The sequence below is a fragment of the Mus musculus genome, chromosome 18 (genome assembly GCF_000001635.26).
Source record: "Mus musculus strain C57BL/6J chromosome 18, GRCm38.p6 C57BL/6J".
NCBI lineage: Eukaryota > Metazoa > Chordata > Mammalia > Rodentia > Muridae > Mus > Mus musculus.
In genome coordinates this window covers 38404628-38476716 of record NC_000084.6, presented here as the reverse complement: position 1 = coordinate 38476716, position 72089 = coordinate 38404628, and the positions used below count along the sequence as shown (strand labels likewise).

The following is a 72089-nucleotide window of genomic DNA, read 5'->3' as shown; positions in this document are numbered from 1 at the left end:
GAGCACGGGGCCGGGAGTATAGTTCAGTGGCAGAGCACGGGGCCGGGAGTATAGTTCAGTGGTAGAGCACGGGGCAGGGAGTATAGTTCAGTGGCAGAGCACGGGGCTGGCAGAGCACGGGGCTGGGAGTATAGTTCAGTGGCAGAGCACGGGGCAGGGAGTATAGTTCAGTGGCAGAGCACGGGGCTGGCAGAGCACGGGGCTGGGAGTATAGTTCAGTGGCAGAGCACGGGGCAGGGAGTATAGTTCAGTGGCAGAGCACGGGGCAGGGAGTATAGTTCAGTGGCAGAGCACGGGGCTGGGAGTATAGTTCAGTGGCAGCACACTTGCTTATCATGTACAAGGCCCTGAGTTTGAGCACTGCAGTGATTAAATAAGGCCCACGAAGAATGAAACAGGGTGCTGAGAATGTGGTAAATAAGAAAAGTCACCTGTTACTGTGACAAGCACCTGTAACCGTCATCATATAGTTACCAAAGGTTTAATGCTTTATTTACATGGTGTCATCTGATGCAAATTTCCGACCAACAGAGAAACCTCGTCTCTTGGACACTGTCCAGTTGAAGACCTACACCCAACCAAGATCGTCTAAGACCGATCTGATCTGGTCATGTAATACAAATGGCCTAGGAGGGGAGCTACAGTTTCTGCCTGTGTTCCTCAGCAAATGAGTGCCTGTTGAATTTATAGTGTGTTGATGGGATTGAGTGTTGAAAATTCTTTGCTGGGGGAGCAAGGACTTTGCTCGCTTGGTGGGAAAGAATGCAAAACAATTCCTTTCCTACTAATCTCCGAGGATCAACTGAATACGCACATGAGCTTTGACACAAATACTTGCAGGCATTACGAGAAAAGCCGTGCACCACATATTCTCATCGGGGCTGTGGGGATCTGGGAGGGAAAGAACGGCTTGATTAGTCGGGGATGGCCTAATAACCACCGTCAGGACTGCAGGAATGAGGAAATGACAGTGGGGTATGCAGCTACACAGTCTTGAGAAGAAAACCAATGCCCTAGGTTGAATGGCAGGTTGAGGCTTTAGTGTCCCGCCCCTGGATTTAATGTGAGTGCTGGCTGGAGTGCTGCAGAGGGGAGTGTTGTGTGCAGGGCAGCTTAGCTTACTTTATCTTCTTTTTATGTTTTTCTCCAAATACATGTCTCTGCATGGACATATGCATATGCAGATGCCCATGGAGGCTAGAGAAGATGCAGGATCCTGTGGAGTTGGAGTTACAGGCTGTGAGCCACATGACGTGGTGCTGGGGACTGAACTGTGGTCTTCTGCAAGGGCAGCAGGTGCTCTTGATTGCTCCATCTCTGCAGCCTTGGTGCTGAGGATGGAGCTCAGGTGGAGCAGCACACCAAGGCCTGGGTTCAATATCCCAGACCTCATAACCCCAGGGTGGTGCCCTGTGCCTGTAACTCTGAGAAATCATAAGGTGGGAGCAGGCCAATCCTCTGCCACTTGGTGAGTTGGAAGCCAGACTAGGCTCCACGGGACCCTGTCTCAACAGAAAAACAAATAACTAAAGCTCAGAGAAAACATGTTAGCACACACACACAGGAACGCCAAAGTGCAGGCAGGGCAAGCAAATGAGCTAGGCTAAGGGAGAGTCGAGCCCTAGGCTAACAGCTTCCCTCTGTAGCTAGTTGGAAGGCTTAGGATGCCAGTTCTGGGGCGTTTCCCTCTGCATCATTCTAGGGTCTCTCTGGGGTAGCCTTTCCAGTGGGCAGTCACCTTTCCCCCTTTTGGAGCCTTTGGCTTTATGAAAAACTTTGGCGGACTTCTAAATAAGCAAACAATTTAGGGGATGATGATCACAGCTTGAAAGGTGAAAAGGCTCCCAGCACAGCACGGTCTGGGTTACTTGTCTGTTGCTGGCACAGAGTAACCTGACAGAAGCAACCCACTGGCGTATTTGGACCCACAGTCCATCAGAGTAGGGAAAGTTGAAGGAGCAGGCACACTGAAGAAGGGAACAATGAATGCTCCTGTTCAGCTCATCTCTCCCTTTTATACAGTCCAGGATTCCAGCCAGGGAATGGCGCTACCTACAGTGGCAGAATCTTCCAACTCAACTAGCCAAATCAATGTATTCCCCCAGAGACATATTCAGATGATCGAAGCAAGTCAACCGCTGGGATTAACCACTGCATCAAGTAGGACAGAGGGACACTGTGATAAGTTGTCTTCCATATCCTAATTAGCTAGCAAAAATTAAATGTTTACTGAGTTGGAGGTATAGCTTCTAATGCCATGTGGTAGGCTCTCTCTCTCTCTCTCTCTCTCTCTCTCTCACACACACACACACACACACACACACACAGATGCATGCAGTTTTAGTATTTATCAAATAGAGACCAGAACAATGCTATAAGAAACCATGTACAGGCAAGCCAATATAGGCTTATACCTGTAATCCCAGCACGAGGGAGGCCGAGACAGGAAGACTGCTGGCTTTAAGGCCATGACTTGGGCAACAAAGTGAGTTCAAAAGGTCTTGAATACACAGGCGAGACCCTGAATTAAAACAAGCCAGACAGCAAATGGCTTTGGTTTATTTTACATAAAATAGTTTCTAATCATTTTATAAACAAAATGAACTTAAGCAATACGGAAATGAACCTTAAAAAAAAAAAGAATTTCTGCCAGTTGAGATGATGCTGGTCTTTAATCCCAGCACTCAGGAGACAGAGGTAGGAGTTCTGTTTTACTAGAAGGAACAGTAAATAAATGTTTTGCAGAAAATATGAGGTGTAAGCACCGATAGCTGTTATTTTTTAACTGGATAGCAGAACATTTACACACTTAGTTTATTAGTGACTTTCCCATAAAGGTTTTAGGAACATATTTCCCATAAAAGTTCAAGGCCAGACTGGTCTACATAGTAAGTTCTGGACCAGCCAGGGCTAAAGAGACCTTGTCTCAAAGCAACAACAAGGCTAGATTGCAACTATTTTTTTTTTTCTTCAAAAGTGGAACTTGGAGATAGAGAGACAACCCAGGGGTTAAGAGCACTTATAACTCTTGCACAGGACTCGGGCTCTCTTCCTAGCGCTCACATGGTGGCTCACAACTTGGAACTCAAGTTCCAGGGCAGTCTGATGCCCTTACCTGGCCTACACAGGCACTTCATGACCATTCCCGTACATGCAGGTAAAACACTCATACGCATAAAGATCTTTTTAAGAAGAAAAGAAAGAGTGCTTGCTGTTCTCCTCCAAGAGCGGTTGGTTCCCAACACCCATGCCCAGCAGCTCACAACCACCTGTAACTCCAGCTCCAGGGGACCTTCTGGCCTCATGGGCACCTGTACTCACATGGCATACATACAACTCAGGGACACAGACACTCGAAAATAAAAATAAATCTAAACAAAAAAAAAAAATTACAGTTTGTTCATTGCCAACACAAGACCCAAATCTCATTTGTGTTGTTTCTGAGGGGTGGGGGTTCAAGACCACACACGGAGAGGATGCCCCAGTGACTTGGAATCTGAAAACGTAGGTAACATTTCTTAGCTTCTCTTTCTGCTGTCTGATGTCACCCAAGAAGTGCTCCAGGGAGCTGACGTGGATAAACTTTTGACCTCTGTCTGGTCCTGGTTCCTAAAACTTTTATGGGAAAGTCACTAATAAACTAAGTATGTAAATGCTCCGCCATCCGGGTTAAAAAAATAACAGCTACCGGTGCTTACGCCAAGGATTTTCTGCAAAACATTTATTTACCTTTCCTTCTAGTAAAATACTCACTGATACATAAAAGACAGTAAAAATATCCACAGCCTGCTATTAAACTTGGTATGTTCTTACTTACAGGCTTTCATATGCTGTTTTTAGGTGGATCAGGCATTAACTTGAAAACAAGCACCCAATGAGAGCCTGAGATTAGCACCAAGGCACAAACCCAGTCATTCGCCCAAGTACAATGTCTGTCCTGAGAGTTTCAATGTCTCCATCGCAAAGATCAGATTGCCCGTTAAAATGGCCAATATACTTCTAGCTGTGAGTCACTTGTGTGAAAATACCACCATAAAGCACATTAGACTTTTGGGGGTTTTCTGTTTTTGTTTTGTTTATTTAACTTTAAACTGCAGTCTGGTGAATTTAATTCGTCACGTTCTCACGGAAGTACTGCAGCGGCAGCCAAGGAGAACCTCTCGGTAGGTACACAGCCTCTTCTTGGAGACAGAAGCAGCATATGTAAAGAAAAATGACCTTACTCGGGACTTTTCAAAATCCTTAGTCTTTCTTTTAACTTCTGCTGACTCCCTTTTATGGAGTCAGGGGGCTTCTGCAATCAGCTAGCAGTGCACACGGATGGTCTGGGTGACCACAGTGGGACAAAGAACAGAAGGTGTCCATCTGCTCCACCCTACATCCCTCCCACTCCTCAGTCCTTTCTCCCCCTCCAGGATTCGTTTGCTAGGCTTTTGTCCTTGCCAGCATCTTTATCTACTCAACCTACAGTCCCTTAGGGGTAGGATTCTAAAGGTACATTAAGGAATGGTACGCAATAAAATTCTTCAGAATCAACAAATGTTTGCAAAGAGGCTAAGCTCTAGACAGTGATTTTCTCTGTTTCCTTATGTTAAGAGTTCAGGATAAAGGGCTGGTGAGAGGTGAGATGGCCCGCTGGGTAAATGTGCTTATCCTGGAAACCTCATGACCTGATTTGAAGTCCCTGGATCCCAAGACAGAAACTCCCTAGTCCCCTAACCTCCACACACATACACTTCTCACACAAAACCAAAAAATCCTGGGCAGACTGAACCTTTCTGAATTAGTGGATCTTTACAAAATGAAGCAGCCAACAGGAACAAGCTGACCCTGTGTAATTTGCTAAAGCTTGATTCATTTGCTCTTTTCCCTTCTGCCAGGTGACTCAGGACTATACTCACAGAAGGTCTCGTTAAGGAAAGCGCAAGCTAGCAGACAGCACATCTGTTGGACTTTCTGTTTCATCTGTCACTGACATGGGCCCATATAAACCTTGAGAACTCTGAGGTCTTGCAAAGGCTTCACTTCCTTTTACCTTGGATCATTCAGAGCAGAGGAGGATCTAGCATGCTTCTGTTTCTATTTATTACATTTTCTGTATACCCTCTGTGTAAGTGCAAATAAATTGGGACGCTTCCTCGAGGGTGACTTGCGTTGACAATCAACAAGAGCGGACTGCACTGCCAAGGGTGATGGGGATGGTAATCAAGGGTGATGGGCTGGCTATGGTAATCAGTCATCTTTTCATGGCTCTGGGAGACTGCACACACAGAAGCAGTGCCTAGAAGGGACACAAATGCAAACTCAACTGCAAGCTTCATTCAGCCCAGGCTGCTTCCTTTCCTTTTCTTTTTCTTTTTTTTTCTTTTTTTCTTTTTTTTTTTTTTTTTTTTTTTTTTTCACAGAGTATCACTGTGTAGTCCTGGCTGGCCTGGAACTTGCTATATAGACCAGGCTGGTCTCAAACTCAAGAGATTCACCAAAGCAGCACTTCGTAACCAGAAGGTGACATTTGGATTCTGCTTTTGCTAACAATGCTGTGTCAAGGATTTATTTATTTATTTCCATTAGGTTTTGTTCCACTGCACCCCACCAGGCTGTATCACTCTTCAGATGTGACAGTTAATCTTCATTGTCACCTTGGCTGGATTTAGAAATCACCTAGCAGCCACACCTTTGGCTATGCCTGTGAGGCCATTTCCAGAATAGGTTCGTTTTGAATGAGGGTGGCAGGCACCCTGGCATGGGCTGGGTACTGGACTCGATACTAAAGGGAAAGGCAGAAAAGCAGGGGGCCAAGCTGCTCCCACTGCCCCACCTTCCCCTCCCTCCACATTTCCAAGTCTCCCTTCTTAAGCTCCAAGCCAAAGGAAATCCTTCTTCCTTTTGGTCACAGCAATGATAAAATTAACAAATACATCAGACAACTAAAGAAAAACAACGAACACTGCTTCTTCCTAGACCTCCAGGACACATCTTCTAAGATTTCAAGGAAACCTCTTTTCTCAGTTTGGATATCTATCAACACATGATCACTAACAGATGGGAGATATCTTTTCATTTCCCACATAAATGACAGGGCTGCTGCCTGTGGTGCTGAATAGTGCTCGCCAGGCTCCGCAAACAGCAAGCACATGCTCTACCACGGCGCTGGACCGCAGCCCGTAGGTGATTTTAATTAACTGCCTTTGGAGAAGCAGGAACAATATGCAAGGCAAGCTGGATGGTGTGGATTTCACACAGCTCCCATCCCAACTTGCAACTGGAGCAAATGTCTGCACAAATCCATGGACACCCCTCTTCCTTCACAATACTCTGCACTTGGGTTTAAGAGATTTACATTGAGGGCCGGAGAGAGGACTCAGTGGTTCACAGGGTAGAGGACCGAGTTTGGTTCTTATTATCTGAGTCAGGCTGCTCTCAACTGCCTGTGACTGCAGCTCCATGGGCACCTGAACTCACATACACATAATCACACAGAGCAATACACACACGCACACGGTTAAAAGATAATGAAGACAGGTGTGGTGGCGCACGCCTTTATTCCCAGCACTTGAGAGGCAGAGACAGGTTGATCTCTGACTTTGGGGCCAATTTTAAGACCAGAGTTAAGTGGGGAAGCCATCTCAAAATCTAATAAACAAGAGCACATCTTAGATTTATATTGTAACTTCAGTAGTTTGTCTTTTTAAAAAACATTTGTGTAAATATGGAACACTCCTATTCCTTTGAGGCAGAGTCTCTTCCTCAACCTGGGGCCCATTTTTTTTCCCCCCTCAGCTAGTCTGAAAGCCAGCAAGCCTAGCAATCCTTCCTTGATGCTGGGGCTATAGCTTTATGCTAGACTCAGGACTCATTTTGTAGATGCTGAATTCTGGTCCTCATAGTTGTGCAAGTGGCCTTAACCTGAGTTGTCTCTCCAGCTCATGCTTTGTTTTTTGTTGTTGTTGTTGTTTTTTTTTTTTTTTTTTTTTTTTTGGTTTTTCGAGACAGGGTTTCTCTGTGTAGCCCTGGCTGTCCTGGCACTCACTTTGTAGACCAGGCTGGCCTTGAACTCAGAAATCCGCCTGCCTCTGCCTCCCAAGTGCTGCGATTAAAGGCGTGCGCCACCACGCCCGGCTATGCTTTGTTTTTTTATAAAATGTTTATTTACTTATGTATGCATGTGTGCCTGCTGAGTTTATGGGCATCATGTGTGTTCAGAACTCCATGGAGGTTAGAAGAGGCCACCAGACACTCCAGAACTGGAGTTAGTCAATTGTGAGCTGCCGTGTGGGGACTGGTGATCAAATTCAGGTCCTCTGAAAAAGCAACACATACTCTTGTTTGTTTATTGTTTTTTTGAGACATCGTTTCTCTGTGTAACCCTGGTTGACCTGTAATTCACTCTGTAGACCAGGCTGGCCTCAAACTCAGAGATCCCCTTGCCTCTGCCTCCGTTGTGCTGGGATTAAAAGTGTGCGCCACCACCGCCAGGCTGCAACATGTACTCCTAACTACTGAGCCATCTCTCCGATATCCCTTGTTTTAAAATGTTTATTCTTGCTTATTCCTGTGTGTGTGTGTGTGTATACTTGCATGCATGTGTATGCTGGTGCAATTATGCCATAGAATACATGTGTGGAGATTAGAGGAACCTTCAGGTTTTATGCTTCGTGATGTCTACCTTCAGTCAGGGTCTCCTGTTTTTTCCCATTGGGTATCTCTTGCTTTTTTCCCACTAAGTATGTCAGGCTAATGGGCCCAGAGAGCATGGAGGGATGTTCCTGTCTCTGGCCATCTTCCTATAGAAGCACTGGGGTCACAGAAACCCATTACTGCATCTGACTTAGCAAGGGTCCCGAGAATCTGAACTCAGGCCCTCAAGCTTACACTTGAACAGCAAGTGCTAAGCCCACCGAGCCATCTCTTCAGCCTAATGTGTCTTTTTTGCTGCTGGTGGGGAGGGGTGGTGGTTGTAGGACTGTATTGGAGATATGCCCAGCTACCTGTCCAGGTTGTTTACACTCCTATCCCCACTACTTTGCAAATGATGGATTTAAACTCAAAGAAGAATGCTTTTGGAGAAAGAAGAAATGAAAACTAAACAGTCTTTTAAGATTTGGGATCAAATTAAACTAGAACCCCTGAACAATACTCTTAGCCTTCAAGTGGCAAATTGTGACAAGGAGACATGAGGGGATTGAAACACTATGCAGGAAGGCTCAGTGTGGTGGTGCACAATAGGCAGCCTACTCTGTCTATGTAGCCTGGGCTACAAGGTGAGACTCTGCTTCAAAAGATGAAACCAAACAAAAACACTGTACAGTAGATGGTGTGCTTAAAATCTTATCAACAGGGAGACCACCGTGGAAAAGAGACCACCTCTTATACAAAACCAGAGCTTTCACAGACATGCAGTTGCTGGTGATACAGCCTCTTGCTGGAATATGAATGAAGTTGGGTGTGCTGGCAAACTCCTGCCACTTGAGAGGCTGAGGCAAGATCGCTGTTGAGTTTGAAGCCCCCCTAGACCATGTAATAAATGCTAGCCAAGCAGGGCAACAGCAATCTTGTCTCAAACAAAAACAAAAGTAAGGCTGGAGAGCTGGCTCAGCAGTTAAAAGTGCTCTACTCAAGCGGGCGGTGGTGGCGCACGCCTTTAATCCCAGCACTCTGGAGGCAGAGGCAGGTAGATTTCTGAGTTCAAGGCCAGCCTGGTCTACAAAGTGAGTTCCAGGACAGCCAGGGCTATACAGAGAAACCCTGTCTTGAAAAACAAAACAAAACAAGTGCTCTGTTTGGGGTTGGGGATTTAGCTCAGTGGTAGAGCGCTTGCCAAGCGCAAGGCCCTGGGTTTGGTCCTCAGCTCTGGGGATTAAAAAAAAAAAAAGACAAAATAACAAAAAAAGTGCTCTGCTCAATCAAGAGGACCTGAATTTGAATCCCAGAATGCTCATGGAGCAGTTCACAATCACCAATGCCTCTAATTCTAAGGGAACTAACATCTTCTTTTGGACTCCAAGGGCACCCCACACTAGCACATTCAGAGGTTACACACACATGCACACACATATAAATAAATAATCTTCAACAAAGAATGAGAATAATAAAATGCCAGGTTCATAACCATCTTTTCTTCCTCCTTTCCTCTTAACCTAAACTCCCATTTCCCTTCGGGACATTTTCTTTCCCAAGGTGTTTTCCCCCCTACAGCTTATGAATATTATGACTCCTCCTGTTGCAAAGTGCTTCTTGTGGGTGTGAAGTGAGAACTACCACGCAACAGCACACAGTGGACACTAAAACTGGAGTCCCTCAATACTGGTTTGGTAAACGATCCCTGCCAACCCACCTTATCAATTGCACTGGATGCAAATACTCTATAGCCTTCAAAATAGGGAAAACAAAATAAAAAACCCACATATTAACCATCTATGGAAACGTGCTTTGTATTTTGCATCTTGTTACATCTTCATTATTTCCCAAATCATCTTCACTGAAAGTGAAGTCTTCCAACTAGCAAATGGACCAATCAGACACCAGCAGAGGGGACAGATCAAACTACATCTTCCCATCGCTGTTTACTGTTTCTTTTTGGTTTTTGTTGTCTCCACCCCACCACACCCCCCAGAGGGTATCACTATGTAACTCCGGTGTTTACTATTTCTTAATGAGGAAGTTTTGTCAATGCCTTTTATTGCCATACAAAGCAACCTAGAGCTTTCTAGAAAAAGAAATTGACAATAAAGAACCCTTTAAACACAGCATGCCTACTTCAAATGGCAATGAGAGACAGAGCTCTGTGGTCCTGCATGAGGCCTGGTGTTGAACCAAGCCTGTTTATTCCCAACCCTTCAGCGAAGTGTTTTTTTTTTTTCCATCTTTTCCCAAATCTCTACCACTTATCCTAGCTAAGTCTGTTCAGCAAGATGATTTGAATGGTCTCTCTCTGCTGATTTTTTATACTTGCTTCCATTTAGACCCCTAAGTCTATTGCTGATATAATTTAGTGGAGGAGGACCTCAGAGATGATAACCTGTAAGAATACACAGCTGAGCATGGTTGCGGGCACCTTTAAGAAGCTTGGGCAGGAGGGCTGTGAATTCAAAGCCAGCCTGGGCTCTAGAGGAAACTCCCCACACGCAAAACTATACTATAATAATCAATAACCTGGTTGCAACTATTGGCATGTCAATCTAGGCAAGGTGCAGTAATACACACCTGTCATTCCAGCACTCAGGAGGCAGAGGCTTGAGGACAGATAAAAGCTCAAGCCAGCTGGATCGACACCGTAAGCTTCAGGCCAGCCAAAGCTACAGTGAGCCATCAGTCTCAAAACAGACACATAAACAGATAGGTAAGAATATGTTTAACAAAGGAAGTAAAATCACACAACTTACACACAAACAAAACAAAGCAATTCCAGGAGGCTTGGGCGTTTCTGTGTGGGGTATGCTGACACCCTGACAGACTTCCTATGTTCACAGATATTTACAGGCAGCAGACAAATGAGCACTTATAAATAAATGTGTAACTATCACACATGCTAATGCTGGATTACTAGATAGTTTGACAATCTTGTGGCAGTTTTTTCTTTGTATTTCATCTAAGTAGAATATGGGAAAAATCAAATGGGTCTCTAAACAAGCACACAGGAATAACAACGTGGAGGGACGAGGGAGGAGCCTTCTGTCACAGGCTGTGCTGAATGGAGGGAGGGGCCAATGGTCCAAGCTGACTCTCCATCATTGTGGTGACACAATGAAGCCTACTGGGCCTTCACAGCAGCTTACAGGAACGTACTGAGTGGGCTATGAAACTTGTGTTCCTGTTCATGAATTATGAAATGACTTGTGTGCAGAAGTGCAGTCATAGTGTGCTGGACAGTTTTATGTCAGCTTGACACAGCTAGACTTGGGGAAAAGGAACCTCAACTGAGAAGATGCCCCCTCCACACTGGCTTGTGGGTAAGCTTGTAGTGCATTTTCTTGATTCAAAACAGATGCGAGAGGGCCCGGTTCACTGACGGCAGGTGGTCCTGGGAACTGTAAGATAGCAAGCCACGAGAAACCAACCACAAGCAGCAGTAGTGCCCTCTGCTGCAGCCGGCCTTGAGTATTCCTACCTGCACTTCCCTCCGTGATGGACTGTGTTGTGGAGCTCTAAACAGATAGAAACCCTTTACAAGCTGCTTTTGATTATGGTAGGGTGTTTTGGGTTGTGTGTGTGTGTGTGTGTGTGTGTGTGTGTGTGTGGTGTTTTGGGTTGTGTGTGTGTGTGTGTGTGTGTGTGTGTGTGTGTAGACAAGGTTTCTCTATGTAGCTCTGGCTGGCCTTAACTCAAAGATTCACCTGCCTCTGTCTTGTGAGTGCTGGGATTAAAGGTGTGCACCACTAGACCTGGCTTGGTCATGGTGTGTTATCACAGCAATAAACCCCTAAGACACATAAAGTTTTAATTTTTAGGATATACTCTGTGTAAGATTAGAAAATGTTTTCATAATCAGCCAATGTAAGCCCCCAAATGAAACACTAATCTACAGTAAAAGGTGCTACACAAGAGACATTTATTAATGTTCTATTGTATTTACAGTTTAATATAGCAACCAAAGTGAACTAGCACTTGGGCAGCAAGCACATCATTCTACATTATAACAGTTGTGAAAGCAAGGAGTACAGAATGCTAGGGATCCTCTCAAAAGTTCCAAACTAATTCTGTGTTCCTGACCCTCTGAGAGTCTAGCCAGCTTCCAGAATAATATTTAATATTTAATCTGAATCTTGTCTTTGCCCTTTCCATTTTATATGAACTACACAGAACTACAGAATGAAAAGGTAATTTCTGAATGTAGACTATGAAAAATTAATGCTTATTTACTAATTGAGAACATTTTTTGGTAACACTACAATGAACTTTGCACTATGGTTTTGCTTCCAGGTGTTCACACACAGTACAATTAAACATATTTCTAGATTAATTTGAACAGGAAATATGGACTATGTGCAGAAATGCTGTCATAACCAAAGTTTTGACTTTTGAGAAAACCCCTTTCAAACAGCCAGCCGTATACATAGCTTACACTAATCTGTAATTTCAAATCTTCTTTGAGATGGAGGATGAATAAAGCAAGATTGCCCCCTACTGACTACAGGGACATGGCTCATGCTATTTAAAATGACTACAAACAATATATAAGGCATTATTAATAATACATCACAGACTTGATTGCAAGAGCTTTTTCAAACATTAACCACTAATGATTCGATGATTACAGAATTCTGCATTAACTATTAACATTTTACACCTAGGAACAAATAGAGAGAAATGATCTTTTTCAACAGTACTTTATTTTTTAAAGCAGGTGACTGTTCCTCCATTCTGGTGGTGATTCACTTCCTGCAGGTGCTCTCGCTTCTCAGGGGACTTCATCAGTGCAGGAAGCCTTTGCCAGAAAACATCTGCCAGAGAAGGACACTGAACAGTCAAACTCTAGTTAGCCTGTTAGGTTGGCTAAAAGCAAGGTACAGTCATAGAAGAGAGGCTCGGAGACACCCATTTGGCATTTCAACCTAATTTGAAGATTATTATACATGGACGTCATAGTAGCCAATAAAGTCAATTTTCAGTTCTTAACATCAAGCCCCTTCTCCAACTGTAAATAACTGGCATGCTCTCTCTAAAGATTTATTTTATGTCTATGGGTGTTTTATCTGCATGTATGTCTGTGCACTGCATGTACAGTAACTTCAGAGACCGTAAGAGGACGTTGGATACTCTGGAACTGGAGTTAAGGATGGTTTTGACCATCATGTGGGTTCTGGGAAATGGAACCCAGATCCTCTGGAGGAGCAGCCAGTGCTCTTAACCCCTGACTAACTTTCCAGTCTTGGTATGCTCTCTCTTAAAAAAACAAGTCAGGGAACTGGAGAGATGGCTCAGTGGTTAAGAGCACTGACTACTCTTCCAGAGGTCCTGAGTTTAATTCCTAGCAACCATATGGTGGCTCACAACCATCTATAATGGGATCTGATGCCCTCTTCTGGTGTGTCTGAAGAGAGCTACAGTGAACTCATACACATAAATCTTTAAAAAACTTTTGGGAACCAGCACTCGGGAGGCAGAGGCAGGCAGATTTCTGAGTTCGAGGCCAGCCTGGTCTACAAAGTGAATTCCAGGACAGCCAGGGCTATACAGAGAAACCCTGTCTTGAAAAAAACAAAAACAAAAACAACCAAACAAAAAGAACCAAGGTATCTGGGAAGCATGTTTTTCAGAATATATGCAACTCCTAACCACCTTTTAAAAAGTATCATGACAGAAAAGTATACTTTTTAAATGATGTCTGTATCTACATGTGTCCCTGCCCTGTGCTGAGAACTGAACTCAGGGCCTTGAATGCTAAGCAGATGTGTACCACTGAGCCAAATCCCCAGCCCCATACATATATCATACATACTTATAATTCTCATGGAAATAACGGGGATGGGGGTGGGTGGGGGGGAAGTGTTAAGTAACTTTTTATTGTAGTGCCAAAAGAAGCTTAGAAGTCACAGACAATGGAACCCTGGAACTGGAGTTCTGGGTGCTTGTATCCACCATATCCAGTGCTGGACACTAAAACCGGGTCTGCAAGAGCAACAAGTGCTCTTAACTGCAGAGCAGTCTCTTCAGACCCCATAGATGAGTCTACAAGGCTCACTCCACGCTGTTTTTGTTACCCACAAGCCAGTGTGGAGGGGGCATCTTCTCAGTTGAGGTTCCTTTTCCCCAAGTCTAGCTGTGTCAAGCTGACATAAAACTGTCCAGCACACTATGACTGCACTTCTGCACACAGTTCATCTTGTTTGTTCCACATTTTGGATAGCCTAAGGAAGTCTCTACTCTTTGAGTTTTGTATTTTTAGACAGAATCTATCTCTCCATAGCTCTGGCTGTCCTGGAACTATGTAGACTGGTCTGGCTTCAAAGACCTGGCTGATTACCACTATGCCAGGTGAGAGATGTCTCTATTTCAACACTCTCTGCAAACACTAATTTCAGTTCAGAATGAAAGCTGCAATAGTGCAATAGTCTCTATGAAGTTACTTCTGAAATTCCCTACCTATGGTCTTTCTGGCGCAGGTAAGTCTATACAGCTTGCTTTTGTTGTTGTTGTTTTTTGTTTTGTTTTTTTTTTTTTCGAGGCAGAGTTTCTCTGTGTAGCCCTGGCTGTCCTGGAACTCACTCTGTAGACCAGGCTGGCCTTGAACTCAGAAATCCACCTGCCTCTGCCTCCCAAGTGCTCAGATCAAAGGCGAGCGCCACCACGCCCGGCCATACAGCTTGCTTTTAACTAAGAATATTAACCACATAAGAAGGTCGGATTCAATGAAGTAACACCATAATACTTCACACAATGAGGTTTTACTGTATCCTCTAACCAAAATATCTGCAAATATTCTACATGTGGATCTGGATAGAGAGGATTTAGTTTTTTCAATGAACAGAGGTCACTCATGCCTACAGAATCTTACCATTTCCCTCTAAGGGATTCTGAGAGTTAATTGATAAGGAAGCAATTAGATTTGTAAACACTGCTTTCAAATCCTAGTCCCTTCACCTGGGCTCAAGACTTTCTGGGCACATCTGAGTGATTTCATACCAACTACCACACAAGGCTGGGCAGAAAGCTAATAAATGCTCTGGTGTCCTCAGACAGGTTGTGTGCAGGTTTCCAACAACCTTTCAAGCACACCACAGAAACCCTGCTCAAACCAGTCCCTGACCAGTTCCCACAGCACTGTCCTGAAGACTGGTGATACAAATCGTGGCCTAGCAGATTCATGACTTTCAATGTTGACCACTCAGAAATATTCCAAAAATTTTTTTAAAATCAAAGCTATAGAACATAATCCCAGCAAATCCCTAACACTGGAAAACAGCATTATGCAGTCCCTGTCTTGGCTACTATTTGTTGTGTACTAGAAGATGAACAAAGTATGAAATCCCCCAGTACACTCAAACCTTCCCGGCTTCTCCCTTTCCCTCCCTTCCCTTTTCAAGGAGGAGTCAAACCTTGTACACTGAGCTATACCCCCAAGCCAGTCAAATATCCTTCTACATAAAAAAAGAAAAAATGAAGACAATACACGAGAGAGGGGTAATCTCAAGCTCCTATCAAATTCCTACAGGCTAGTTCTGTTTGCAAGGCTGAAGTCTGAGCTGAGCTGCTGTCTGTTCTGTCCTCACTACACCTCAGGAGACTGAAGCTCTCCTACACATAGCCAACTTCCGCAAGGTAAGTTCTACTATCATTTAAGGTTTGTGACAACTGCTGCACACAGCTATCACAAGGCCTTTTCTGGGCCTTCAACTGTACTGGCTTTTAAGGGTGCTCAAGGTTTTATTTTATCAAACACACAATCCCAAAAGCCCAAAGGGCAAAGAATGAAGTCTGCAAAGGCATGGCCTGCCTTGTCAGGACTCTGCAGTATTCAAGCTATCTTACCCTTCAGGTAGCTGCTGATAAAAGATGGAGTTAGCCACTGAGGAAAACTGTGTGAATCAGTTCAGGGCTTAGTTCTGTTAGGTACAAGAAAGGTCTCTCTCCTTCCCTTGGATCTGAGCTACCTCTCTACCAGAGTGATAAAATCTGGGTATAAACCTGAAAGCAGGCAGCAAGAAAGGTCCAAGGATTAATTTTAAGAGATGGATACTTTAGTAGGCTGGTCAGTAGTGCAAGCAAGAGAGCCTGTTTCTGATGTACCTGCTGACTTCCCTCAGGGCGTTCTGGGGCTCTGTGAGATTAGGGAAGAAGGAGGAGGCCCCATGGGCTCAATCATGCTATCAATGCCCTACCTCCAGCCCCCATTACTACTGAGACCCTTGCCTGTATGTTGGCAAAATACTTCTCTTCTTCCCCTTTGCCCTCATCAACAGTTTTTTGCAGACACCACCCCTCCAATAAAAAAGGGGGAAAGCCAGGTCTTTTTTTAATGGCCTCCTTACAATTTATGTACCCCCATTAGAGTATCATTCTAAACTCTGCAACACATCTCATGATCCTAACAGCAAAGGAACACAGCGCCCCACCCCTCCTCCAATACCTTTAATAAATAAAGAGAACTCTGGTCCTGGGGAGATTTGAGAAAGTTTCTGGCATCTTCCGAACTTTTGCGTAATTGATAAATCCTCTGAGAAACAGGAGAAAGCCTAATTGAAAAAAGAAAAGTCAAGAATGATCTTCTAATTTCTACATTAAGTCCCTTCCCCAGAACTTGCCTCATTGTAACAGGAATGTGTCATTTTCCTGCTGAAGCCCTACTAACATGGACAGTTCCCCCCAACATCTCAAAGGACTGTTTCATCAAATTACCCAATGGGATATTCTCCATAGGAAGGCAAAATCTCAAGTGCAAATGACTCTTGTGCACAGGATCTAACTTGTCTCAAAAGGAAATGGAATGTAAAATGGGACCACACATTTACATCTGGAGGCCTCTCTGAGAAGTCTATAGAAATCTCCCTGCTGAGTCCCCAAACAACATCCATACAATTGACCTCAAAAGGAGGTATTACAAATGGGTTTTGTTGTTTGTTTTCTGAAATACTATCCTAGTATACAGACTGGTCTCCAACTTGCTATGTGGGAAAGACTGGCCTTGAATTCCTAATTTTCTTGTCTCCATCCCTGCACTTTTCTGGGATTACAGGCACACACCACCAGAATTCTGCTTTTCTCAAGCGTAATTCTAATCTTTTCTGTTATTTCATTTTCTGCCAACAGTACTTAACATTGTCCACTAGATGTCAGCATACACTTATGTAGAACTCCAGTTTTCTCACCCACCTGGGTTTTTCTAGTAGTCCAGGAAGTCGTCCTAACTGTCCTGGAAATTGCTCTGTAGACCAAACTGGTCTTGAACTCACAGAGATCTGTCTGTCTCTGCCTCCTAAGTGCTAGGATTAAAGGCGTGAGCCATCACTACCAGGGCCCAGTTTTCTACTGGTAAAGGTGGTCTGACAGTGGCAGACTCATTTACCCTTGGATGATGATGAAACACACTCTTAACCCTCTTTCAGCCTTAACTCCATTTCAATACCATTATTGAGATACAATCTAGAGCTATCAAGTTCACTGCTGGTTTAAATGTATTTACTGACTTGTAGGACAACAACAGTCTAATTTGGGGGCGGTGACAAGCACGCACTCAGCAGCTCCTCCTCATTTGCTTCCCTCCTGCTCTCTCCCAGCCCCAGGTAATCATTAGTCTATTCAGCTTTCAAGAATTTTTACATAGACTCTGTGATTAAATATATATATATATATTTACACACACACACACACACACACACACACATCTTTTTTTCCCTTTCTTTGGTAAAAACCAAGAGTTATCTGTGTTGAACCTGATGACTATCATTCAGTCGGACAACAGAAGCACAGAAATACAGAATAGGCCAACCCTCACATGCTGGTTCTCCTGAAACAGAAGCACCATCACTACCCAGCAGCACCATGTAGGGGGATGCATTTGCTAAATATTTTAACTGCTGAGAAAAGGATAAAATGTTAGAGTATTTATGTAAAATATCTTGATTTTAAAATATTGCCAACTAACTTAAAACAACTTTAAAAATAACAGGGGTAAGTGGGGCATGGTGGCACACATCTTTAATCCCAGCATGCAGGAGGCAGAGGGAGGCCAACCTGGCTGTAGAGTGAATTCCAGGACAGCTAGGGCTACACAGAGAAACCCTGTTTCAGAAAAACCAAAATAACAACAACAAGGACAAGAACAATTGGGTTAAACAAACTACTAGTGTAGGCTAGCTGTAACTCCTGAGCTACCAGCTTGGGTCTATGTTCTGCACAGATACCTACAGATACTGCCAAAGAGACTCAAAGAGAGGGGGCAAACATACACTTTAAATAGAGGTATAAACACACATAGGCACACAAAGCTGAGCCACTCCCCCCACCCCCTTGCTTGGTGACAACCATCTGCAATGGGATCCATGCCCTCTTCTGGTGTGTCTCAAGACAACTATAGTGTACTCCTATACATAAATAAATAAATCTTAAAAAAATAATAAAATATCAATCTATCTTCCATGAAACACGGATACAGAAATCAAACTGTTAAATTTCTTTAATATATACTGCAAACAAGCCGTCTGAAAAGGCCTCCTGCCTCTCCTTTGATCCATCTGGAATTCGGTCGACTGAAGTCAGTAGGTGATCAGCCTTACTCCTCATCTCTTTCAAATGGTGCTAGGGATTAAAGCCACCAGGACTGAGCATGTGAGGCCAGTGTCCTAGGCCACTGAGCACACCACTCAACCCAGCCTTTCTCTCAGAGTCCATCTGAGAGAATAAACAAGACAACATATTTCTCCTGAGCCACTCATTTTTATTAAACTTGTGGAAATCCAGACAGGGGGAACTTGCCCCTTTCTTGTCCTGGAATCATTAGACTCCAGTGAGCAAGAGCAAGAGTAGCCAATGCTGCAGCACAGAGGGGCAGAGGACAATACCATGCATGACTTGCATTTCCTAAGATGCAGGGTTAGCAGTGCACGGATCTGGTGACTAAGAAAGGCAGGCCTCAACTCTCAAGTCCTCGCTGGGCTTAGGTGTTAGGCTGAGCTAGCCAGACTCACTAGCAACAATCGCACCAACAGCTTTGCCAGAGGATCCAAGAAGGCGTGTGGAGCAGGAACTAGACACGAGCATGCACACTCAGGAGGCAGAGGCAAAATCAAGCAAGCTTAATGACTTCCTGATCAGCCAGTGATAGGGTACACAGCAAGACCTTGTCTCAAAAACAAAACAAAGTGACAGTCCAATTATGAATCTGACAACCAGGCATGGTGGTGCATTCCTATAATCCAGGACTTGAGAGGTATGGCAGGAAGATAAATTCTAGGTCATCTTCAGCTACATAGAAAGGTCAAGGCTAGTCTGGCCTACATTGGGACTTTGCTAAAAAAAAAAAAAAAAAAAAAAAAAAAAAAAGAAAAGAAAAGAAAAGAAAAAGAAAAAAAGAATTAAAAAAAGAAAAGAAAAACAAACAAAACAAAAAACAAGGCCAGGTATAGTTGCACAAGCCTTTAATGCTAGCATCTGGAAGGCAGAGGCAGACAGATCTTGAGTATGAGACTTGCTGATCTACAGAGTGAGTTCTAGAATAGCCAGGGCTACACAGAGACACCCTGTCTCAAAATAACCAACCAACCAACCAACCAACCAACCAACCAACCAAATGAATGAAGGTCTAACCCAGGAAGGATTTTTGGCAATAACCAAGAGTCACATCATAAGTGGCAAACTTTGAGCAGGACACCAGGAGGACAGAGCTGTGATGATGTCATAGACGTCTAGTGTCAATCACATCTTTCTTTTTGAAACTCTGCTTTTAATGACATGTATGTCTGTGTTGGGGTACAAGTAGGTGCTCTCACAGTCACACATGGGTCCCCTGCAAAAACACTATGAACTTTTAACCACTAAACCATTTTTAAGAGCTGGGTGGCTCTGCTATTGCTTTGCAGATGTGACAGCAGTGATAAGATTGTTTCTGTAGGGGCTGGAGAGATGGCTCAGTGGTTAAGAGCACTGACTGCTCTTCCAGAAGTCCTGAGTTCAATTCCCAGCAATCACATGGTGGCTCACAACCATCCGTAATGGGATCCGATGCCCTCTTCTGGTATATCTGAAGAGTGACAGTGTACTCATATAGGTGAAGGATGGTCTCTGTAATTTTATCTTATCTTTATATTATATCTTTATAAATAACAAAGTCACATTAAAATAATTCATCCCAATACAAATTTCCTCACTTTAATGATTAGGAAGAAAATAATTTAAAGTAAATAAGAAAAATAAAAATTGTAAGTAATCTGGAGATGGACTGCCCTCGTGTGCATGCACACAAATGTGTGTATGCATTCTGTATGTGTGTACTTATGTATCTATAGGGCTTTGGTGGGTTTTTTGTCTGTTTGTTTTTGTTTGTTTGTTTGAGACAGGGTTTCTTTGTGTAGCCTTAGCTGTTCTGGAACTTGCTCTGAAGACCAGACTGGTCTCTAACCCACAGAGCTCTGCCTGCTCCTGCCTACCAAGTGCTGGGATTAAAAGTGCGTGCCACTCTTACCCAGTACTAGTTTCAAATCTTCCTTTCACTGCAAAGTAAGTCTTATCAATGGTGAACTGCAGAATTCTGGGAACCCCATAATTTCACAATTATTGGAATTAGAACTATATATACATTTTCTGTGGTCTACTGACAGATCTAACAAAAGATGGCTCATAAACCTGGGGTTGAGATTGCAAACCCTCTGTGGCAGTAACTCACAAGTAGAAAAAAAGCTACACTGTAGTGTCATCAGTATGCCCCACTGATGACAAATAAGGGCACCAGGAGAAGCATTCACAGCCTCTACTAACATGTATGCTACTCATATCAGCTAGCCATTAAGAAACAGACATCTGAAAACTGCATTTTAAATTGATGGTTAATATTATACAGTGAGATGATGCTTTGCTAAAGTAATTTTAGATGTCTAATTTAAGACATTTAAAACATTTTAAAGATAATTTTAAACTTCATTTTCTTATGTTAAAAGCACTTACCTAAAACCAAGAACACCCACCAGAGCCAGTACTGGCCATCAAAGTATCCAGGGAAATAGGTGGAAAACTGAAAGAAGAAGAAGAAAAAAGGCAAAGACTTTATTCCACCCTAACAGAACAATTTCATATACTAATTTAGGGGCATATAAAACACAACTGTCATCAAGACCATATACAGGTATTTTAAAAATTTATTTATATAATGTGCCATATTTTACATAAGTGTATACACACACAGGTGCCTGAAGAGTTTGGAAGAGAACATTGGATTCTCCTAGAATTTAAAGTTATAAATGGGGGGCAGAAAGGTGATGGCTCAGCAGTTAAGAGCAGGACTTGTTTTGATGGGGAATAGAAACTTCCTCAAATTTTTCTGACTTGGTAAGCCATTCTGAGCTTGGTTTTTTTTTTTTTTTTTTGGACACCTAAAAATGTAAGATCAGTCTTTCTATCTAATCTACATTTTTTTTTGGCCATTTAGTAAAAAATTTAGTGTTTAATAGATTTGCAATTTATTTTACTTTTCTTTGGTGGTCCTGGTGTCCAGAGTCTAAGAATTAAAGCAGTATTCCCTTTTTGTCCATGGGAGATAGCCTCTGAGACACTCATGAATGGTTGAAATGGCAGATAAGTTCAAAGCCTAGGTATATGCATATACAATCTTTCTGTATATATGGACCTTTGATAAAGTTTAATTTATGAATTAAGTACATTAAAAGATTAATGATAACTGCCATAGAAATGACTAACAATATACTGTGATAAGTTATACAAACTTGGTTCTTAAAAAAAAAATCTTGCTGCCATAAAGATCTGAGAAACAGTATTGGATTTTTTTTTTTTTTCCTTTTATTATGGTGTGAAAAGAAGCATGTGGTTTCTCTTTGGCGAATCCAAACTGCTGGTATCCCTACTTTTGCAATTTGGAACCATCACCATTTAAAATAAGGATTCATGAAGCACAAGCACAGTGATACCAAGACAAGTTTTGAACAGGGTGGTTTGAGAAATTCTTACTGTTCTGTATGGAATGCCATTTAAAACTTACAAATTGGGGACAGGAATGGTGGTGCATGCCTTTAATCCTAACACCATGGAGACAGAGGCAGATGGATCGCTGCCAGTTCAAAGCCAGCCTGGTCTACACAGCAAGACCCAGGTCAGCCAGGGCTAAATAGTAAGACATCTCAAAACAATGAAACAAACAAAAAAAACCTTATTAACTGTGTCTTTCTGAAAAATTCAGCCTTTAACCAGAGGTAACTGAAGCTGAAAAGCAGGGATACAGAAGGCTCCACAGCATACTTACTTTCTTTTCTCTCCTTTCTTTCCTCTCCTTTCTTTCTATTCTGTGTGTGTGTGTGTGTGTGTGTGTGTGTGTGTGAGAGAGAGAGAGAGAGAGAGAGAGAGAGAGAGACAGAGACAGAGAGAGAGGCAGAGAGAGAGAGAGACAGAGACAGAGACACTTGCATGCGTATGGAAGTTAGAGACCCTCAGGTGTTGGTACCCCTCCACCTTGTTAAACAGGCCTCTCTGTGTTACAGCAGACACAGCTGACCTGCTTCTCTCTGTGTTACAGCAGACACAGCTGACCTGCTGCCTTTCCAGAGCTTCTGCTTGGCCTCTTACCTCCCCACAGGAGATAACACCAGTGTTACAAAGCATGTACTACTGTATCTGGCTTTTACAGAGGATTTAGGAGTCCAAAAATCAGGACATCATAGTTTTGTGGAATGGACTTTCCCTAATATTTTGTTTCTTAAAAAGTAACAGCTGGGCGTGGTGGCGCACACCTTTAATCCCAGCACTCAGGAGGCAGAGGCAGGCAGATTTCTGAGTTCAAGGCCAGCCTGGTCTACAAAGTGAGTTCCAGGACAGCCAGGGCTACACAGAGAAACCCTGTCTCGAAAAACAAAACAAAACAAAACAAAACAAAACAAAACAAAACAAAACAACAACAAAAAAAGAAAACTTCTCTTGGACTTGGGCCTTAACGTCCATGGGTTTTGACTCTTTCTTATTTTCCCTAAAGTCCGTGTTTTTAGATGAATATAAATTAGCTATCCAGGGAAAAGCCCACAATTATCTAATTTTCAAAGGATATTTGATTCCTAAAATAGCCAATGAATTCTTTAGAACTGCTTTGATAAACTGCAATGACCAATTAACATCCATTGATGTGTGTGCTGTTTATGTGTAATGTGTACATGATGAAACATGTCCCTGTGCCCTGTCTGACACACACAGAAGCCAGAGCAGGACATCAGGTGTCTTCTAGCACTCTTCACCTAATCTCCTCAAGACAAGGTCTCACTAAAGGAGACCCTTGTCTATTGGACTAGACTGGCTCTGGACAGCGGGCTCTGGGATCTGCCCACCTCCACTTCCAGTGCTGTGGAGGTTACAGACTTGTACAGTTATCCTCACCTTTTATGTGAGTGGAAGAGACTCGAGAGAACTGAGGTCCTCACAAGTGCTAATACCCACTGAACCACCTTCCTAGCCACAGTATGACGATTTATAATAATCTGGCTTTGTCAGCCAGGTTGACAATGACAACAAACTCATCTGAAGACAAAGGATACTTGTTTTGTTTGCAGACAGGATTTTTCTGTATAGCCCTAGCTGGCCTGGAACTCACTATACAACTAGGCTGGCCATGAATTCACAGATACACCCATCTCTGCTGAGATTTTAGGTGTGGGTCGCCCATGGCAGCTAAGTATACTTTATTGAACCCACCAGTGGATCTGAATCAACATCTAAGCTTTCTATTTTTGTTTTTGAGACAGGGTTTCTCTGTGTAGCCCTGGCTAACCTGGAACTCACTCTGTAGACCAGGCTGGCCTTAAATTCACAGAGATCCACCTGCCTCCACCTCCTGAGCGCTGGGATTAAAGGTGTGCATCATTACCACCAGGAAACATCTGAACTTTGAAAGTATACTTTGTATTAGATAGTGAACACGCACAGCAGCTCCATCAAGATCAGGCACTTCATTCATCAAGGAGAACGCCAGGGATGGCTAGAGCCCTGAGCTTAGAGACTGAGCATAAGGTTATCCTGGGCTCATTCAGAAATTCGACAAACTCAGGCCAAGCATCTTGTGGACCTTGGCTCCCTCTTTGATACCATTTTATATAGCTGTGTGGCCTTGAACAAATTAAAGCTAGTTTTGTTTTGCTTTTTAAAGACCCTAGATGTTCTAGAATTTAAAGTTGTTTATGCAATTTCACCTGGGTATTCCTTAACAAAGACAAACATTTCTATAATTTTACTAAAAGAAATTCCCTATGGAACAGTAGATATTTCTGTATAGCTTCAACCCAAAAGGAAAAATTAAGGAAAGATAGAGAAAGTCTTGGGATTAAAATTTTAAGAGAATTAATGTGAAGAATGCCTACTTTTGTGAGACAGCACAGAAATACTCTTCGTGTCATAGAAACTCCAGACTATACACATTCATTATCATATTTTAAGCATCAAAACAACCTGTCAGACAGACCACCTACTTGAATCTGAACATGAAATATGGAGACAGGAACTGTGTGTAATTGATTTTAGCTCACTTTATCATGGAATCAGAAAAAAGCCAAATAAATATTGAGGTAACGAAAGGTGAAAATGAAAACATTCAAAGTCATTCTAATTACTGACTCTCTTCACAATCTGTTCTCTGCTATGCAACTTACCCTGACAATAAGGATCCACTTAATTAGAGAAAGACCAAATCCTGAGATGGCCCCATACCTTCCCGCAGCTGAGGTGGTCAGGCAAAAAGACAAGAAAAACCCAATCCAGTTGAAGAGGAATGCCACTGTAAGAGTGGAGGGAAAAGATACGTTAGCCCAGCACAGGAGTGTGCTCTGCAGCAGCCTCTGCTTGTGTGGCTTCCCGCTCCTTGACAACCTATCTCTGCCTCCCCACAAGCACCCTGTCTTCCATCTGAGTCTTACGCTTTATCCTCCATGGGTGCTGCTGTCAGTGCCCAACAACCTGTTCCTGTCTTTGCTGCCATACGGGCAGTAAGTAAACTAAACACGTTGGAAATTAAGCTGGAGCCCCAGGGGAATGTGATGCGAGGCTCTCATCCTCCTGCTCTGTCTCTGACAGTTCTTAGCATCACTTCTTTTGCACTGCGTTTTCTGTGCTTTTAACAGAGTAAATAAAAAAGTGCTCACTGCTAAGTGAGGTGCATCAAAACATAAATATCATAAGACAGCATTAAAAGTGGGAGACCAGGTTGACTTTGGTCTCTCAGGAAAATGGAAGCTTCCGGACCAAACCCATCAAAGCCGCTGCACTCCTCCTCCAGCCCTGGGTGTGAGCAGCTGTGACACAGTGCACCTGTGGCCTGCAAGATGACACTTGGCCTGTGTACAAATGCAACACCCATAACTGCTTTAATCATACTTTCCATCGATGAATTCAGAGCACTCAGGTTTGTAGGAGTGTATATACTGGTGTGTACATACTTACTGAAAAAAGTTAACATAAAAATCCCATCGTTTCCTATCCTCAGCTGGTCAGTATCATCAAAATCATCCCGGCCCACAAAATCTTCATCCTAATTGAAGGAAAAAGAATAAGGCAAAGTCATAATGAGTTATTTCTAGACAAATGACATCAGGAAAAATACAAGGAACAAATACAAGAATCTAGAAGTGCATTTATTACTGGCTCAATTCAGAACTATAACTGTTATCACTCAGCAACTCAGAGCAGATATGAATCATTTTAGTATCTTCAAAGCCTTCTAAACTAATTATTTATTTCATAGTCCAAGCTACTATTCTTATTTTTTAAATTAAATTTATTTTTATTTTATTGGTGTTTATGACCACATGTATGTCTGTGTGAGGGTGTTGGATTCCCTGAAACAGGAGTTACAGACAGTTGTGAGCTTCCATATGGGTGCTGGAAATTGAACTCTGGAAGAGCAGCGAGTACTCTTAACCATCGAGCCATCTCTCCAGCCCCACTATTCTTATCACTAGTTATTCTTTGTACTATAGACTGAACCTAGGTCCTCACAAACGCCAAGCCGGAACTCTACCATTAAGCTATGTTTCTATCCACATACCAAATTCTTTCAAGAAAATCCTTAGCGAGGCACATCTTGAACCCCAGAACTCAAGAGGCAGAGGCAGGTAGAACTCTGTGATTTCTAAGCCACCCCGGTCTATATAGCAAGTTCCAGTCCACCAAGGGATAAATAATCAGACCCTATCTCGAGCAAGAAAAAAAAAATCACCTACACAGGCTCTGTTGGAGGCTGTGGTAGTTTGAATAGGTTTGGCCCCAAAGACTCATGTTTTTTAGTCTTGATCCATGGGGAGTGGCACTATTAAAAAATGTGGCCTTGTTGGAGGAAGTGTGTCACTATGTGGTTGGGAGGGAGCTTTGAGGTCTCCCCCTATGCTCAGGCTCTGCCCAGTGTGGAAGACAGACTCCTCCTGGCTGCCTGTGGATCAAGATGTAGAACTCTCAGCTCCTCCTCCAGCACCATGTCTCCCTGCACGCTGCCATGCTTCCTGTCATGTTGAAAATGGACTGAACCTCTGGATCTCTAAGCCAGCCCCAAATAAATGTTTTTGCCTTTATAAGAGTTGCCCTTGGTCATGGTATCTCTTCACAGCAATAACCCCCTAACTAAAACAGAGGCCTATACTGTCAGGAATATAGAGCCCATTGAAGAGGTAACACTGGTAGTTCAAGTGCTTCCTGAGGCTGAACCAAGGGCCAAGGACAGAATGCTCGTCCATGTCGAGTACCTGGCTATCCAATGCTCAGCAACACATGTTTGCACTGGAATACAGAATTGACAACTCAGTCCTTACTGACAGATAGGATCTGTCCATTAGAATCTGAAAAGACAATTATTATTACAGTCTAGAAGGAACATAGCCCTGGCTAACACTAAGTAGAGACTATGTATTAAATAATTTGAAAGTAACTTGGATACCTCAAAGTAAAACTCAACACACTTTTACATAGCTCAGTAAGGGCTTCTCAAATGGAAGCAAAATGTCTTTGGGGCAAATAGCGCTTGAAGATCCATAACAAATGCTACAGGTGTTCCCTCTGGAGACTGGGACCTATATAGGGACATTGGCAGTGGCCACTTTCTTTGTAATTTAACAAACTTCCTCCACTATTGGAAAATTTTATGATACATAATTTGCTTTATACTTTTAAAAATTAGCAAGTATCTAATACTCTGACTTATTAATATTAACAGAATGTGATTCAAAATTGAAACTATTTCTGTTTTAGTATTTATTTTGCATAATTACTCAAAGATATACTGCAAGGATAACTTAGGTAGCTTCTGAGAGCACTGTCTGTATCTTTAGTTTTCCTTCGGATCCTCTGTATACCCCATGACTCCTTCTATCACTGCTGCTAAGCTCATGCTTTCAAAGCACCACTAGTTCTTTCCATATTCTTGTTCAAAATTTGAAGATTCTCCCTAAGCTACACACCAGTTGCAAATGTCTTGACTTATTGTTCCAAGAATATAAGAACTGACAGTTCTGGTCACATCTCCAGACTCCTTTCACAAACTCCTTGCTCACATAAAGCTCTTCCATCCACAAACCCCCTAGTTAAACAAATGTATGTTATAGGCTTTTCCCTCTATCAAAACTCTAGGTTATCTACAAACCCATTCTTCTCCCTATGATCATCTAGTAAAAAGACACAGCTCTTGATGTCCACAGCTCATGTGCAGTATAGGTTTGCATATTTGGGAGCCTTTTACCTAAGCTGGATGTTTTTTTTTTGTTGTTTTGTTTTGTTTTGTTTTGTTTTTTCCGAGACAGGGTTTCTCTGTGTAGCCCTGGCTGTCCTGGAACTCACTCTGTAGACCAGGCTGGCCTCGAACTCAGAAATCCACCTGCCTCTGCCTCCCGAATGCTGGGATTAAAGGCGTGCGCCACCATGCCCAGCTCCTAAACTGGATGTTAAACTCCATGCAAACAAATCTCCTTATCTATTCACTACAAAACATATTCCACCCTATATAAAAATACCTTTATATATCTACCTTTAAGAAGTTCCTAAGCATGAACACTTGCCTAAAGAATTTTAAGTGTTTGGTAATTAATCTGAGCTAATTTTTATACTGATCTATTCACCAGAGATTCCAACAGGTCTTCAGAGTGCAGTGACAAACTTACATGAAAAAGATGAAGGAAACTTACCTCTCAGTGGAGCACTGGACAGAAGTTAAGCACTATTAAAAGTGCTAGCTAGACTAAAGAGGGAACACTTCTTTTGGTGACCTAGCAGAGACATTGCTGTGACTGGCACAAAAAGTAAGATGCAGTGACAGGCATAAACAGAAACGTTCCTTTGCATGAAAGACCTGCTGTAATTGGTGCAAACACCTTCACTGGCTATGTAAGTAGGTTGTTTGGGTCTACTCGGTAAGTTGGCTAGGAGACAAACTCTCCTGGCTGCTTCCTCAGTCTGCAATGTCACACCCAATAAAAGGATTCTCACTTGGTCTTTACTTGTCTACTTTTAAGCAGAGCTAAGGGTCCCAGGCTGCACAAGAGCACCGTGCTAGAAGGTGCTGCTTGCTGCTGCCACTCGCTGAGTACCTGCTTATTTTTGATTCCTTTCTTCCAGCATCCCATGCATTTCAGGCTGGCTATGAACTCAGGATGCAGCTGAGTATGACCTAGAATGTGTAATCCTCCTGATTACAGGTATGTGCCACCATATTTGATACATGTTGTGCTGGAGATCAAACCTGTACATGCTAGGCAAGCACTCTACCAACTGAACTACACCCCAACTCCTATCTGCATCAATCTTAAATCTGCTAGCTTCCATGTCCAGCAAGCTGGGAGGAATCTAAACTTACAAATTACATGATCTGGAATGTTTGAGGTACAATGTTTACTGGGATGACGCTAGGTCTCATGAGTTTAATTCAATGATGTCATTTGTATTTCCTCTCTTCATAGGCATCCCTAACAGCTAATACCAAAGTGTATACAAATCAAGGCATAACCAATGTACTTCCTTAGTCCTTTCCACCTACCCCTGGAGGCCTGAAAGAGAGGTGGTAGTAGAAATATCCTTTGAAATACAGGAAAATGAACAGGTCAGTGATTTTCTGCCTAGTGCATCATATTCAGGGGAAAAAATGCTTATTATTCCAAAAGAAAATACATATGCTTAAAATCAGCAGTAATCAAGACAATTCTAATAACTTAATAGTGGGATAATGAAAATAAGTGAATTCCAACTAAGCAGCCCAAAACAACACAGATAAAGCCAGTGCTTACTCTTCCAGGAACCAAAGGGATCGTAGCTTCAGTCTTGGTTCTCTCAGCCTCGTCATAACTGGGCAGTGTTGTAGCCACATTATACGATGGGGGCTTTGGAAATCCAGATTCATCTTTGTAGTCAAAATATGCTGCAAAAAAGGAAATAACAAAATCTATCTGAAGCAAAAGATATTTATAAATGAATGTAACACTCAGGATAATTTTAAAGTGTATATTTAAAAGCCAAATTCACCACACCTTTAATCCTAGCACTCAGGAGGCAAAGGCACATGGATCTCTGAGTTCAAGGGCAGCCTAGTCTACAGAGCAAGTTCCAATCCAGCCAAGACTACACAGTGACTCTGTTTATAAATTATCAAACAAACAAGTAAATATAAAATAAAATAAAACCTCACTTTACACCTTTATTCTTAATTGTTTTGGATCACTATTAATTTAACAGGCATTTACTTCTGTGGCACTGGGAATCAAACTCAGGGCCTTGTGCACTGTAGGCAAGAACTATACCACTGAACTGTATCTCCAGCCCTCTTTTCACTTTTTACTTTGACCACGCTATTCTTGAACTTAGAATCTTCCTGTCCCAGACTCCTAAGTGACCACTAAACCTGATAATTTAAATAGTTAAGGAAAAAAACACGTAGGCAAACACAGTACGTGAGCCAGCATGATAGCACATGCCTGTGATCCCAGACATTTGGGATATGAATGATACAGGGTCACAAGCTCTAGTCCAGCTTAGGCAACATAGCAAGATCTCCTATCAAAGGGCTAAAAAGCCTTCACATGTGCACTAAGATCTATACTGTGGTTACTCTTATTAACAAATTAACAAACTTAATATCCATGTGCTCTTGTTCTCTCACTCGTGTTTTTACTTCACATTGTTCTCTGATGTGCTGAGGTTACTAATTTGGTTATAAAATAATTCTCTCTGTGAAATCTTCATTTCCTCTTCTGAACAGTGTATTTCTAGCTTACCAACTAATCATAATAGAAAAGATGTATTTATAAGATTAACTTCTAGGGGGCTGGCCAGATGGTGCAGCAAGTAAGAGCACTGACTGCTCTTCCAAAGGTCCTGAGTTCAAATCCTAGCAACCACATGGTGGCTCACAACCATCTGTAATAGGATCTGATGCCCTCTTCTGATGTGTCTGAAGTCAGCTACAATGTACTTATGAATAATAAATAAATCTTTTTTAAAATTAACTTCTAAATATTTTTTTTAACTTTTGAAAAAAGAAAACCCTGTAGTCCACCTCCCATTTTTCTTTCTTTTTTCCTTTGGTTATAAATTAACTTCTCTGTTAAATTTTTTCTTTGAACAAGATCTTGCTGTGTAACCCAGGCTGGCCTCAAACTACCATTGCTCTGCCTTGACTTCCAAAGTACTGATACTAGAGGTGTGAGCTAACTATAACCAGTAAGTTTAACATTTTTACTATAATGCATTATTGAAACGATAGCTCATCAATGCCCCTCGTTAACAGAAAACAGAAAGGAAACAATAATCTCCCTCTTCCTTTCCCTCATATTTCTCCTCGTCTTTAACAGGATCTAGCCATAGAAAGTCTGTACTCAAACTGTCTCCAGTCTCAGCCTTCCAAGGGCTATTACAGGCATGCGCCATCATGCCCAGTATTCAGGTGCTGGGTGTGGAGGCACAACCCTGTAATCCTAACACTTACCATCTAGGTAGAGGCAGGAAAACTAGGAGTTCAAGATCATTCTCCCTATACCTAGTTAATGAAGATAATAACCTAGTCTATGACAGACCCTTTCTCAAAACAAAACAAAAATTCAATATCCATTTAAAAAACAAACAAACAAACTTCCTTATTTTGGTCACAAATGTCTAGAAGATATCCACTAGTATGACCCAGGCTCTAACAGTCCGGTGACAGAGCACCTGCCTCATATATACAGGACCCTAATTTCAGTCTCCAGTATTGCAAGCAAACGCCCAAAGAAAACATAGTCACTGGTAAATTATTTATTAAACTCTTTCTCCCTCATGATTAGAGAACAAAGGGCTGAAAAGACAGCTCAGAATTACAAGTGCTTCCTGCCACTCCAGAGGCCTCCAGCTTAGTTCCCAGAACCCCCACTGTGAAGCTCACCTCTTGTAACTCCAGCCCCAGGGGATCCCATGCCCTTTTCTGGCCTCTGCTAGTACCCACACAAACATGGTGTATATGCACATATGTGTTTATATAAATTTGAAAAAAAAAAGTAAAAGTAAGGATATACAGTTATTGTATATGTACCTGAATATACCAACAACAAACAAAATCTCAATAAATGGGGGAGAAGGGGTGTTTGGCCATGTTCCCAAGTTGGAGGGCATTACACAGATGCCAAATTTTGTGTATATGTGTGTCTGTGGTATATGCACATATGTTTGTGGTGAACACTTGTGTCTAAGCATACACACATATGGGGAGGCTAGAAGTAAACACTATATATCTTACTCTCTTTCTCCCCACCCCATTTTATGTGTGGGCTTGTGAGGGAGAGGGTATTTGGTGTACCACATGTGTTTATGTACAAGTTCATGTGCGTGTACATACATGGAAGCCTGAGGTTAACAACGGACACCTTCCTCTATCACTCTATAGTTTTTGAAACAAAGTTTCTTAAGTGAATTTGGAGCTCAGCAATTGGCTGGACTGGCTGGCCAGAGAGTTCCTGAAATCCATCTATCTTTAGCCACTAGCATTGCAGTTAGGGATATATACGAAATCCTGTCTCAAACGCAAACTTACTCTGTCTCTGTGTCTGTCTGTCTGTCTATCTCTCTCTCTTTCACACACACACACACAGAGACACACACACACATCCTCCACAACTGATAATGACCCCACTATCTAATTGGATTTATCTACCAGAGATTATATCTAGTTATAATCCCTATATCAAAAGGAAAATCTTTAGAAAGAATATAGAATGTAGATTAATAAGGTAGAAGTATTTGAGAAAGAATATCTAAACTGGTTAAAAGTTGAAAGCAGTAGGGTCAGGAGTTAGGGCAAGCCCCAGCTACACAGAGTTGCTTGTATGGGTTATGAGAGCCTGACTCAATAAACAAAACCAACTCCCTCCAAAACCAAAAGAATTCACAACTACAGAGGGTAGATATTCAAATGTTCACCAGGAAAGGAATGATTTTGGGTAGCAAAACATAATGGACTTTTGATGGTGAATGAAACAATGAATTTAAACTCTTATTAATGAAGTGGGTAATAGTCATGATCACAGTCTTGTAATCCAGGCTGAGGAACAAACCCAGGCCCTCATACATGGCAAGCAAGCACTCTACCACTGAGCTATACTCCCATTCTCTTGGTGATCTAGTCTTAGGCCAATCCCATGACATAATACAGTTCTTCCAAAGTCTGAAACTTGGAAGGGTAAGTTTCAGGAGCTCACAGATAAAAGAACCATAACTACTATAAGGGACTTGAAATGCAAGCATATCAAGATCAAAGCTTAGAAACTAAAGCCAGACTAGAGGTAAGATGCTGACCTATGGTCCACACAATTAAAATGGTGGCTTTAAGACCCCAGCCTACTAATGGAATAAATCAACTATCAACAGCCTTCCCAAGATCCCAACAAATAAAAAGACGTTCAGGCTGTTAAGGCTTCACAAAGATGAATGTCTTCAATTTGCTTATGCTGAAGTAGAGGTGGGTTCAACAGTGGCACATGGCTCTATCTGCCACTCTGCCACAATCCTGCTTTATAAAATATGGAAGTGGCTCTATTCAAACTGGTGGACCGGAGCTGAAGCAATAGCTCAATGACTAAGAGTCCTTGTTGCTCTTGCAGAGGACCTGGGTTCGATTCCCAGCACCCACATGGTAGTTCACAACCATTTGTAGCTCCAGTTCCATGGATTCCATGCAAGCAAAACACTCTCACATAAATTAAGAGACAGAAATCTAACTTTAAAACAAAACTGGTGAACTTTGAAGGCCTACAGCAGAAGTGATTATCAGAAACTCTAGTTACCGAAAATCCTCCCATAGCTGTGTTTTGTCTCACACGCGAGCAGCTTCTCTAACGAAGAAATTACGAAAGCCAGGGGATCACCCAGTTCTCAGCCCTTCCTCCCTTTCTTCTTTGTGGGTTGTTTTGTTTTGTTTTTTAATGTTTATGAGTGCACTGTAGTTCAGACACACCAGCTCCCATTAAGATGGTTATAAGTCACCATGTGGTTGCTGGAAATTGAACTCAAGACCTCTGGAAGAGCAGTCAGTGCTCTTAACCACTGAGCCATCTCTCCAGCCCTTCTTTGTATTTTTATTTTGGTTTTGTTTGTTTATTTTTGAAACAAGGTCTCATGTAGTCCAGGCTGACCTCCAACTTGCAAGGCATTTTTCCAGGGCTGAGGCTGCAGGTGTGTGACATCACAGTGTGGAACTTATTCCTCAGTTTCCCCTTTCTTTATGAGTTAGCTGGAATGAACCTGAGGTCTCCAAAAAGGCAGCACGGTAAGTGGGGTCTGGGGGTTGGCTTCCAAAGTCTTTCTGCTTTGCAGAGGGTCATCTTCTCCGTGTATGTGACTTGCATTGTGTGTCTGTTTCCTCACCACTAATAAAGCCCTTTTTTACCAGCTGGAAAAAAGGAAAGGTGTGTTCATCTGTTTTTCAGAATGAGATTAACAGTAACACCAGTTTTCACCTTGGCCTACAAATTAAAATTCATGGGAAGAAAACTTATGGAAAGCTGAAGGGAAGACAAACAGCAACCAACAGCTACTGGACGAGTCTGAGAGAGTGTCAGGCAGCCCTGGCCCCAGCACTTACCTGCACTCTCTGCCGTGATGCTGCTGTATGGTGGAGGAGCATCACCTGCAGTCTGCTCAGGTTCCCCAGGCTCCTCTTCATTCTGCAACTGAATAAAAAATCAGATTATGAATACACACATAGGACAAATTCTAAAGATGCAAACCTAAAACTAGAGTAGCCTATCTGGAAGGCTGCCTGGCACTGTGTTTGTTTCCTACACCTTAAAATGTGCAAACTCTCTTCTAAAGTATCCTATTCCCAGGAAGAAATATTTTATGGAAATAATCAGACAAAAAGAAGTTACATAAGAATGATACTCCAAGTAGGCATGGTATATTCATATAGGCCCAGCACTTGAAAAGCTCAGGCAAGAGCATCAAGAGTTGTACACAAGACTGGAGAACATAAAATATGAGGGTTATCAAAAACCCAGAAAAAGCTAAATGTAGCCCAAGCTTGTCCCAAATTTGTCAAGAAGCTGATGAAGGCCTTGAACTCCTGACCTTGCCAACTCTGCTTCTCAAGTGTTGAGATTACAGGTGTGTGCCACCATGCCCCGCTATCAAAAATAAGACTCAGGGAAAAAAAAATAAATGAAGAAAACTTGACAACTTGGATACTTATAGAACTATTATATGAAAGGCTGATTTTTATCAAACTACACATTGTATAACTTTGTTTGCAAAAGGTAAATATATAAATGGAAAGCTCAAGAGTGACACATCTACAATTCAGCACTATCTCTGGGTAATGGAAGTATAAAGATTTCTTGTTTACATTTAGACTCTAATTTTTAGCACTGAACATTCATCACTTGCATAATTTCTTTAAACTCAGAAAAACAATCTGATAGGACAAAGAATGAAAACAGGCAAACCAAGCCTTACCATTTTATTCACTTAGTATGTAGACATTTAACATTAAGTAACTGAGACAGTTCTGAAAAACAAATTCCAACCTCTGTCAGCACACTGTCTGAGTGGTTAGATTTTCAGTTTTAGAGCTTGGAATCAAACTCTGGGTTTTAGGAATACCAGGCACGTGGTCTCCAGAGGAGCTGACTCTCCAGCTCCTCCAGTTATTTTAAACAGCTCACACTGAGTGAGTGAGTGAGTGTGTGTGTGTGTGTGTGTGTGTGTGTGTGTGTTCCTATTGCTGCTGCTATGGATGGCCCACCCAAGTCACTGTCATAAAACAGAGATGTCCCAATAGATTGTAGTTTTTAAATGAGCTGTTCTAGACAGGAGTTAACTATAAAGGGAATTTACTGGTGTAAGCAGTAAGACCTGCTCCTGTTTCAGTATTACCACACAGGAAGCCAACTGAGGTGCTTGTGAAACACACCAGCTCTTAAGCACACTTTACAAACAAGTCCACGGTAAACTGAGGCAGAACAGAACAGAGCTTGGGGTTCTGACATGAAGCAGAGCCTGCATCAATCTCCAAGCATGTGCTATGCAAAACTAGGTAACTACCAAAGTTTAGCCTGACATGGGTCCTTGGGCCACATTCTTAGCAGTATCTATCATCTAGACACTTTTTGTCCCCACCCCCATCCCTGAGCTGGGTATGAAACCTAGCACAAACATTTTACCACTGATTTTCATTTCCAGGCCTTGCTTATTTATTTGTTTGTTTTGAGACAAGGTTTTTCTGTGTACCTTGGGCTGGCCTGGAACCACTAATCCCCTTGTCTCAAATACTGGGACTACAGGAATGTGTTACCATTTCTGGCTTTAGCCATTTTTAAGCTCTAACAATCTAACCTTAAACTTTGGGCACTCCCAAATACTTGCATTGTAACCTAAGGTAAGTTTTCCCTCAGAAATGAAAGCATAGAGGTAAAATAGCTATGGGAAAGCAGATGCTCCAAGGAAATCAAATAGTCAAATTTTCAAAGAGCTCCCGGCAGCAGTGGTCGCCTCAACCATTGGTCTTAATATTATCTGAAGCCCTAGAAAGATGCTCTCAGCTTCCTCATCACTAATCAGCGCTATATGAAAGAAGACAGCACCAAGCAAGAGACAGACAAGAGAGCAGGATTCAAGAATGCAGACTTAACTGCAGCAGCTGGTTCCGTTTTGTATGTCAACCTAGCTTGACATTTCTAACCTGCTTTAACATTCTGGAGTCTGGTCAAAGCAAGCATGCTTCCTCTCCATAAGTTGGTTTCAGAAAGGAAGCTTGGCAGTTCTAAGAAACACAGATATTCAAAAAACTCAGGGGGTAAAAGAAGTCTGCCATTCCAGTAGCTGTGAGATAGGTTGCCTGTCTCCTAGCAACGTGGAAAAGTGATACCTCTTCAGCACAGTAACAGATAACAGATCAGAGAAATTCCAGCCTTCTTAGAAACACCATCTCTTTTGGTGAGGAAAAGAGAAACACTACCAGGTCAAGATTTCCCCCCCCCCCTCTTAAAATATGGTATTTTAGAACCATACATTTTCAACTAAAAAGTGGAAAAACAAAAGCAACTCGCACAAAAACACTATGACTATGGAGGACCCACATGCTGGGCTGACCCCCAACTCACAGCCTCCTCCTCCTCATGCAGCAATCTAATTACTTCCACACTGCTAGTGATAAAACTAGGCTCAGGAAAGCTGCTCTAAAACACAACACTATCGGGGAGAGGGAGCAAAAAGGCCACATATGCTGATCACCATCTACATGTAATGATGGTTTGCTGAACAACAGAAACTTAAGCATCTACAGTCTTACACGTTAGGAACTCAAGTCTATCACTCACCAATGAAACAGTGAGATACACGCACCACAACTAAAGTGCAGAATGTGTTGGCAAACAGCTTACTTGATTCCATAATGGATTTTGCCCACTTCCTGTTCTGTCCCTGGGAACCTTTCTGGTGCAGGCTACCCAGCCATGTCCCTTTAGGAGATCCTCCCTCTGGATGCTAACAGAGAATGAAGGTGTTTTTCTGGGTCAAGGCTGGAAAGAATCCAACTCTTCCATCAGCTGGGACCAGTGAGCCCAGGTCCAGCTTAACTATCACAGTATGGCCTGGCTGTAGTGAGTGAGTCTTTGAGGCAGGTCTAAAATGGGGAACTTAACTCAGAGCACACCAAATGCTACTTAGGAAGGAGGTCTCTGGGGAGTCACAAATACCACTAAAGCTAGATTCACACCCCCCCTTTTGTTAAATTTCAAACCAATTTTATCTTTATTGTGATAAACAATAATGACTTTTTTTTTTTTACAAACAAAACCAAAACATTACTTACAAATACACAGAAAAATCCAGATGTAGAGACTCACACCTATAATCTCAGTACTTGGGAGGTTGAAGATGGACCATTAAGGACAAGTTCCAGGCCAGCCTGGGCTGCTACACACTGAGATCCTACCTGCTCTACAAAGGAGCCATATACAAAGTGCTAAGTTTAACATGAAAAAAGTTTAATATGTGCGCGAGCGTGCGCTCTCTCTCTCTCTCCCTCTCTCCAGCAAGATGAAAATAAGCCAATAATCCAATAACCTGACATTTCAAGTGGCTTTTTGCTTTGTCACACTCTTACACCGTGTGCTGACTTTCTCATAATCCCACTTGGTGCATGGTCTTAATAAGCCATGATACCTTTTGGTCTTGATAACCTTGATTTTAAAAACTATGTATCATGGAAGCTGGAGAGATAGCTTGGCAGTTAAGACTACTGACTTCTCTTCCAAAGAACCCAGGTTCAATTTCCAGCACCCACATGGTGGTTTACAACCATCTGTTAACTATGTGTATGTATATGTGTGTGTGTGTGTGTGTGTGTGTGTGTGTGTAAAATTTTTTTAAAAAGTCTTTTAGAACTAGAGAGACATCTCAGTTTTTAATGCCTGTTCTTCTTCAGAGGACCTAAGTGTGGCCTCCAGTATCCATGGTCACATGGCTTACTACCTGCTGTAACTCCAGCTCCAAGAGCTCCAATGCTCTTCTCTAAGTTCTCCAGGTAACTGGCACATATACAGAGACACCCGCAGACACACACACACAAATAAACACAAATGAACAAAAGCTTATAAAAATAAATCTAAGAAATCTACAAAGAGGTGCTATTATTTTGTTTTTAAAACTGAGTCTATAAAATATAGTGCATCTAAAATAAAGGGACTATCCTCCTTTGACTCTAAGTACTATGCCTATTAGAAATAAATATAACATTTCAAATTAAAATCTGAGCCAGGTGTAATGACACTTGTTGGTAGTCTCAACTTGAGGGGAAACTGAGGCAAAGGATTCATTTAAGCCTAGTAGACTAAGGCAAGCTGGGAATCCTGGAAACGAAGTATATTCCTATCTCCAAAAACAAAACAAAACTGCTAGTTATGGGTGGGAAGACAGACCTATAAATCCCAAGAAGTTGAGAGATGGGAGATAGGAGAATCAGGAAGCCAAGGTCATCCTTGGCTACATAGTAGAAACCAAATATCCTCACTACAGAAATCAGATACAGTTCTAATAGAAGCAACTTTGAATTTAGTTATCTGAAAGACTCTTATAGGGGCTGGAGAGACAGCTTGGTGGATTAAGGTGCCTGCTACAAACCTGACAACCAGGGTAAGCCAGACTCAGTGATGTTCAGCCATCCTATAGGGATATGGGAGGTAGACAGGAAAAATTCTGAGAAACTCTTGGGCCATATAGTCTGGAGTATATCGAGAGGCAGAAATTAAAAGAGAGAGCCTGACTCAAAACACAAGGTGTAAGGAGGGAACCTCCACAGGCATCCCACTGCAATATTCACATACACACATCGCACACAGACCTTCAGGTTTAAAATGAGCTGTTTTGAGGAACAGCAAAGTAAATCTAAGACTGGATATCACTAAGAGGCAACATGTAATCTTACAACGAGTGGTACTAGCCCAAGACATTTACATTATCTAAAGACTAACAACGAAAAAAATTCTACTATATCAAGTAGGTATGGTTAAGTACACCTATGACCCCAGTCCTTGGGAGGCCGAGCTGGCTTCTCTACAAGCTCAGGACTCTAGTCTACACCCGAGTCTCAATAAAACCAATTCAAAACAAACCTCAAAAATCTTTACACCCATATATAAGGTGTCAATATATACCTCACATAAACAAAAGAAACATGACAAGTAATGCAAATTAGTTAACAGTTCCATAACACTATAAATATTTGCACTAGATAATTTGTTGAGTCCTATTTAATTTTACCATTCTAAAAGTTTAGGTTTTTTTCAAGGCAGGATTTCTCTGTGTGGTCCTGGCTAATTTTAGTTTTTTGGTTTTTTTTTAAAGACTTAACTTTATGTGTATGAATGTTTTATCTGCATGTATGTATATGGAACACGTATGTGTCTGGTGTCTGCAGAAGTCCGAAAAAAGGTGTAAGAGGCTCTGGAACAGAAGTTATAGATGGTTATGAACCACTATGTGCTGGTAACCAAACCCAGGTTCTCTACAAAAACAGTAAGTGTTCTTAACCAGTGAGCTATCTCTCTAGCCCCTGTTGGCATTTCATCTTATTTTATTTTTTTGTTTGTTTTTCAGGGCAGGGTTTCTCTGAGTAGTCATAGCTGTCCTGGAACTCAGTAAACCAGGCTGGCCTCAAACTCAGAATGCCTCTGTCTCTTGAATGTTGGGCATGTGCCACCATGTCCAGCTTTACCTTAGAGTCTAATCTTTTAAACATCTCCTTACCAACTCACTACTTCAGCATACTCTAAATCATACCAGATGAGACAATGTAATTACCAGGAGGCGAACACACATTTCTGTAGATAAACACTGAATATGGTATTTTACTGTCACTCAGACATAGCCAGAGAGTGAGAACTGTACATTTTATATTACATCTAATGCAACTAGTGAACTTTAGCCTCATCAAGTTCTTTACTTTCTTTTTTTAAAGTGTTTTTTTCTTTTGTGTTTATGAAATTACAATATAGTGTGTGTGTGTGTGTGTGTGTATGTGTATGTGTGCATGCGTACACCCACTCACTCGGGCAAGAAGAGTTCTCTACTAACTTGATATTATTATATTAGGTACATTTTAGGTAACTCCGACAAGGTACAAGAGACTCAACTATATAAACGGCAACCTGATCTACAAATGAGCAAAAGAGGGCTGGAGAGTTAGCTCAATGGGTAAAGTACATGCCATGTAAGCATGAAGAAATGGCCTCAAATCCCCAGTACTGGGCATGGTGGTGCCTGCCTGCAACCCTAGCAATGGCGGGCAGACAGAAGGATGGCTAGGGCTCACACCCTAATGGCAAGGGCAAGCTCCAAGCCCAGTCAAAGACCCATCTCAAAAAATAAAGTGGAGACCAAGTAAGAAAGGCATCCTGCTGTCAACCTCATGCTTCTACACATTGCCTGCATAGGCAAGTGCACTTACACACATGTGTGCACACTCAAGCATCCCCCAACACACACAGGAGTTAAACATTTTCTCCAAAGATAGTATATAAATGGCCAGCAGACATAAATGCCCAACACTGTTAGATCATTAGAGATACTATGACATAACACTTCACACCCACTAAAAAGACAGAAATGGGTTCTGACGCATATGGAAAAACTAGAACTGCTGGTGGGGACAGAAAGAGTGTTCCTCAAACAGTGAGCCCAGAGTACAAAATTTGATGGCACAGAATTACTTGTAATGACCAAAAAATTCATCAACATACAAATGGATACAAGATCTGTGATTTAACCATACAATGAAACACTATTCAGCCAGAAAAAAAAGGGATAAATTGCTATGACATAAATAAGCTTTAAAAGCATTATACTAAGATTAAAGCCACTAATAAAACACTATATATTGTATGCGTTTATTTATATAAAAATGTTCACAAACTGCAATTTCACGGAGAAAGGTTAATGGTTGTTGGTAGCTAGGATAATTTGGAGAGAGTAGCAGCTGACTGCTGATATGTCTGAATTTCTTGCAAGGTCAGGGAAAATAATAAATGTGTTTAGAAATTAGATGGGGTAATGGTGATTCAGCCTAATGAAAATAGTTTTTAACTACTCTATACTTTAAAAGAATAACCTTGGGTTGGAGAGATGGCTTGGGGGTTGAGAGCACTTGTTGCTCTTGCAGAGAATCTGGGTTCAAGCCCTTGGCTCATAATTATTCATAACTTAAGTTCCACTGGATATTAACTCTCTTCTGACCTCCAAGAGTACCAGGCACACATAATAGTGAATGTACATACATGCAGACAAAACATTTATTGTATAAACATAAAATAAATCTAAAAAGATTCGAAAAGAATTTTAAGGAAATTTTAATTTAAAAAAAAGATGATATTGTTTTTATTTTTGAAAAGCCAATTCTATACTATATAATTTTACTTAAAGTTTAAAATTAACTATTCTACATCATTGTTCGCTTGCTAAGTCAGTATCTGTCACCCTCAATGAAAAGAAACCTATCAATAGCCCCACAAATTACCACAAGACATGTCTGTGAATGGGTGAAAAATGAATTATTGAAAGAAAAAAAAGGTTCCTGGGGCTGGAGAGATGGTGGTTCAGTGATTAAGAGCACTGAATAATTTTCCAGGACATGGGGTTCATGTAGGGAGCACCCACATGGCAGTTCACAGCTGTCTGTAACTCAAGGTCCAGGAGACACAACACTCACTTCTAGCCTCTATAGGCACTGTACACATGGGGCGCACAAACAGAGACAAAGCATCCATAAACATAAAATAGACATTTTAAAAACGGTTCCTTTAATAGCCAGTGTTCCCTGGGAGAAAAGCTGTTGCAGGATATTTGATCATACTGTAAACCCCAAGATGTGTTATTTACTGGGAAAACCTATTTCTAGTTGTGGTATGGCTCATCCCTTAGCACACACCTTTAACCCCTCTGGCTGGAATATAGTCATGACCTTAGAGAACACCTTTAATCCCAAACAACAAAGGTTCTTTGGAAAGTCAGCTGTGTTGGATAGTGTTTTGCTGGGGCAAACATGTGCAGGAGTGTTTTCCTGAAGCAAACACAGGTAAAAGGATGTTCTGTCAGAGCAAGCATGCGATGAAGGATTCTTCGCTAATGACATGCATGTATTGGTCCATCTTATATTGCATAGCTGAGTTACATTTGTTAGGACTCCATAGAGAGAACTGCACCAAAAACCTTCTGTCGGTGTGCTGCAGTTACTTGCCACAGACTTGGGATAATTGGCAGAGTGGTGTCAGCTGAGACTGAGGCAAGACCAGTGCAACACTTATTGGTCTCCAATCTTCACTGATCTTCACCTTCCTGAGAGAGCCACAGCTGAGAACTTTTCCTGGCATTCCTCCTGGTCCCTCCTGCTGACTTGTGCTGAGGCCAAGGCCTGGCTGTCTCTGTTAGGTAGTGCTACCGCTGTTGCTAACCTGACTCTGCCAAATTGGACTGCTGGTGTATCCGTGAAGTGTTTGTGAGTGGACTGAGCTGCTGTTGCTGACCTGGGAATGGAACTGCAGATTTCCAGACAACACAGATGGGAGTTGCTCCAAAGAACCTGTCTAAACAGGTCCACTTCCCTTGTAACCTTTCTTTTCCACTACCTCTGGTGGATGGTGGGCTAAAAGGGATGTTAAAGCATTTAAGAACCATCATTAAAAGTAGTCCTTGAAAAAATTAAAGTTACAGTAAAGTTAGTTTGTAGAAGAAAGCACACATGTTTGGAAGTGATGTCTAACTGAGTGGTAGACAAAGTGATGAATCAGAGAAAGATTTGAGAGAGCAGGCTATGCCCAACTCTCAAGAGGAACGGAAAGAGATGTAACGTAAGAGGGAGTAGTGCAGAGGAAGGGAAGGAGGAAGCAGTTTTACTAGGGCAGTGTCACCGAGACAGACTCAAGAGAGAACAAGTTAGATACCGCTGAAGACAGAATGAGCCAGAGAATGAGGAGTCAGAAGATTAGAACAGACTGCCAGAGTTAGGTTTAGGCCAAGCAGAGCAATTCAGTCAGAAGCCAAGAAAAAAGCCAGATTGAACCAGTCAGCTTGGAGAGGAGTTTGAGCCAGAAGAGCTGAGTTGACCCAGCCAGCCAGAGTTCAGAAAGAACTAGAAAGGGTGAGTTAATTCAGCAGTGAGTCTCAGAGGCTGGAAGATTCTCGGCCTAGGTTAGCAGACTTGAGACAGTGAGCCTCGGAGATGACAATTACTTCTGGAGAATAAAATACTTTTACCAAAAGAACTACAATCAAGACATCAAAAGACATCTAGACTGGGACCCCACTAAAGATGAAAATCATTATAATTATTGTCTTTTCTATTTTAAGAGCTGTTGTGGGTTTTTTTGTTTTTTCTTAAATAGAAAGTATAAACCCAGTCTGAGAGTAGTGATGCACTCCCTCAATCCCAGCTCTTAGGAGGGAGGAAGCAGAATGTTTACATTTGAGGCCAGCATGGTGCATAGTAAGTTCCAGATCAGCTACAGCATATAGAGTAAAAGTGTCTAAAATAATAAGTAATAGATAAATGTGCATTTAAATGTTGCACAATTACAGCATTTAGTCTACCCAACAATATCAGAAAAAATAATATAAATATGTAAATCTTCCAATACCAAAATGAAACCAAAAAATGCACTAAAGAAAGGAAAATCACGTAATTGAGGACAATGGCTTAAATATGTTTAACAGACCAAGCAGTGGTGGTGAATGCCTTTAATCCCAGCACTTGGGAGGCAGAGGCAGCAGATTTCTGAGTTCAAGACCAGCCTGGTATACAGAGTGAGTTCCAGGACAGCCAGGGGATACAGAGAAACCCTGTCTCGAAACTGCCCCCCTCCTCCCCCAAAAAAGTGCATAACAGGCAGAATGCTTTACTCTAAGAGGCAATCCTTAAGTTCACAGAGCTTCTGGTTAAAAGCTGTATGGCTGTCCCTGGTAATATAAATATAGCAGATGAACACTTGGTTTGGCAGGGAAAATGAGTTCTTAGAAATGAGAGCAAATACAGCCAACTGTGATCACCAACATCATTTCCTTTAACTCCTCATTCTCTATATTATATCATATGACAAGAGAGACAAGAAGGTGGACACATAGTAGGTACTAGTCTCTAAGTCAATTTACCTAAAAAGCCAAAACTCTGACCAAAGTTACTACTCATCTGCAAAAGGACTAAACAGCTTAAACAGCTGCAATTATGGTGCGAGACCTTTGTCTTCAGCCTATGGACCTATGGCATTAGCGTCTTTAGTTTAAATTATTTTCAGAACTGATGGATCTACCAAGATGCCTAAGTAAATGGCACCAAGCTTTGTAAAATCTGAAGCCAAGGCTCTTCCAGGCTCATGGCTTGCCCTCAGTGGGCTAGGAGTTCATAAAGACTGGAAAAGTGTCAGGTCTAAAAGAAACTCTGTTTCCCCAAATTGTAAAGGCAGAAGGGAAATCTGTGGTTTTCTGTTGTGCTTATTAACATACCAAAGCACACGCTGGCCTCCACACTCCCTCACAAGTGCCTGCTAAACATCTCAAGAGTCCATGCTGGCAACCTAGCTCTTCTCACCTCCTCCCCTTCCTCAACTTCCCCAGCTCATGGGCTTCTCTGCCCACTCCCCTTCCCAACTACTCATTCTCCATATAACCCTATTTCAACTATATGCTTATTCTCTCTCTGTCTCCGCCTGTCTCCCTCTCTGTGTCTCTCCTTCCCTCTCTACCCCCTCTATCTCACTGCTCCTGCTTCTCTCATGGCCAGGTCCACTGGGCCAGCTGTAGTGGTCTGAATACCATGGTGAAGGGAGTGGCACTATTAGGAGGTGTGGTCTTGTTGGAGTGGGTGTGGCTTTGTTCGAGGAACTGCATCTTTGTGGGGGTATGATTTGAGAGATCCTCCTCCTAACTGCCTGGAAATCATTCTCTCAGCCTCAGCTCCTCCAGTGCCATGCCTGCCTGGAAGCTGCCATGTTCCCACCTTGATGATAATGGACTGAATGTCTGAACCTGTAAGCCAGCCCCAACTAAATGTTGGCCTTTATAAGAGTTGCCTTAGTCGTGTGTCTGTTCACAGCAATGGAAACCCTAACTAAGACAACAGCCATGCTCAGTCTACTATTTGCTCTCTCTGCTCTAGAATCCTCCAGATGCCTCTGCCTGTTCTCTTATGTCGACAATAAAAACTTTCCCCTTAGCCACCCATGAACAGTCATGTCCTCAGTTTATATACACTAAGGAGGGACAACTCCCCCGTTGCAGTTAACACCAGGTCTCATGCTACATAGTGAGACCCTGACTCAAAAAAGCAACAAATCCATAAGGACGTTCAAAGCAACTTCATAAAATTATAAACTACAGAGGCTAGACAGCTCAGTGAATAAAGTTATTGCTGTGCAAATGTGGAGACCTAAGTCCAGATCCTACCAGGCCTGAGAACTGCACTCTCCAATGACCACGCAGTGGGAAAACAGCCAAATACCACACGGGCCAGGACAAGCCATTGTAAAATACATGATTGTATTTTTTTTTTAATTATTTTACAAATTACCAAGTATACATATAGGGGACACTTATGCTCACACATGTTAAACACACAGGGTTGTCCTTCAAAGTTAGAAAGATGTCTAACCTGTTTTCCACACACAAGGCTGGGACTGGATGCGGCTAATAGTGTGGTGATGACCTCTGTACTAACCCTATGGCCAGAGCACACTTGGCTCTCCTAGCCTCTTACGTTTGTTTCAGCCATTCTCCCCATCTCCTCATACCCTTATCCTGAGCACTGTTTCTCAGTCAATCATAGAACCCATCTTTATGGAAGAGGTCATATGTACTTTACAAAGAATTTCAGTGTAATCATGTCTTGAGCTTTGATGTAAACATAGGATTCACTTAGGAAACTTTTTTCCAAATTGTGTTGTGTTTAAATATACCTACAAATAGCCAGGTGGTGGTGGCCTATGCCTTTGTAGCACTCAGGAGACAGAGGCAGGTGGATCTCTGAGTTCAAGAACAGCCTGGTCTACAGAGCAAGTTCCAGAACAGCTAAAGCTATACAAAGAAACCCTGTCTGGGGGAGAGGGGGGCAAGCTGCCTAAAATAAATATCCAATGCCAGACCCTTGAAGTCTGCACCAACACCAGCTACTGAGTCTGCTGGCTATGGTGGGTGCAGAGACACCCCCCAACACACATGTACAAGCTAAGGTCTCCTCCCATGTAGCTCACTAGTAGAATGCCTACCTATCAATTCATGTTCTGGGTCCAATTCTCAGCACCGCAAAAAAATTTTCTTAATTAGCTGGGTGTGCGGCACACACATTTTAATCCCAGCATTCAGAAAGACAAGGTGGTCAGCCAAATCTCTGAATTTGAGGCCAGCCAGGGTTATACAGTGAAACCCTATCTCAAAATAAATAAATAAATAAATAAATAAAGTGAAACCTTATCTCAAAATAAATAAATAAATAAAATAAAGTGAAACCCTATCTCTAAATTAATTAATTAATTAATTAATTAATTTAATGAAGGCAGGTAGTTCTCTAGTTATTGCCTGGCTTTCTGTCCTTTGCAGCATATTCAATAACTTTTCTTTCTTTCTTTCTTTCTTTTTTTTTTTTTAAAGGGTAATTGAAAATGTACTTACAGACAAATGCTACAAGCAATGAAGGGACAATGACAATGGTCCCAGGAGTGATCTACAGGCAGGTAGCATGCCCATTACTACTGTGCATGGGAAATGTGCTAAACAAGACAGACACTATGGGAAAAGGCATTCTGAAGCATGGAAGGCTTGCTGTTACCATGTAGTATAAAAGCAAATTTGTGAGTGAAACAAACCTAAAAAGAAATCTGTTAATTACCTGGGCTGTAAAGCCACAGGTGCTTGACTTATCAACACTCTGCCTGGAGATAGGGAGATATACAGATCTCTCTCACACATCCACCACACACACACACACACACTTTTTTTTTAAGAGAAAGAAATCTTGAACATGCGTTATTCAACCTGTAATACATACCATAGCTTGCTGGATACAAATAACTATTTAAGAGATGTTTGTAAAGAAAAATTTGATATTTTTATCAAATTATAATTCGCTTTTCCTTCTTTAAAAACACCCAACCAACTGACATATTCACTAAACGCAATTTCGATATACAGGCTGCTGTGACGTAATTACATTGCTAAATTGTGTGCTGTTTGAATTTACTGAAAAGCTGGCTCTGGATACTCTCTTCCCCTTCAGAATCAAGCATGTTTATCTCAAAATGTCCTTCAAAGTCTCTGATCCAAGGATGGACTGACCGTCCTCCCTATAACAGGGAGGAGAGAAAACAGCAAAACAGCCCACAGGCAGGTAGGGAGGGGCACTGTGCCCTTGAGGACTAGAAAGTGAATTGTCTTCAACAGATGGTATTACTGTTTATCCCAGAAATGAAAACGCCATGAGAAGCCATCCATAGAGAGCATAGAGAGAGCGCAGTAAGGAGCTCCAGCACAAGGTCTCAGCTCCCCAGAGGGTTTCTGCCGGGGGTGGGGGAGGGGGGGTTGTAAGCACCAGACTAGACCGTGTCATCTATCTGCTGCTTTTTGTTCTTTCACTTGGGAGCCTCACTAGAGGGGACACTGCTCTGCCTAAGTGTCCTTTTCAATACAGACAGAACTCCAGCTTGCTGCCTCAGGGTTTTCCCAGTTATCTTGGTCAACGTTTATAAGCCCTCAGTATAACAGTGTTTTGTTCTATGCCTGCTTCTGCCGATATCACTTGCTATTTGCTATTTATTCTTTTACTTTTGCTTGATGTATACTTAAACTTATTCATTTAAAACAAAAATAAAGACAAAACAAAGGCCAGGAACCCCTTTAATCTCAGCACTCAGGAGACAGAGGCAGGTGGACTTCTACACATTCCACGATGGGATGGTCTAGTCTATACAATAAGTTCTAGGCCAGCCAGGGTTATAAAGTGAGATCCTACAAAAAACAAACAAACCAAAAAACAACAACAAACACACACACTATCAAGCCAAACAACAAGAGAAGTAGTAACACCAAAATCCTGAAAGCTACAAGTGAGACAAGTTCAGCAAGACAAAAGAAAGCTGAATCTTAAGCCAGAACACAAAACAAGCAACCTGTTTCACATGCACAAATGCACAAAAACTCAGAAATTGGTGACAGAAGGCACTGATAAGCTGGGCTGAAAAGATTTGCAAACAGAAAGGAGGGTGGCAGGAGCAGCTAAACACTGGAGCTCCCAGGTCTCCTATGGAAGGCGGGAGCTTCCTCTAGCAGGCAAGAGCACAGCGTCAGTCCCCAATGCAAAAAAAAAAAAAAAAAAAAAAAAAAAAGACTACTCTTTGTAAAGTATAAAAAGGCAGGGCACTTTTGGGAGAAATAAGACTTTTTAAATTTATTTTGTTTGTTTGTTTTGTTTTGGAGACAGGGTTTCTCTGTGTAGCCCTTGCTGTCCTGGAACTCACTATGTAAACTAGGACGGCCTTGAACTCACAGTATCTGCCTGCCTGTGCCTCCTGTGTGCTAAGATTGAAGGCATGTGCCACCATTGCCCAACTAAAACATTGGAGTTTAGGGAAATGGGTGACATCTAGAAAAAAAAATGGTTGGAAGATTTGTATACTAAATGCTGAGATTTCTCAATCTCTTCCTCTCATCATCTCTGAGGATACTAACAGACAGACCTATTATGGAAAACTGGCCAGCCCAAAAGACTCAAAGATAATGACACTCAAAACAAGCAAAGATACCAAACCAGCCCTCAAGACTGGCAAGTTGGCTCAGCACGTGACAGCACTCTCTGCTATGTCTGATGATCTGAGCTGGATTCTCTGGAGCCCACAAGTTGTCCTCTGACCTACACACGCATATGTGCTCACATATAAATAATAAAGACGTATCTGATGCAGAACTGAATTCATTCACCTTAACAAACACTGAATGAGCTCTAACTGTTGTGTAACACAATTCTTGGAATTCACAAGGCCCTGAATTTCCCAACACAACAAAAACAAAACACTAAATAACAAGTAAAACTGAGGTGGGCATAGTGATACAACCTCATAATCTTAGCACCCGGAAGGCTGAGAAAAAAGGGTTGAGAACTTGAGGACAGCTGGAAATGCACAAACTCTCATCTCAAAGGAAAAAAAGGCATATGTTACATATTCTAAAACAAGAATAATGCTTTTATAAAATCAGTACAGGAAGATTTTTAGAAATACCTTTCCTACATTATGACATACTGAGAAGAAATTTTGTCTACTAAAGAAAACCACATAGGAAATAAAAATTCCCAGAATTCTTTGAGTCTTTCAAAGATATGTAAGCTACAACGTTCTCTACTTAGCGTGCGGGGTATTTTCCTTTATCACTAAAAACTGTTTTATGATGTCTCTATAGTATCTGAAATTTAAAATATTTAAAGAGGGAAAAAGTTCATTTCTCAGAAATAGATTTTTTAAGCTCTAAAAGATTGCCTTAATTAGGGATAGCTAGATACAACAATTATACCAGCACAGAACTCAGCATCTGAATACACAGAGCACAAGACCAACCCCAACAGCCTTAATTAGGAATAGGTAGATAACAATTTTACCAACTCACAAAAAAAAAATTCAGTGAAGATATGCCTACCCACTGCTGAGGTCCTTTCCAACATAATCAGAGATTCTCATCTCAATATTGTCACTAAAATGTAAAGTCTTAGATCTAAAATCATGAGCTCAAAGCTAGACTAGGTCATAAGAAAGGTGGAAGAAGAGAACCAACTCCACAAAGCTGTCTAGTTTCCACACGTGTGTCATGGGATATGCGAGAACCCCCTGACCTCTTCCTTCCAAGCACACACACACACACACACACACACACACACACACACACCAGTAGCTGATTAAACAACAACAACAAGATGCTTTTAGGAAGTTGGAGAGATGGTTCTGTGGTTAAGTGACTTCCTGCTCAGTTTCCAGCACCTGTATCCAGCTCCAGGGATCCAATACTCTCCTGTTCTCATTGGGTACCCACACACAGATAGCACACAGATACACAGAATTATTTTTAATTCATAAACTGACAAACTAGACAACTAAGGGGACTATCTATTTTTAAGGACTTAAAAAAAAAGAAAGTATTTTCTATATCTGAAAATATGTACCAATTTGTAATGTTTCACCATAAACTTATCTATGTATACTTCAGTAGTATTAGTCAGGGCTGGGAATTTAACTCAGTGGTGGAGTATCTGCCTTATAGGCAACAAGGTCATGGGTTTGATTTGGCATGGGGAAGTGTGTGTGTGTGTGTGTGTGTGTGTGTGTGTGTGTGTGTAACAAAATTTACTAAAATAATGTAACACTATCTCTCTGGATCAAAGCTACTAGTTTCTACTTTCTACAAACACACACACATACACACAAAATCAACTATAAAGCTGAAACTCTCAAAATGAAATGAGTTCAGCTTCCTTTATAAAACAGTCCAGAAAGACGTTAATGTTCTTACCATCATATTGCTACTTCGTGACAGACGTAGGACTACTACAATTCAATATCTCAGTAATCTTTACATTTTCTTCAGTTATCCCCTTTAGATAAGGCCCAAGGCAAAACTAGATACTAAAGTGTATACATACATACATACATACATACATATATATTTCAAAGAGACATGGATGTGTAAAACCTATAGACCAGACCTTTACAACACAAAATGGATCTTAATATATATGAATATTAAAAATCTATTTAGATGAAGCCAAGCATAGTGTATGACTTTAATCCCAGGCAAAAGGCAAATCTCTTGAGTTCAAGGCCAGACTGGTCTACATAGAGAATTCCAGGACAGCCAAGGCTACATGAGACTCTGTCTCAAGAAAAAAACAAACCAATTGAAAACATCAATTTCACTGGCAAGATGATAGGCAGACCATGACAAAACTATGTCTTATATATGCAGGAAACCACCTCTCAGGAGAGTGGGGAGGTAACGCTAGAACCCGAGTCGACATCTGTGTGCGTCCTGTCTTCTTGAGAATAAGAGTCTCCCACATGCTCATGAGCTCATAATTTGGATACCACTATATATATGCATATAAAACCTAGAGATTAAGTAAACAGATATTAAATGGTAGGAGGCAAATTTCTAGTTATTGAAGTGTGAGTTTACAGATCAGCTGAATAAGACGACCTGATGCATATGCTTGAGATATGTGTTAGAGATTAGTGTCAACTTGGCTTTGCATAACTTATTTATGCAAATGTTGCTTATAGGGCTGTGGGTATAACTGAGTGACAAAGCACACATGGCACATAGAAGACCAAGGGATCAATACCCAGCACTTAAAAGAACAAGTGCACAGGCATTTTCTGGCTTTGCTACCTTAGAAGACCTAGAACTAACAATATCCAGGGCAGATCTGGTTTCTGCTATCATTGTCTAAAAAGGAAGCAGGGTTTCTTGGGGAGAACGAGTCATTCTAAGATGGTATAAGAAAGGATGAAACTAGTCCAAAAGGTAAGTACTCTAAAACAAAGACGTTGGTATGTCCAAAGGAACCAGGTATATGACACAGGGCCAACTAAGAATTCCCAATGGTCAAAGCCAGCACTATACAGTGTACTGGAATTATGTTCCCAGATAACTGTAAATATCTATGAGTCCATAGAGATATAATAATGATGCAGTTAATGGAAAAGAAATAAATATCCCACCTGTAAAATAGCAAATAATGTGTGTCAATACTCTGCTTATAGTGTTAGCCCCACCACTTCTATATGAGTTGTGAGGGCCACTGTTCTCACAGTGAGTTCTCCACACAGCGTGAAAAAGAGGCAGAGGACCTTTAAGGAAGAGAACCAAACAAACACATAAGCATAAGTCTTGCTGTGTATGTCTTTGAGCAGATGTGTTCAGCCATGAATGGAGGCCAAAAGTGGAAAGAAACTGTCTTCCTCATTTTCCATTTGTCATTTTACTTTTAAAGCAGTATCTCTCATTGAACCTGGAGCCCATGGAATGAGCATGGCTGACTGGCCAGAGGTAAAGCCACGTAAGATCAGCCTGTACTTAGCATGTGTGCTGGCAATTAGAACTCAGGTTCTCATGACTGCAGGTAGTTTTACTGAGCCATCTCTCCAATTTGTTGGCAAAATAAGAAATACATAGCCTGGTGTGGTGGTGCATACCTTTAATCCCAGCACTTCAGAGGCAGGTGGATCTCACTGAGTTAGAAGCCAGCCTGGCCTACATCCTAAGTTCCTATAACCCCAGCACTTGGGAGACTGAGGCAGGAAGACTGTTCCAATTTAAGGCCATCTTGAGCTACACAGAGTTCCAGGCAGTATAAGACCCTATTGCCTCCAAACATATAAAATAAAAATAATAACCAAGAAATTATATAGTTGATCCAAAATATAATATGAATATATATTTAATAATAATGGCTATTTATTGGTATTTACTGAATGCGGATGGATGATGATTTCCATAGTTTATCACACTGCCCTATTTGGTATGTATTTGACATACTAATAATAATCCCAGAACTTAGAAGGCAGGGACAGGTAGGTCTGTCTCTGTGGGTCCAAGGCCAGCCTGGTCTACATAGCAAGTTGCTCAATAGCCAGGACTACATAGTTAGACCTTGTCGTCCTCCCCACCACCACAGAAAGTTGAAAATACCATTAAGAAATAACTTCAGGTCAGATGTGGTGGTATACACCTTTAATACCAATTTATGGGTGACAGAGACAGAGCTCTGTAAGCTAACCTGATCTTTATAGAGAGTTCCAGCCCAGCCTATCTGAAAAACAAACAAACACAAACAAACAAAAAACAAAAAACAATTATAGCAACAGCCATTTCTTCAAAGCCAATATACAAACAGCTAATATACTGTACGTAACTAATCATTTAGGAACTAGAAATCAATACTGCAAAGGAGATAGATAGCATCACAACAAACAGATAGCCAGTACCAAGAAACCAGAAGAGGGCTGGTGTAGAGCTTGCCAGCCATGAACAAGGCCTGGCTTCTATCCCTAGCACTACAAAACACAAAATAAAAAATAAAAATAATCAAACTGTTGTTCAGAATATGAAGAAACTGGAATCTCTATACAGTGTTGGCAACAATGCAAGATGGTGTGGCTGCTATGGGTAACAGAATAGTTTTAAGAAAACTTAAAAATAGGGTTACCAAACTAATCCCACTCCAGGTAAATTCTCATAAATCTCAAAATCAAGGACCGAGAGAGATTTGTACACCCATGTTCTCAGTGCATTATGCACAAAGACTAAATATCCATCAGTAAATGAATTATTTTTTAAATGTAGCATAGGCAGGCCTGGTGGCATCAGACTGTAACCCCAAAACTTAAGAAGTGGAGGCAGGAGGATCAGGAGTTCAAGGTCAGCCTCAGTGTGTGTGTGTGAGTGTGAGTGTGTGTGAGTGTGTGTGTGTGTGTGTGTGTGTGTGTAAAATGAGGTCAGGCCATGGTAAGAGAGATCCATCTCAAAACAAACACACGACAAAATATTGTTCAGCCTTAAGAGAAATTCTGACAACTACTATTTGGATGAGCCTTGATGATAGGCCAACGAAAAAAAGAAGTTATAAGAAAAGAAGAAATAACTGATTGCACTTACACTGGTGTCTAGTTGACAGGCTGGAACAAGCAAGAAAGAGTGTAGTTTAATGGGTACTAAACACAGGGCTGGTTTCATACATATGTGAATCCACTTAATGCTGACAGACTTTGTACTTAAAAATGCTTAGGGTGGGGCTGGTGAGATGGCTCAGTGGGTAAGAGCACCCGACTGCTCTTCCGAAGGTCCGAAGTTCAAATCCCAGCAACCACATGGTGGCTCACAACCACCTGTAATGAGATCTGATGCCCTCTTCTGGAGTGTCTGAAGACAGCTACAGTGTACTTAATTATAATAAATAAATCTTTAAAAAAAAAAATGCTTAGGGTGGGAGGTGCTCTGTGGCAGAACACACAGATACTCCCTAGCACCAAAAGAGGCAAGGGGATAAAAAGTTAATATGATATATTTTATGTTTGTTTTATACAATTCTAAAAAATTTTTTCAAAGATACAATTTATCTATCTTCCATAAACAATGTACCTATGTTTGATTAAGACAGGCTTACAGACAGACAGGCCTGGAGGCCACCATCCTACCCCCTCAACCTCCAGAGCACAAAATCACATGCGTGCACCAACCACTGTGTCCTGCTTCAAGATCTTTCATACATTTTCTTTGATAACTAACCATATGGCCACAAATACAAACTGACAAGACACAAAGAGATAACCTGTGCTACTATAACTTCTGAAACTTTATAACAAACATGCACATGGGCACTACCTAGCCTTCTTCTAAGAGCAAAATTTCACCAAATATAGTTCCACCTGTTAAAGAGATGACATTATTTCCCTAATCTATCAAAATGCCATTGCAGAACATTCAGAGAACTTAAACCAAATAGCTATCGTCCCCATGCCTGGTTTATGATGTCATCTGGAATGCTATACAAACTCACTGGTGAAGACTGCGAATAAGCAACTTCCTCAGCAGGCCACAAGCGATGTCTAAATCAGCACATTCTGTGGTTTGTTTTTAATACATATTTAATATATAATGAAGCTCTGTTTATTTACATACAACTCAAATATCTCAAAACATCTGGCACGAGGTAGCAAAATTCATGATATAGAGGCAAAGAGCTACTTTCCCTGCAATAAGGAGAATGGGTGGCCAGCAACTGATGTCCTCCTTGAGCTAGCCACAGCTGGGAATGAGCCTACCTAAACCTTTTTGAAACTCTGTTCAATATATATTGGATATAGTCTGTTTTAAAATTGCAAAAAGAAGGGAAAATCATGCTACAGGGAAACTAAGCCCAGCCTGTCTATAACTGTCAGTATACTAAATTCAAGTTGTATACATCAATAAAAACCCCTGAAAGCAAAGGAGGCCAGCGGTGTTAGCAATTCTGAATGAATCATAAAGCTTTCCATTAGCGTCACTTGGCTGGAGGAACACCTCAGATTAACAGATCAAAAGAAGTCACAACAGCCTTATGTGACAGCTAAAGAGTAGCATGTTCCTATCAAATGCCCTGGCCAATTCACCAGCATTCTATAATTCAAAAGCCTTTTAAATATGTATAGTCTCTGATTACACACTACAAAAGAACAGTTACAGGTGTCTGAATAACAAACTTCAATAAGTGTTAAAAATTTTAAATATTCTTAGGAACTACCAGCAGGTAACTAAGTCATGGCTCAGGCACACAATTCATGCCACACAGGCATTAAAACTAGCTGACAGAGGGGCTAAAGATATAGTTCAGTGGTACAGGGCTTGTGTAGAAAGGGAAAGGCCCTAGGTTATAGGCCTTACCTTCAACACTGAACAGAAAAAAAGAAAACCAGGAGATTTGAAAATCCAACATTGCCAGGCACTGGTGGCACACACTTGGGAGGCAGAGGCAGGTGGATTTCTGAGTTCCAGGACAGCCAGGGCTACACAGAGAGAAATCCTGTCTTAAAAAACAAAAAAAAGAAAAAGAAAAAGAAAATCCAATATTACTAATGATTGTGTGCCTTTGTACATGTGTATGTGCACAAAAACACATGAAAGTAAATGCACATGCCTGAGACAATGGACACATCCAAGTGTGATTAGGAGCGCACGAAACTGCATGAATGTATAAAGATGTGCCTGCCTACATTCATGAGTACATAATATACGTGTATACTTATGTATCTGCTAATGGATACAGCCTGTCTTTGGGGGCATGAGCCTCTATACAGGTGAGTAAATGAACACTCTTGTTATCATAATTTAGTAGTTTTGTGAACTTGCGCAAGTCGCTGAGACCCTTAGAGATTTGACTTTGCCATCTATAAAATGAGAACGAACCCTTCCTCCTAAGTGCTGTAAGGGTTCAGTAAAGATGGCTGTAAACCATGTCTGCTGTGACTGGTACACAGTCACCACCAGCACTCCTTCTCTGTGCACATGCACACTGATCACACTTTTGCATATTTACATAGCTCTCATCTACAAGACTATGTGCCCACATATTAACTTTTGGGAATAGATTTGTGTTTGGCTAGACTTTTTTGGCTTCAATGTTTTATAATTTCTTCTAAGGTTTTTTTCATGTTTTATTGAAGATTATTTTTTCAAATGTATTTTGTTATTGTCAAGGCAGAGTCTTCCTGTATCTCATGCTGGGTGGCAACTAATTTGGCAGTCCAGGCTGGCCTTGAACTTTCAATTTTCCTGCTTCAACCTCCCAACTGCTGGGATTATAGGCATGAGCCACCATGCCCAGCAAACTAATTACTTTGAGAATAACGATATTAAAGATGGCCCATCTCTAACATAACCTAAATTCTGCATAATCAAAGAGCTATTAAACAATAAGCCAACAAAAGCATAATTTTAATACTCTTTAACAAATTTTCTGTATTATAGCAGTCAACCAGCATTACCCCATAGCTAAGTAAGATGGCAGTACAAAGAAAACCCACAGCTCTTCTGCCCATCCAAGTCGGGAATGAAAAGACTGATGCTATAAGGTTCAAAGGATTTGTAAACACGTCGATGAAAGTCTAATGACATCTATGACTCGAATTTATTAAAGCAAGGAAGCACCCGGAACCTCATGCAAGGTCATAGAATAAAGGCTGTGAAGACATAAAGATCAGTCTGCAAGGCCAGAATTTGGGGCGTTTATGAAACCAAGAGGCTAAATTCTTAACTAGTCATTTCAGGAGTCGGAGCAGAGGCAGAGGCGGAGGCGGGGGCGGGGGCGGGAAGAAGGGCGGATTACAACGCAACGCTGAAGACAGCAAAACAAACCAGCAACTGGTCCCGACAGGGTTAATCTGCAACACGCTTTAATCATTCTGGTTTTATTTCTACAACGTAGTAAACGGAGATCTCTTGATTCACGCCATTTTATGTCGAAAAAGCAGGACTGGCATTTTTGTATGCAAGTAATACTGAAAACATTTGAAATTGACAAAACAGAAGCAGCTGCCTGCGGTTCTATCAACAACTTCCTGGCTTAACTCCCACGATTACGTTATATTTTAGATTAATACCTTTTTTTTTTCCCTCCACAAAAAGAGTCTCTAAATTCCCGAGGAAACCCAGTCACACACCGGGAGAGGAGAAAAATCTCTTTTCCCTAGGGCCTCAATTTACAGAATCACACAGCAGATAATAATCCAATCATCTGGATATATTTCCTCCCTAGATATGCTATTAAATCTCTTAAACGTCATTTCTAAGCGTGCAAAATACATCCGGGCACACGCCCTGCAGCCTCACGTAGCCCTACATTTTGGGGCCTCTCCAGCCAAACATCGCCTCTTCCAAAATCGATTGAAAGCTGCGGGCTCCTCTCTCGCTTCTTTTTTTCTTTTTCTTTTTTGACTCGAATCTTTAAAGGGAGCGAGGGGGATGGGTTTGGACAGAAACGAGGCTCCGAAACCCTGACTAATCGCACCTCGCTGCGGACAGCCGCCAGCGGAGGTACCGGTGATTAGGATCTTTTCTTCTGAACCCATTTCCTTTATCTTTTTTGCTTAAAATTTTTTTTTTCTCGCCCCCTGACTTTCCAATGACATCAAACCAAAGCTGAGAGAAGGAAAAACTGATGCCTCTTGGTCGCAGCCCCTAGAGCGCCACGAGTTCAGCCTCCGGGCCCCGCCCGACCTGGCAACCGGGGTTAACGAGGTCCCTCCCGGCTGGCCCGAGCCACGACAGGCCCAGGCCCTGGGGTCCGGCCGAGGCCCGGCGCGGCCTGCAAAGCCCCGGCGTCCAGTGGCCGGCGGAGGGCGGGGCGGGCCCGCGGCCGCTCACCTGCTGGTACCCGCTGCCGCAGGCCGGCTCCACGGCCGCCAGCGCCGCCAACGCCAAGGCCATGGCGCAGCGGGCCTCAGGGAAGGAGGGCGAGCGAGAGAGCTGATCGGGCGCGAGCGCCGCGGCTGGGGGTCGCCGGGAGGCCGAAAGGTACGCGCCGGGGCGTGTGTGGACGGACGCTGCCGACGCTGAGACGTTCTCCTCCGGCACTGAGCGCGTCCGCCAAGGCTCCGCCGCGGCCCCTGGGGAGGAGGCGGGGACGACGACGACGACGCGGCGCCGCCCCGCCCCTCCGCACTATACCCCGCCCCTCCGGGCCCAGCCGCGCCCCTCGCCCCCGCCGCAGCTACTCCGGAGTCGCTGAAGTCGCCTTCTTGCAGGGTTGAGGTTTCTTTCAGTTCCCTTCATAACTGCCATCCTCAGAGGTAAGGGGTCAGGCAGCCACAGGGCAGGGGCCTCATCCCGCCAGTCCAGACCCTGAGGATGTACGTGCATTGACATTTAAATATCCTCAAATAAAGTTTTATTATAACACGGCCTTTGCCTTCTGGCGTGGCCTGCAAACTCTAAAGACTATGTCTTACTTACCCTTTACAAAAAGTAATTGCTGATCCTAAATCTTTTTTTTTGGGGGGGGGGGTTGGTTTTTCAAGGCAGGATTTCTCTGAATAGCCCTGGCTGTCCTGGAACTCACTTTGTAGACCAGGCTGGCCTCGAACTCAGAAATTCGCCTGCCTCTGCCTCCCGAGTGCTGGGATTAAAGGCATGCGCCACCACCACCCAGCTGCTGACCCTAAATCTTAAGATTAGGTTATTTTTATTAGAGCCTAATGTACAGGGCCGATAAGTAGTTTTTCTGTTGATACAGAAACTCTATTACAGCTCCGAGAAAGTGATATCAAAGTCAAAACTTGAAGGATTTATCTAGATAGCAGGAGCATGTGCTGAGGCAAGAGAGAGCTAGCCTTGCCTAACTCGGAGCTCCCCTCACTTGGGTGTAGGAGTTCCTATAAGCAGCGGTTCACAGATGAGGAAACTGCAAAAGGATTCACTGTTTTACTCACAGACCCTGAGCCGATGAGGGGGAAAGTTGGAATGCAAGTCTATTAAGCCAGCTTTCTTAACCATTATCACACAGTTCATATTATGAGCTTTGTTGAGGCAAGAGTGTTTGTCTTCCATAGAATATAGCTCTGTTTTTTAGTCTGGGGCTGTTTCTTTTTTATCATTATCTAGCTGTCTAGAATCAGTACTAAGCACACATCCATCATGGATGAGGGACTGGAAAGAATCCTTCACTCCTTAAAGCATGTTACAATTTCTGTTGCTTTTTCATCGTTTTTCCAAGTTAGTATTCTGCAGTTGATTATAACAGTAGGGCTATCTTTGTCTCTAATTTTTTAACTTTAGATATATCTTTATGTATTAGTTATATTTATAAAAACACGGCTGCTTTGAACTACCCTAAGAGTTTCATATATAGGAATACATTATAATCAATTAAAAAAAAAAAAGCCAGGCAATAGTGGCACTCACAGCATTCAGGAGTCAGAACTTTGAGTTCAAGGGCAGCCAGGGCTACAGGAAGAAACCCTGTCTCCGAGGGGGAAAATTCTATAGAGCTGGAGAGACGGCTCAGGCCCCGGCCGTTAAGAGCACAAGCTGCTTATCCAGGGGACCCAGGGTCAATCCCTAGCACCCACATGGTGGCTCACAACCATCTGTTTTGTAACTCTAGTCTGAGGAGATCCGAGTCCTCTTTTAGCTTCACAGAGCACTGCAGGCACATGGTACATAGTCATGCAGAGAAAATACATATTTTAATTAGTACACACAAAATACATATTTTAATTCAATTGGAATAACATCTAGATGTGAATATTTGTCAGTCTGTATTCCCACATCCAAGTTCCTATCTAGCTTAGCTCTGTTTCAAAGTATTAGCATTGACTATTTGTTTACGTGCAAAGAGTGGAGATAAGTTTAGAGATATGTGAGAGAGGAGATAAACTTAGCACAATGCTAAGCTAGGATGTCTGCTAAACTGCTCGCTCCTTTTCCTTCTTTTTCCTTTTCCTCTTCAGTGCTAGGAACTGAAGCCAGTGCCTTGTGCATGCAAGGCAAGCCCTCTGACTCTGAGCAACATGTCAAACCCAGAAAGACAAACTTTAAATGTTATTCTCTACAGCAGACCAGACAAGCATAATGTCCTTCCATGTGGTCTTATATAAGGAAAGGGGGAGGAGTCTGATTTGAAATGTAAAAGCATATATCATCAGTGGAAAATAGAAATCAGGCTACTCTGTCTAAATTTATAAGTAAGAAAAAAGTTAAAACTCTTCTGCCTGCCCTGTCACATATGGCTGTTACAACAACTGCCACCATCTTGCCGGCTGTTTCTGAAGCAGAAGTTGCTGTCTTCCATCTCTTAATATTTATATGCTGCTTGACTATGAGTCCAATTTATAAAAATTATATAAACAATAGCCTTTCGCACAGGACTTGCTCTCAAAAGCCAAAGAATATCCTTCATCTCTACTCTTCCTTCTGAACTCTTTTTTTTAACTCTAAACCATAGTTTTTGTTTGTTTGGTTGGTTTTGTTTTTAAAGATTTATTTATTTAATGTTGTATGAGCATCCTGTCGCTAACACACCAGAAAAGAGCATCAGATCCAATTGCAGATGGTTGTGAGCCACCATGTGGTTGCTGTGAATTGAACTCATGACCTCTGGAAGAACAGTCAATTCTCTTAGCCATCTCTCCAGCCCCCTCAACCATATTTTTTTGAGCAACAATATTTTGGTCTCTATTTTTCCCCCTCTGAGTTTCCTAAGCTTTTAATACACAAATCAAGATTATTCATCTTGATTCAGTGAGTGTCTAAACTAGAAATTTGGAAAACGTTTTTTTTCTCTCCCCCTGACTTTCCAATGACATCAGACCAACACAGAGAAACAGGCTCCAGGTTGGAGCCCCCAGAGCACAGTGAGTCGCAGCTTCAGAGGCCTGCAGTCAGTGGGCAGGAAGCTGCATTGCTTGTCCTGCAGACCCACCCTGGTGCACACTAAGCAAAGAAGGAGGATAATCTCAGGCTGAGAAAACTGCACCCGGCTGCATCTCCAGATGTTGTCAAAAGAACTTCCACTAGGAAAGTTATTCATTTCAGATTGCCACACTTAGAAACTTATTTCCCCTGAGAGCCACAGTAATATTTTCCATGCACAACACGCTTTATGTGACTTGCTGGTGCAGAGTCATCCATCCTAGGAGAGAAAGGAAACACTATGGAGAAGTGGGAGTGTAGCTCACGTCTGCATCGCTTTCCTACTCTAACTTAGATAAAATCTCTGGAAGAGACGCGGCCTTCCATATGCGAAGGAGACTTGACCTAGGTTCATCTTGTTCAAAGCCTTGGTCGTCTAGCATCTCATTTGAGCTGCTGTGGCTACTCTCACAGAGCTCCGGCTGAACCATGCTGTTTCACTTCTCCTGGCTGAGTGTTGTCTTTTAGTCACACTGCCTCGCCATGAGTTTTCTTAAGGGCAAAGGTGATTTCTTGACGTTCCAAATAAAGAAGTTAGCCACTGGTGACTGCTGCTGTTATAAAGCATCCCCTGGGTCTTGGGCACTATCATCCACCATCCTCTAATCCTCATAACAAATGCACTCAGCAGATAACCAGATTCAAGAAATTCATAGCACTTGTTCAGCTAGGGAGGGATAGGGCCAAAGTGATGATTCAAGTCTGCCTGACTTAAAAATGTGAGCGCTGCCCAGTGCATGCAAAGAAATGCAGGGCATTGAAGGACCAACCTTTGGGTCTTCACAGTAAAATAGAGTAGATAATATGCACACATCAAAGATTATGTTTAAGGTAAAAATTTCAAATTGGATCTAAGGCTACAGCTCAATAATGGAGTACCTTTGTAGCATGAGTTTAATCCCTAGACAGACAGACAGACACACACACACACACAGAGAGAGAGAGAGAGAGAGAGAGAGAGAGAGAGAGAGAGAACTACTTAATTGTAGCCCTGTTGAGCTGAGGAATAGTGAAGAGAGTCGTGTGACCAGGTGGGATGATTAGGTAAGGACTGGAAAGGAGGAGTGTTAAATGAGGAACAGGCTTCGCTGCAATAGGAAAGGGGAGAGCACGCCAAGTCATGAGCGTACCTGCACAAAAGCTTAACTCAGCACAGAGCTAAGCAACCGACCCTTTATGTAAAGGGACAGATAATGATTCCAGGCTCTGTGGACCTTAAGCTGGCTGCCACAGATACTCTGTGTACACTCTGCTTTATCGTTGGATCACAAACACAGCCTTGGATGTTACCAAACAAACTGGCATAACTGTAGCTAAGGATTAAAGGTTACCTAAACAGCATTCCCAATGTAGTGGGATTGAGTCAGGCACGGCGGCACACGCCTGCAACCAGAACTTGAAGAGGAGGTGAAGCAGGAGGTCACCACTCCAAAGCCAGTGCAAACTAATATCCAGAGCCTATCTCAATAACCAAATGAAAGGTTATAAATGTTACAAATACACGTTAGATTTAGAACCTAATTAGAGGCCTAGTTGATTACATTATTGATAGTGACCCCCGACATGAACGAAACAAGAGGTAACACCGAGACCAAGGGAAAGTTTCTCCCACAGATGGTCACTAGAATTTGATTACAAATACAAAAAACGAGAAACATAAATATGCTAAGCTAACTCCCTTATCTTAAAGTACATGCTTTATATCCATCTATTTTATGCTTGTGAGTGTTTTGTTCACATGTGTGTCTGTGCACTGTGCGTGTGCCTCGTGTCCATGGAGAGAAGAAGAGTGCACAGAATCTCCTGGGAATGGCACCTGTGAGCCAGCATGTGGGTTCCAGAAATCAAACTCAGGTCCTTTGCAAGAATAAGTGCTCTTAACCACTGAACCATCTCTCCATCCCACCAAGTATATATTTTAAGTTTGAGTGTTCCTGCATCCCAAGAATAATGCTATAATTGGACCATATAGGTTGCCACACTTGATAGTGCAAATGTGCATTGGCCAGCTCCAGCGTCAATTTGGCTGACCTGAAACTCACTGTGTAGCCCAGGCTGGTTTTGAATTCACATAAATCCTCTTGCCTCCACCCCTGGGTGCTAAGATTACAGATATGCACCAGCGCACGTAGCTCTGCGTGATCCCTCTTACACACACACAGACTTGAACTTGCCCAGGAGCACATGTGGAAGCCATAGTTTGCCTTCCAGTATCCTCTTCCACTGCTCTTCACCGTGTTTTTTGAGACTGACTCTTTCACTGAACCTAAAGCTTGCTCTTTGTGTTAGATTGCCTGGCCAGGAAGCCACAGAACCCCCCTGCCTCCACCTATCTCCCCTTGCCAGTATTAGAGTTATAGATGCTCACGCCTACACCCAGCTTCTACCTAGGAGCTGGGGATCTGAATTCTGGTCCTCCGGCATGTGTTGCAGGTATCTTACCAAATGAACCATGTCCCCAGCCAAAAATAAAAGTCTTTAAGTGAGGATTATGCAGGGATCAGTCTGTGCCATGCCCAAAGATGTTCTATGTTGTATAAAACAGTGATTTCTTTTTCTAGACTGTGCCTTGCCCTGAGAGATTCCATCTTACAAGCAGCAGTTGACTCTATTTAGAAGATGTGGGATGACTGCACCTGAGTGGACATGTGAACAGTACCATCTGTCTGGCACCACCCACATGGCACAGACTGATATATGACTTATTCCTGGGAGTAGAATGTTCCCTATAAAGTTATCTGTGTGAGGTGAGATTTTAGGGACAAATGTACTTATTAAAAGCCCAAGAACTCAACACGACTTTGCTTCCCACAATCCCCGGCGCCTGTCTTTCCCAATACTTGAACCCAGCAGAATGGCTCCTGCAAAGGGTGGGGAGAAGGACTGTTCTGTTATCAACGAGGTGATGACTGGAGAATACACCATCAGTATTCACAAGTGCATCCGTGGAGTTAGCTTCAAGAAGCATGTCCGTCAGGCATTCAAAAAATCCAGAAATTTGCCATAAAGGAGATGGGCACCCCAGACATGTGCATTGACACCAGGCTCAATAAAGCTGTCTGGGCCAAGGGAATAAGGAATGTTCTGTATCACGCCCAAGTACGTTTGCCCAGAAAATGTTATGAGGATGAGGAGTCACCAAACAAGCTCTACACATTGGTAGCTTATATGCCTGTTATCACATTTAGAAAAAAAAATCTACAGATGTTATTTATGTGGATGATAACTAACCTACTGAATGTCAAATAAGTTGCAAAAAAAAAAAAAAAAAAAAAACCCAAAAAACAAAAAACCCCAAACCCAAGAACTCATTGAACACACCAAACCAAGGGAAGTGTGACTCTTTCATCTGGACCCAATAAGGAGTGCACTGATAGCACCATGGCAACGATGGCACCCGCCCATCTGTCATCTGACCACCCAGTGTGTGCAGCAAGGAATAGACAGGCAGAGACACTTCTCAACTACCCCAGGAGCTTCAACCTGACTTGGCCCCACTTTGATGTGGCCTTACACAGATTGCTGCCCACCCATCTTGACCTTCCATCTGTCTGGGAGGTACTCATCCAAGCCTGCTTCTTGCTCTTTGCTTCCCTTTACTCCAGCAGCTCAACTCTTACCCTAATACCTATTCTTTTGGCCAGCAGCTAGCAGCTTCTCCAGCTCCTTCTCCTACCCAGCAGGGCCCATTATCTTATCAAGACTCAAGCATCCCTATCAGTTTCTGAACTTTGGCCTCTTATGCCTTTTGAAACTCTTTGCCTCCTTAATTCTTTGTGTCCTTTCTATAATGTATAGATAGATGGGTGGATGGATAGATAGATAGATAGATAGATAGATAGATAGATATTTAAATGAAAGGGGGTCATTGGGAGGGCTCAGCAGGTAAAAGCACTTGCTGCCAAGCCTGTTGACCTGAGTTCAATCCCTGGGACCACATGGTAGATGGAGAGAACCAATTCCTGAAAGTATCCTGCTGACCTGCATGTGTATATGGACAAGTATACACACACACACACACAATACATCACATTAAATAAATAAAGATATAAGGAGAATTTTTAAAAACATTGGCATAAAAGAATCTGTATTTATGTATTTGGGGCTATTGAAAGCAGGACTATCTGGCAAGTTACTGCCATTGAAACCATCATACCTTCTTAGTTTTGTTGTTAGTCAATAAATTCTGATGTTATATATGTTCTGTGCTTCTGGCATATGGCGCTCACAGTTATTTCTAACTGACTATTTCATGAAATAGCAGACACAAGCTGCTGTGAAAGTAGTAGATGTGACTCTTGTGAGGGGAAATCGCAGCTCAAGGAGTGGAGATCCGGCTGTGTTTTGCTCTAAGTTACTCCTCATTGTAGAAGCCAGAAGCTGCTAGGCTAGACCTCATCATCCTAAGTGACTCTTTTTTTTTTTTTTTTTTTTGGGAGACAAGGTTTCTCTGTATAGCCCTAGCTGACTTGGAACTCACTTTGTAGACCAGGCTGGCCTCGAACTCAGAAATCCACCTTCCTCTGCCTCCCAAGTGCTGGGATTAGAGGTGTGTGCCACCACGCCCAGCTGTGACTCCATTTTTAAAAGCTGTGCAAGTAGGAAGGCAGAATGACTCTGCGCCTAGTTTTGTGTATGAACAATCACCATCTGCCCGCACAGACCGTGAGACACAGGCTGACGATTTATTGACGCCAATGAAACATCACTGCCTGTGAACTCACCCATTTACACCAGGCACAGGTGGACACAACAAAAGCCATGTCAGAAGCACCAGGCCTGTGAGCTCATCACTAGACTAACAAATAATGTGATGCCCTTAAAAGGAAAAGTGCCAACACAGTAGGATACATTGCCTCCCCACACAACAGGTGTGCCTTCCGGAGCATGCCTCATAGGAGTCACAGATCACAAACTCCCAACTTAGTCTCTGGGCCTTCAGCTGAGCCTCTGATGGCCCACTGGAACTGTCATTTGTGCAGATGCACTGTGCTTTGACAGTCCCACCCCTGAAAAGTATGTGACTGGATTGGTTGTGTTGATGGCTATCCCCCTGCAGTAACTCCCCTTTTATATGTATCAGCTCTCTGCTATCTGAGGTGATGCTCCCTTGGACTCTGTAGCCACTTTAGCCCCATTTCAACCATGATGCAATCTATATATGATGGTGTGACTTGTGAACCGGTGTACCTGGGAACTGAGAGCGAATAATGAAGATGGGAACAGAATAAGAGAATCCATGTTTGTCAGTGGTCACAAGTGTCAGGTCAGGTTTAAAAAAAAAAAAAGTGACTTAAAGATGATGACATTGCCATATCTTGTGCATATATCATTTTTAACAAATCCTGACACTGTGGAAAGACACAATCATGTCCTCTCTATGATTGGCACAGCTCCCTTGAGACAAAAGGAGATCCCTGCTTGTACAGGAGTCTCCATCCCCTTGCCAGGACAAGGAGTTCTAAATCTCAAGAAACTTTTTTATCAATGAAGCCCCCAATTATATCTGTAACGGTCCTGTCTTTGCTTTTCCTGGTTGCTCTCCCAATTTACCTAATGTTTTAGGTTCTGTTCTATTGCGAGGAGGAGACACCATGACCAAAGCAACTTTTAAAAGAAAGCATTTACTTTGAGGGCTTGCTTACCATTTCAGAGGCTTGATATCTTCTCATTATGGCGGGGAGCATAACAGGATGCAGGCAGACACGATGCTGGGCAAATACTTGAGAGTTCTACATCCTGATCCACAAGTTGCAGGCCTGGCATTTGCTTTTGAAACCACAAAGCCCACCTCCTATGAGACACCTCCTCCAACAAGGCCACACCTCCCAACCCTTCCCAAACAGTTCTACTAACTGGAGACTAAACATTCAAACACATGAGCCTATGGGGGAGCAAGGGGGGGGGCATTCTTATCCAGACAACCACCCCTGCCCAATCTGCTTTTTAAAACTCTGATTTAGCTGAGACTATTATTGCAAACTGAACTCCAAGCCACCTCTATGGAAATTCCTCATTCCCTGCGGGAATCTCCCTTGTACACATGACATGTGCATGTTAGTCACTTTTCATTTGTTCTTCTGCCCTTTCATGTGCCTTTTGTTACAGGAGTTTCAGCCGTGAATTTAGAAGACTATTGATGAAATGATTTCCTGTTCCCTACAAGACACTGTGGCCAACCAAGAAGCTAGAACAAAATGTCCAGGCACGAAAAAGTCAAGCCTGATCTTAGAACACGATGTTCCCAGAAGCTGAACTTCAAGTACCTTGAAAAAGAAAGAAGAGCAAGGAGGAAGCTTGGCTCCTCCAAGCCCCAGGGCTGAGTGAGAAACTGAGTGGCTTCTCACACTTCCCAGGGTTCCCAGGGTGGTAGTTTGCTTGCTGTGTTTAGGGAGTTAGCATAAGAAACACAATTACTCTAGGGAAATTACTAAGGCTTGGAGCTATTGTGTTCCCTGAGATGTGTCAGGGGGAAAGTGGTATGTGTTCTTTGTGACACAGAAGAGGATCTACCTTCCCAGCTCCCACTGGAGAAGTTGGAGTTGGTTGCAATTGGGCTGCAGTCTGGGGCCACACAGGTGGTTGCTACCGGTTTTCTTAAGGTGACTCAAGGGCCACAAAGGATACCTTGATTTTTCAAATAGGGTTGAAGTTCTAGCCCGATAACTCAGACTTCTTCTCTAACATTATCCCTGAGAAGGCAACATCTTCAATAGCCAAAGCCCAAGGACAGGAACAAAAATAGACCCCTTCCATTTCTTGGAGTTAGTAGTGAGTAATAGACAGGGCTGTGCTATTATTGTGATCTTAAAAGGCCTCCAGACACCCATGTGGTAAAGGCTTATCATTGAATGTATTACAAAGTAGTAGAAACTTTCAAGGCAGAGAAAAAAAAATTAATTAAATTTAATTTTAAAGAAGCCAGACACCACAGACCTATCAGGAAGATTGTTCAAGTTCAAGACCAGCATGGGCAGCATAGTGAGATTCTATCTTAAAACAAAACAAAAAAAAAATATATAAGAAGTGGGGCCCAGCGGAAGTTAGGTCGCTGGAATGTGTCCTCAAAGGAGCTTGTGGAATATTTACTTCATCCTCTTCTCTTCTCTGCTGCAGCTGTGAGATGAGGAATATCACATGGAACCACCATTGTGTGCTGCCTTGCCACACATTGGCTGAGACTGCCAAAGCCAAAATCAACATTTTCTTTCCTAAGTTAGTTGTCTCAGGTATCTGTTATAGAAGGGCAAGCCACCTAACACCGGCAACAACTCAGAGCGTGGCACGGCCTCCTGAAAGTGAGGCATTTCGAGAGTCGACTATACTGGAACAAATCATCAATCCTCCAAGTCCATCTCCGAATGCTATGATTGACACACGCTGAGGCTGAGTTGAGGCTATATTATTGGCTTTTGAAATACTAACTCCTCTCTGGTGTTGGCTTTCCTGTACATCGTGAGCCAATGAGTTAAACCCATAAGCAACATGGTCAGAAGGTCGACCTATGTATGCCTCCTTTACTACACTAAATTTCCCCCACCAAACAGCCCACCTCACAAAGCTTTCAGATCAACACTTTAACAAAGGTGTCTGATGCCACTGCCCCTAGAACACTGCTTTAGTAACACTGCATAGAACATTTACTTGGTGTCAGAGACAGTGCTAGGCAATGAACACATTCTTTCTACTGTTCTCAGGAAACACATAAAACAGGGTCTATTTCTAGCTTGTTCTGTGAATGAGAAAACAGGGAATATAGAAGTTAATTATCATGTGGAGTGGAGCGTGCCTGAGAGAGAGAGGGAGAGGGAGGGAGAGGGAGAGAGGGAAACAGAAGAAAACAAGCATATTAGAAAATTAGAATCATTATATACAGGTGAGAGTACAGACCTACAATTCTATCACTTAGGAGACAGAGGAGGAGGTAGAAGAGGAGAAGAACTAGGCCCCAGAGGACTTTAGAAATTATTTAATTATTTAGCCTGAGCTTTTATTTCCTACAGATGAGACACCTGAGAGACCAGGTCACATGCTCATGATTGGGAAGCCTGTAAGTGGCTGTGAGTTCCCATGCATCCTTCAACCCTTCTATTCTCTGAATCTGAGCTTTTCATGATCTGAAGCTATGTGCCATTCTCAGGTATCCCGGTACAACCAAAAAGGATTCAATTAAAAAAAAAAAAAAAAAGGTGTGTTCTGTCTGCACCAGACCGGTTATATCAAACACTAACTCAGGAACAACAGAAGCCTAACCCAGTCAGGAGCTTAGCTACCTCTGCGGTTCTCTGAGCATTTCAGAAAACACATCTAAATATAGATTTGTCCACAGCTCTCCCAGAAGAGGTTGATAACTCCAAAATGTCACTCCTTTCACCTCTCAGCAACACAGCTCTGCCTGCCTACCTGGGGACTGTGCACAGCCCTTCCTTTCTTGCCCCAGGAGAGGACTTCCTTCTTGTATAGGGGAGAAGAGGGCCTCTCGGCAGGCAGAAGCGCCCTTTCCTAGGAACTTGAACAAAAATTGCTTTCCCTAAAGCAGGATGACATCAAGGAGGGAGCGGGTCTCCTGCTGCTTTTACGTCCTGAGCATGAACAAAATGGAACAGGGCCCGAAATCCCCGGAGCTAGCATGCACCGCCCTCTGCCATTTCCTGCCTCTTCAAAATGATATCAGGTGGGCTGGGGATGTGGTTCAGCAGTGGGGTTCTCACCTGCTATGCGTAAGGCTCTGGGTTCAATCCCCAGCACACACACACACACACACACACACACACACACTCCCAGTGAGTGGGAGATGGCACTAGTAATACCACTAGTGACATAGATTTTTCCAGACACAAAACCCAGGGAGTTTCCCTGGCCTAGCCCTCCTGCTCTTTGTATGCTGAGTTTAGAGCCACTGCCAGGTAAGCTGGACTTTGAAGCAAGCCATAGATGTGCTTCCAAGAATTGGGGAGACAGGGTAAGATTTCGATTTACAGTGGGAGGATTCTGCATCGTGCAAGCCAGGTCTTGTCAGAAACACTTGCCTGCTGGCTTCTCACCAAAGCCATGAAGTGCTTAAGGTCCACAGACACTTAATATCTTGGAGGTGTTTTCAGTCTTTTTTCTTATTCATACGTTCAGGTAGCTTATTCTGTCTAAAAATGCCATTTTAAGGACTAGGCACGTGAGTCAGCGGCAGAACACGTGCTTAGCAAGCACAGGGCCTGGGGGTGGGGTGGGGGGGTCATCCTCCAGGACTTCTCTAGCACGGTACTGTGTGTGTGTGTGTGTGTGTGTGTGTGTGTGAAAAGAGAGAGCATGGTGGTCCTATGAAAATAGCACTTTTCAAAGACACAGTGGTTCCCAGAAACAGAAAGTAGCCTCACACACAGAGACCTGGTGATTCTGATCAGGAGCAGAGGGCAGCTGGGCGTGCATGACAGAGCAGACATGTCTGTGCACAATTTGCCCTTGGTCTTTACACATGGTGCGGTAGCATGGACGTAGTGCTTGCTGAGCATCCTTGTGCCTAGCTGCACGACGCATTCCTGGGAACATAAAAGCTGCCCCAGCATAAAGAAACAGAACAAGACCTGTGCTACTTGATTCCTCGGCAAAAACAATCAAAACAAAAGTGGGAGGCATAGAAGAGCCGCCTTCTGGGCTTTCAAGGCCGATGCAGTGCGGGTAGACACAGGAAACTGCTGTCTAAGCCACACAGAGCGCATGCAATCCTCCTTCTCAGTCTGAACAGATAGCAGCAACCTATCACAGGGTTCCCGTCAAGGACAGGCCCAGCCTGAGGCCTCCGCAGCCCTGGGTTCCGTTCCATTCTGTGAGCAGTCCTCCGCTGGCGGAGGTGGCGGGTAAAATGTAACCAGCAGAGACACCTCCTCTTTCCAGCTCTGAGTTACTGATAGAGTTCTACAGAACTTCAAGAAAGGATGGAATGGCCCAAAGGGACGTAGTGGCAGAAGCCACAGAGGAAGGCACTTTTAGCTGGTGTCTGATAGACTGATCATGCTTGGATGGAGTGGGTCAACTGAGGCCACAGGCTTGCTGTGGAGAAGGCAGCTCAGTCACTGAGAACAGACGCTTTTTCAAAGCCTTGTTGCTATTTCCTCTTCCATTAAAAAATTCTTTCTCTCTCTTCCACTCTCATTGAATATAATTAATATGCAGATGGTAGTGCTGTTACAGACAGTTGTGCTTAATGTTCAGGTAAAAAGTGACCAACTAACAAGTAAGTGGATTCCAGCTTGGATCCCAGCCCACACCCTGGCCTGTGGCGCTGTCCTGTAGCACTGAAGACCCATTAAGGGAAAGCTCTTACCTCCTAACCAGAGTGACAAGATCTACATCCCAGTGAAGACACAGCAAAGTCCCTTCTCTTCATAGTTAAATCCAGTTGTGTGTTCATGGCCTGTCTTAAGGAACCGCTCGTCTGGAGGGTACATTCACCTGACACTATGCTAAAGAGATGAGAGGAATAATTCTTTTTCTTTCTTTCTTTCTTTTTTTTTTTTTTTTTTTTGTTTGTTTTTTGTTTTGTTTTTCGAGACCGGGTTTCTCTTTGTAGCCCTGGCTGTCCTGGAACTCACTTTGTAGACCAGGCTGGCCTCGAACTCAGAAATCCACCTGCCGTTGCCACCCAAGTGCTGGGTTTAAAGGCATGCGCCACCACCGCCCAGCATTAATCATTCTTTTATCCAAAAAAAGTCTCTTATTTTTTGAGATTACATCATTTCCCTTTCCCTTCCCTTCCTCCAAACCCTCCCATATATACCGCCTGGTTCTCTTTCAAATCCATTCCATACAGTTTGTTTAAGAAAGCATTCTTATCTCTTTCTCACTCTTTTAAGAATCTCATATACCCAAGGCTGTCCTTAAACTTAATGATGTGGCCCTGGATGACCTTGACTCTATGATCCGTCTTGCCTTTTCAACTCTCGGCTCTAGGATCGCTGCTTTTGCCACCATACCCAATTTATACATTGCTGGGGATTGAACCCAGGTTTTCTGAGTGGACACTGGCCCTGGCCTCTTTGAGCATGATTGGTTCTCACATGGAAGTGTAATTGCACGTCAGGCAGAGGACTGAGAGAAAATCTGCTTACTGGGAAAATATCTTAATACCTCGTTTTGTTGTTGTGTCCCCCCCCCCCAAACAGGATCTCATAATTGGCCTCCAACTCATTCTTTAGCAGCCAAGGCTGGCTTTGAACTGCTGATTCTCCTTGACTTTGCTTTCCAAGTGCTGTGATTACACGTGTGGGTCACCATGCTCAAGAGCTTGTACATGCTGGGCAAGTAGGTGCTCTACAGCCCCTCCCTTACTAGATTTTCTGGCTGCACTACAAATTAAATAGACACAAGCCATATTAGCAGAGACTTTAAAACATCTTAATGACCAGCATACACATAAAAGTCCCCATAAACATGGGACGGCAGGAAGGTCAGACGGTTGAAGCTGACACAGCATCCTGAGCTAGAGAGGACTGGGGCGGCTGGCTTGTAAT

The 72089-nt window shown here is 42.5% G+C and overlaps 1 protein-coding gene across 2 annotated transcripts; it reads right to left on the bottom strand.

Annotated features, from left to right (window-relative positions):
• Window positions 1-11519: 11519 nt before the first annotated feature.
• Window positions 11520-57810, bottom strand: Ndfip1 (Nedd4 family interacting protein 1). 2 transcript variants are annotated; one of them, NM_001355749.1, is made up of 8 exons: window positions 57541-57810; window positions 33713-33800; window positions 28896-29026; window positions 25075-25162; window positions 24288-24412; window positions 20596-20662; window positions 16067-16172; window positions 11520-12456 (listed from the first exon to the last, which is right to left on the bottom strand). In NM_001355749.1, exons 1-7 carry the CDS (start codon window positions 57601-57603, stop codon window positions 16069-16071), a joined length of 666 nt encoding a protein of 221 aa, NP_001342678.1. In that variant the 5' UTR covers window positions 57604-57810; the 3' UTR covers window positions 11520-12456; window positions 16067-16068. The 2 variants fall into 2 exon arrangements, with proteins under 2 accessions (NP_001342678.1, NP_075372.1); NM_022996.2 differs by having other exon boundaries at window positions 11520-12440.
• Between the last annotated feature and the right edge of the window lie 14279 nt (window positions 57811-72089).

Bases quoted from the DNA above. Each gene is read 5' to 3' on its own strand.
- Ndfip1 (NM_001355749.1), bottom strand. From the start codon at position 57,603: ATGGCCTTGGCGTTGGCGGCGCTGGCGGCCGTGGAGCCGGCCTGCGGC. The intron at 24,413-25,074 runs GTAAGTATGTAC...CCACTCTTACAG, and splicing joins TTTTATGTTAACTTTTTTCA to TGGCATTCCTCTTCAACTGG. The intron at 20,663-24,287 runs GTAAGTTGCATA...TTCTTCTTTCAG, and splicing joins AGTGGATCCTTATTGTCAGG to TTTTCCACCTATTTCCCTGG.